The 60,948-nt window shown below is 37.3% G+C and overlaps 1 protein-coding gene across 1 annotated transcript; it reads left to right on the top strand.

Annotated features, from left to right (window-relative positions):
• The first annotated feature begins 32,685 nt into the window (after window positions 1-32,685).
• LOC115988944 (cysteine-rich receptor-like protein kinase 25) lies at window positions 32,686-40,918 on the top strand. The gene is made up of 7 exons (XM_031112583.1): window positions 32,686-33,578; window positions 38,485-38,652; window positions 38,890-39,011; window positions 39,255-39,465; window positions 39,580-39,817; window positions 40,011-40,158; window positions 40,263-40,918. Exons 1-7 carry the CDS (start codon window positions 32,777-32,779, stop codon window positions 40,590-40,592), a joined length of 2,019 nt encoding a protein of 672 aa, XP_030968443.1. The 5' UTR covers window positions 32,686-32,776; the 3' UTR covers window positions 40,593-40,918.
• The last annotated feature ends 20,030 nt before the right edge of the window (window positions 40,919-60,948 follow it).

Consider the following 60,948-nt stretch of genomic DNA (forward strand, 5'->3'; position numbering starts at 1 on the left):
TAAAAAACTTCCTTCATAGCCCCAGCCTGTTTGAGCTTGGCAACTTCGCTTCTAACTGCCTCGGCATGCTCCTTCGATGGTCGCCGAGGAGGTTGCCTCCTGGGGACAATAGCAGGGTTCACGTTGAGTCGATGACAAATGAAATTCGGGTCCACCCCTGGGGCTTCGTACGGGTCCCACGCAAAAACGTCCACATTGGCTTGGAGGAACTCCAGCAAATTAACTTTCTCTTGCAAAGGCAACCTGGCCCCTACCCGGAAGAATTTTTCTGGATCATCAGCAACAACTGCCTTTTCCAGATCTTCACACTCCACACCATTGGTTGGCTCCTCCAAGCCTGTTACTGGGGACTTTAATTGCTATAACTCATTATCGACGGTAGCCGAGGTTTCTGCTTCTGGCCGATGCTGTATAGCCGCTACTTGGCATTGCCGAGCAGCCGCCTGACTCCCTACTACCTCCAGCACTTGGTCTCCGGATGGATACTTCACCTTCTGATGCAGGGTGGACGAAACCGCTTTAAGGGTGTGAAGCCAAGGTCTGCCCACAATAGCCGTGTACGGGGAAAAAACATCTACGACAATAAAATCCACCTCCACCACATCTGGGCCTGACTGCACGGGCAGCCTGATCAGCCCCATAGGGGTGACTAACCTTCCCTCAAAACTCACTAGAGGGGAATTATAGGTTGTTAAGTCTTCTGGTTTCAAACCTAGCCCCTTATACAAATTTGGATACATCACATCCACAGCACTTCCCTGATCAACCATCACTCTTCGGACGTCGTACCCGCTGATCCTCAATGTTACCACCAAAGCATCCTCATGGGGCTGTATGGTTCCAACCAGATCCTCATCTGAAAAACCCAAAATCAAGGGGACGCGCCTCTTGGCTCTCTTCACTGCCTGAGAATAATCCTCGGCCGGGGATCGGGACACCGATAACACTCTGGAGGGACAAGATCCAGTCCTCCCTGGGGCCGCAAAGATAACGTTAATCGTACCCAGGGGGAGCCTTGATGAAGCGTCCCCACGCACCTCGGAACCGCCCTGGCTCGCCCTTCCGCTGGAGTGATGCAGGAGTTGCTTTAATTTCCCTTCACGGACCAACTGTTCCAAGTGGTCCCATAAATTCCTGCAGTTATCTGTCGTGTGCCCATAATCCTGATGGTAATGGCAATACAAACTCGGGTTGCGTTTTGTAGGCTCTCCCGCCATCTTGTTCGGCCATTTGAAGAATGGCTCGTTCTTTATCTTCTCCAAAACCTGCTGAACAGGCTCCCGAAATACTGCATTAACAACCTGGGCGTCCGCCGAGCCCGACTGCCCAACAAAGTCCCTCCTTGGTCGGCTGTTATTGTTACGATCCGACCTGAAATCCCTCCTCTCCTGAGGGATCATCTTGGCCTTTCCTTTCCCCTGTAGTTGATCTTCTTCTACTCTTCTGTACTTATCTATTCTGTCCATCAACTGATGCACACTAGTGACAGGTTTACCCGTCAAGGACTTCCTCAAATCATGATCAGCTGGGAGGCCAGATTTGAAAGTGGTTATCGCCACAGGATCATTCTTTCCCTCTATTTCGTTAAACGTTTCCCAGTACCTATCCGAGTAACTCTTGAGAGTCTCGCCCTCTCGCATAGACAACGTAAACAAGGAACCAAAAGGCCGAGGAGTTCGGCTGCATGTAATAAAGCGAGCACCAAAAGCCCGAGTCAGTGTTTTGAAAGATCCAACAGAATTGGTCCTTAAGCCATTGAACCACCTCATCGCCGTCGGAGCCAAACTCGATGGAAAAATCTTGCACATTAAAGCATCATCTCTAGAGTGAATAGCCATCTTCTGGCTGTAATAGCTTACATGTTTCACCGGGTCTGAATGGCCATCATAAAGAGAGAATGTAGGCTGATGGAACCGCCGAGGAGGGGTAGCATCATCTATGTTCCTCGTAAAGTGTGACTTGGAAATTTGACTCAGGGCCTTGTTCATGGCGTCGTTTCCCAAGCCCCTGCTAGTTGGACTTCTACGCCTACGTCGATGGCGACGCTCCTCTTCATAAGAGAAAGTTTCGCTTTGCGGAGTTTTCGATCTCCGCCTGTAACTAGTTCCATTCGACTCCCCAGATGATGGTTCGGAACGAGGTGGGGAACGCTCCCGCCGTGCATGGCGCAACTCTCTCTTCAAGTCTGCAATCTCACGTTGCAGATTCCCATCACGCTTCGCGTGGTAGGCGTGACTCTTCCCCCGTGAATGGCTCCTGGTGGTATGAGTTGTATGTATACTCCCCTCCCGGACTTCTCTCCATTCGGGACTCCTTCGAGGACCCCCATGCTGAGAGCCCCTTGACTCCGCCTGATGCAGGTTGACACTATCCTGATGCGGTCCCACTGCGGAGTGAGGTTGTTCAACTTCTTCCATCGGAAACGTTGTACCGGAAGCTCTATAAGCTAACACAAGCTCTTCCCACAGACGGCGCCAATTGTAGGGACGCAATTTGCAACGAACCTCAACAGTATTGGGTCCGCACGTAAAAAGGCCCAGACAATATGATTTGTAGAGCGTGGGTGTAAAGAGCTAGGTTAACTGTGGTCTCCCTTAAAAAGATTCGTTCCCATGCATACTAAAAGTTTAAAGTTAATACAACGATCCTTTTCTTTAGGGATCAAGGCAACTCTTTTTCTCTACTTTTTCTCTCTTCTTCCTTTTTCTCTGTTTTCCTCCCTCTTCTTCTTTTTTTTTCTCGATCCCCCTCCTCATGCTCTTCTTTTAGTTTATATACCCCCCTTTCTGTTTCATCCTCACTGCACACGTGTAGGTTGGGTCCGGAGGACTTCTTTCTGTCCCATCTCGCACCTCCTGGAACTTCCTATGGGCAGCTGTAAGGCTGCTTCCTTACTGTTCAGGTATCACCTTCACATTAATGCGGCTAGAGAATTGGTTCAGAGGTCATTAATGCGGAGGCAACTGTAGTGATAGATATTTGTTTGCCTTATCTCTTTCTCCCTTGGTCGGTTATTCTATCTTTCACGGTGACCTAATTCTGAGGTCTGGTTGCAATAAGCCCACGTCCTGATCATCCTCGGACGCATACTGCCGAGGAGTAAGGTGTCCTCAGACGGATACAGAACCCTACCCTTGTAATGTTGACTACCATCCCCTTCAGTAACTACATTATGACCTGACTTGGCATCCTCGGCCGGATATGCATCCTCGGATGGGCTGCGGGCCCAACATTCCTAAATCAATCCTGAACTTTATGGGCCTATTGATCGAACGGTCCCCACAAAAATATTTTAAGAATCATAAGATTTCACTAGGCTTTAACTGAGAGAATAACAATATGACAAATTTGCTCTTTTTCAAAATATTAAGGGAAAAATTGTTTGATTTTAAAGTTTAAAGAAGAATTGTAAACTACCCCAAACATAAAGGATGAAAAATGTTTTTTCCTAAGTTTTTGTTTTTGTGTGCAAAACTATGTGTTTTTACTTAAAATAGTGTGTAAAAAAAAAAAATATATACAAAAAGTCAACCCAAGAAAATTGTATGTGAAATAATGAATTTTGGCTCAACAAAGTTGATTAAACCAACAAAAAATTTCTAAAAACACTAAAGAATGACACAATATTTTCATTGTACATTTATAATTTTGTTATATTTTATTTTAACTTGTAAAGAATTGATAACTCAGCAGTTTTGAAAATATTGTGATAACATCAAGATATCTTAACATTTTTCACACAAAAAATTTTTATGTTCATGACATTTTCACAACAAATCATAAGTAGTAGGTTACTACAAGTTGTTATTGATGGGCAAAAAAGTAGTTTCATTGGTAAGTTTAAATTAGATATAATAACAATTTACCATATTTGATTTGTTATGAAAGTGTTGTGAAAATTATTGTGGACAAACCAAAAATAAAAATTGGTAAATGTTGTACACATTTGCAAAATTTGTACAATTTTTTTTTTTGCAAATGTATATAATATTTGCTACTTTTTGTGTGTATACAATGTAAGGTATAAACATTAAAAAAAAAAAAAACAAGCTCAAACTAAGTTGGTGAACTTGAAGGGAAAAAAAGGAAGAAAAAGGCAAGTCACTAAACCAAAAATATTGTTCATAACACTATTCATGAGCCTATTTGCTCTTGAACAATACATATTGAACAAACCAAAAGTACAGTAAATTTTACACATTCACCCAACAAGTGTCACAATATTTTTACAAAACATTTATTTTTAATTGTGGTTGGTCAGAGTTTCGTATTTTATTATTTTATTTTGACTTATAAGAAATTGACACCTCAATAATTGTAAAAGTATTGTGAAATTTATTGTGTCAGTATAACAATATATATGCAGATTCTTATAAATATTTAAAAGAAAAAAAAGTACAAATGGAAGACAGGAAAAAAAAATGTTGTAGCTACTGTGCCACTTGAACAAACCAAAGTGGCACTGTAGCAACTATTCAAAACTTGGGGGATAAAATAGCTCACTACACCAAAAGGGGCACTGTAGAGGCATTGCCTCTTTTTATATAGTTAGTAGAAAAAAGAGCACAAATCGATGACTAAAAAAAAAAAGTATGTATTGAACAAACCAAAAGTACGCTAGCTTTTACATACTTACCTGACAAGTGTCACAACATTTTCACAAAATATTTATTTTCAGTTGTGGTTTGTCACATTTTCATATTTTATTATTTTATTTTGACTTATAAAAAATTGACATCTCAATAATTGTGAAAATATTGTGAAATTTGTTGTGTCAGTATAACAATATATATAAAAGGAAAAAAAAATGTACCCAAAAAAAAACTGTAACTACTGTAACTACAGTGCCGCTTGGTATTGACTATTATTCAAAACTTAAAAAAATAAAATAAAATAAAAACTAATTTCTTGCTATTCATATCTATCTATTAGCTATAAAAAAAAGAGGCAATGCCTCTACAATGCCATTTTGGTTTATTGAGCCACCTTTTTTTTTTTTTTTTTTTTTTTTTTTTTTTTGGGGGGAATGGCAAGAAATGAATTTTTAGCTTGAAACTGCTACTATATTGAAAATTTACCAAAAAACTTAGGTGGGTATATAAAGTAATACAAACAACAATAGTTAAAATAGGCCAAATTCCATAACTATACCCTATAAGTTTGGATTAATTGTCATTTTTGTTTATACAATTTAATTTTTGTCATTTTAATACTTAACGTTTAACATTTCTATCAAGATCGTTCTTCCATCCATTGTCATCAACATAATTGCAGTTTGGTCCAAGACAATAACATAGCATCACATATATGAATAGTTAAACCAAAGTATAAACTTGACATTAGAAACCAACTGAGATGGGGTTCTTTTAATAATTGGATACAATTAATAAATTTCTTTAAAACATTTGTTAATAGACTTTTTAAAGAAAATTTTGAATTCATTTTTATAGAAAATATTATCAGTCATGGAGAATCGACGCTAGTGTCCCACGTACAACAAGGTTTGGTGGAAGAGAGAAATTTTTTGAAATTTGGTGACTGTACCAGTGGGGATTTTAGGGATTTTTCGATGAGAAAAAGTCCAGTATCGTCGGAACCAGAGATCCGGGCCAGTGGCTGTGCCGTGAAGAGAGAAAGCTTCAATCCGAGAGAGAGAGAGAGAGAGAAAGTGTTGATGCTAGTGTTTTGTTCCAGAGGAGATACAACGCAGGGTTTGAAACATTTTAGGGGTGAAATTGTCTTTTTATGATGTGTCAAATTTAAGAGCCATTGGATTGAATAAACGGTTGAGATTTAAGCCATTGGTTTGGAGCTGATGTGGAGCTGAATCACCGAAAAAGGACAGGTGGTACTTTTCTATTGGTTGGCAGGAGCAAGGAGGACCACATCAGTGGTCCTCTCGGAGAAACCAATAATTTCTCTGGTTACGAGTGTATGTTTCTCTTCTCTCCCAGTTGGTGGTGGATCCCACCAACTTGTGAGAGGACCTGTAGGTGGATATACTTCCTCGTGGAGCAGAGTTCTCATCCTAAAATGCAGATCTGTACATCCTCACTGCTCATCATACCTACCCCCTAAGCATCTAAATCCCAAAACATATATGCAATAAAAACACCACATAAACACTTTACATAAGTGCGTAGAGGAAGAGTTTGATTCATCGAAATGACTTCCTTCTTCAATCCCTTCTCTCTTCCCATCTTGTTCCTTTCCATTCTTACCTTCCTCAGCCTTACCGCTCATGCTGCTGACCCTGTTCATCTCAACACCGTATGTGAAAACACCACTTTCAGCGCCGATAATAGCATCTACCAATCCAATTGTAAAAAACAGAGAGACTAAATAGAATTGGGAGAATTTCATTGATTGAGAATGAATTACAATGAAATGAATTGAATGAATAAACATCTACACATTACTCTGTTTATATACACAGAAAAATAACTAACTCAACTATTGGCGCCAAAATCAGTTATTTGAACTTTTTGGAGGCTGTACACGTGGCAAGCCTAAGTAACTAACTCCTAGATTTGTGGAACTAACTTCTTCAATGATCCTGGATGAAGAACTCATGATGTGGCATGGACTCAACCATTTCCAAGATTGCTGAGTTAATCTTGTCCTTTGATGCTAGCTTGGTAGTCTGATCAGTGCGCACCTCATCAGCAAATACTGCATTGACTGCTGCTCTTGTGGCTGAGCTAGTGCTTCCTTCATCAGTACCAGCTACACCACTAGCTAGCTGTGTGGCTTGAGATATGCAACACTTCTTTGCATTCTTAATACTCCCCCTCAAGAGTACAGCTCTTGCCTTTTGATCTTCCATACCAGTATGAGGATATTCCACCTGAGAAGCAAAAATATTAATGACACCTAGTCTTCTAATCAGCCTTAAAAAACTTTCCACTCCCAAGGCCTTGGTAAACACATCTGCCAACTGATTCTTAGTTGAAACATGGAAGGTTTTAAGTGCACCCTCAAGGATCTTATTCCTTACAATATGGCAATCAGCTTCTATGTGTTTTGACCTCTCATGGAACACTGGATTAGCTGCTATATGGATTGCTGCCTGGTTGTCACAGTACATCAGCACAGGCTGATCATGTTTGACATGTAAATCTTGTAGCAGATGCAAAATCCAAGTCAATTCACAGGTGGTGTTAGCCATAGCTCTATATTCAGCTTCTGCACTAGACCTAGACACTATGCTTTGCTTCTTAGACCTCCAAGACACTAAGACATCACCAAGGAACACACAATAGCCTGTTAGAGACTTTCTTGTGTCAGGGCACCCTGCCCAATCAGCATCACAGTATGCTTTTAGGTGTAGATCAGATTCAGTGGGGAAGAAAACACCTTGACTAGGTTTTCCTTTTATGTATTGAAGTATTCTAGAGGCTGCTTTCATATGTGGTGCTCTAGGCTGTTCTAAGAACTGGCTGAGTCTATGAACTGCATATGTGATATCCGGTCTGCTCAAAGTCAAGTACATAAGCTTCCCAATAAGCCTTCTATACTGTCCTGGGTTGGTAAGTAAGTCCCCACTGCCTTTAGACAACTTCAGTTGCTGTTCCATTGGGGTTTGGACTGGTTTACACCCTGTCATACCAGTTTCTTCAAGCACTTCCAAGGCATACTTCCTCTGTGTTAAGCTGATCCCACTCTTGTTTCTTGCAATTTCTAAACCCAAGAAATACTTGAGTGATCCCAAATTCTTAATACCAAACTTTTGATCAAGAATAGACTTGAGAGAGACAACACAAGCATGATCATTGCCAGTGATCACCATATCATCAACATAGACCAATAGAGCAGTGAACAAGGACCCTTTGCTGTGCACAAATAAGGAGTGATCAGCCTGAGATTGAACAAAACCAAGCTCCTTTATTGTTGTTGACAGCTTAGTGTACCATTGCCTTGAAGCTTGTCTCAACCCATAAAGAGATTTAACTAATTTGCACACCCTAGGAGCAGTGGAAGAAGCTGAAACACACTCCCCCTTATTGTGAAAACCAGGTGGCAATGTCATATAAACCTCTTCATCCAAATCTCCATGCAAAAAGGCATTGTTGATATCCAATTGGTGCAAAGGCCATTGCTTGGCAGCAGCAAGAGCAATCAAGACCCTTACTGAAACTGTCTTAGCAACAGGAGAGAAGGTTTCAAGAAAATCAAGACCTTCCCTTTGAGTATACCCCTTAGCAACCAGCCTAGCTTTGAACCTTTCAACACTACCATCAGGTTTAAGCTTGACTTTATAAACCTATTTGCAGCCAATGGGGAGCTTACCAGGAGGCAAAGTAGTCACATTCCAAGTATGATTCTGTTCAAGGGCCTGGATTTCTTTGTCCATGGCAGCCCTCCAGAGTGGATCTTGAACAGCTTGGGAAAAATTTGTAGGCTCTTTAGGACTTGAACTAACTGCCAACAAATAAGAATGGTAGCATGGCTCCAAATGAGAATATGTAAGACATTGATCAAGAGCATAAGGAGCACCAGGTGCAATAGCAGTACAAGCATAGTCCTGCAAATAAGCAGGAGGTCTGACATCCCTAGTGGACTTCCTTAGAGGCACTGGAGGCACTGAAGCAACTGGTGGTGATGAAGAAGGTACTGCATCAGAATGACACATCTGTATAGGACTAGAAGCAGAAATAGGATTAGAAGGTAAGACAAGTGGAACATGCTGATGAGAAGAAGAAGGTGGATCAGTAAAATCCATGGAAGATGGTTCAGAAATGCTGACAGGAGTAACAAAATCAGCAACACCAGCTGAACAAGAAGCTTCCACATCAGATGATAGGAAAGGATCTGCAATATGAGGTGAAATAGAAGCAAAAGGGAAAGAATTTTCATGGAAAACCACATCTCTAGAAAGGAACACCTTGTTAGTAGACAAATCAAGAACCTTATATCCTTTAACCCCAAAAGGATATCCCAAGAAGACACACCTAACAGCTCTAGGGGCAAATTTAGACCTATGATTTGAAAGAGTGGAAGCAAAACATAAGCAACCAAACACTTTAAGATGTGCATAGCTAGGTGGATGCCCAAATAAAACTTCATAAGGAATCTGATTTGACAAAACAAATGAAGGGATTCTGTTGATTAAGTACACAGCAGCTAGTATAGCATGACCCCATAAATGCAAAGGTAAGTGGGATTGAAACATGAGAGCTCTTGCCACATTTAAGATGTGTTGGTGCTTCCTCTCAACAATAGCATTTTGTTGAGGGGTTTCAACACAACTTAAATGATGCAAGATGCCCTTTTTTGCAAAAAAATCTTTCATGATGAATTCAGTCCCATTGTCAGACCTTAAAGTTTTAATTTTCTTACAAAATTGGGTCTCCACCATAGTGCAAAATTGTTCTAAAACAGATTGTGTTTGAGACTTATGCTTTAACAGATAAACCCAAGTAGTTCTAGAATAGTCATCAACAATGGTTAAAAAATACTTGCAATGATCAATGGTAGAAACCGAGAAGGGTCCCCACAAATCACAATGAATCAACTCAAAGCAAGATTTAGACAAATGAGAGCTTTTATTAAAGGGTAAACGTTTTTGTTTTGCAAGGGGGCAAATGTTACAATCAAGGTTCTCAACAGAAATGAAACTAGGTACATCACTTGATTTTATTGAAGCCAATTTGGCATTTGACAAGTGACCCAATCTGGAGTGCCAGATGTGAACCTGAGGACTATGTACAGAAGCAGCAATAGTTGGTGGAGAAGTGTAGCTCTTGTCCAGCAAGTAAAGTCCATTGCTTTCTCTACCCAGACCAAGTGTGCTCCAATGAGCAAGGTCCTGGATAAAGCATGAATGTCCAAAGAAAATAAGGCAACAAGCAGTGGACTTAACTAACTGACTGACAAAGATGAGATTGAAACTAAAAGATGGGACACAAAGAACATTGTGAAGTATAAGGTGTTCTGATATCTTCACAATGCCAACATGAGTAACAGAAGCAACTTCCCCATTAGGTAAATTGACAAAGGTGTTTAGGGTAGCAGTGATAGTGGTGAAATATGCAATAGAATGGACCATATGATCTGTAGCCCCTGTGTCTATGACCCAATCAGTGGCACAAAAGACTTCCCTATCAACTACTTTAGCAGAAAAAATTGAATGCTTCAAGGAAGGGGAAAAATGAAGCAATGGATTGATACCTGACATGGTGTCAACAAAGGTAGATTGAGCATAGTCTGAAGATGTCATAGATGTGGAAGGCACACCAGTTGCAGCAGGCAAACCAGTAGCTCCAGAAAGCATGCTAGAGACAGCAGCACTTGTACTAACACTTGCAACATGGTGATTAGCACCTTGATCAGTTCCAGAATTGAAAAGAGCAAGTAATTGTTCACACTGTGCCTTAGAAATAGGACACTGAACAGATGTATTAGAAGGAACCTCAACAGCTTGACCTTGAGGATATGAAACTTGGTTAGCATTGGAATTAGGCTTCCCTTTGTGCTTGTAACCTGGTGGATACCCGTGGAGCTTGTAACACTTGTCCACAGTATGTCCAAGCATGTTACAATGGGTACACAAAGGTCTCTCCTTCTTGAAGCCACCTTTATTGCCTGAATATCCCCTGGTATTGGCATACATTGCCACTGAATCAGGCTTAGGTGTGAAGGTAGAGCCATGGCCAATGCCTTTGTGAGATTCTTCTTGGAGAACCAGAGCATATACCTTGCTCATTGAAGGAAATGGTTCAAGCATGAGAATGTGACTCCTCACTGTCTCGAAACTCTCACTGAGTCCCATCAAGAACTTCATCACATAGGATTTCTCATGTGCAATGCTCAGAATTTTCATTGCTCCACAAGAGCAGGCTGGTAAAGGTTCATAATGAATCAATTGATCCCAAAGCTTCTTGAATTTAGAATAGTACTCAGTCACTGATAATTGCCCCTGAGTTATCTGTGAAATCTCTTGCTGAAGATTATAAACCTTTGGTCCATTTCCTTGTGAAAACACACGCTGTAACTCAAGCCACATCTCCCTTGCAGTCTCACAGTACATGATGCTACTTGAAACATCAACATGCATAGAGTTGATCAACCAAGAAAGCACCATTGTGTTACAACTTTCCCAATCTTCATACAGAGGAGAATCATCTTCAGGCTTTGCAATCTTGCCATTCACGAATCCTATCTTTTTCTTGGCAGTCAATGCTAGAACCATAGCCCTAGACCAAGATTGATAGTTCCTCATCCCCAAGAGTGGTTGAGTGACTAAGATATTTCCAGGATTCTCACTTGCACTAAGGAAAAAATGATTGGGAGAATTGATCTCTGTGTTAGACTGAGGAGCTTGGTGTGTGGATTGATTGTGCGTAGGATCAGAGTCATTTCCTTCAGCAGAAGCCATTGATGGTTTTCACGAAGCTTGAATGAAACTTCTAATGAAATTGGAAATGGAAGCGAAAGACAAGATTCAATATCAACAGAGATGAATTAAGATCTTGCAAATCAGAATTCAAGGAAACTCTTGAAGTAATCTCTGTTTGGCAAGCAAGAAAGGTTTGTAACAAGAAGCGAAGCTAGCACATGCTAGGGCTCTGATACCATGTAAAAAACAGAGAGACTAAATAGAATTGGGAGAATTTCATTGATTGAGAATGAATTACAATGAAATGAATTGAATGAATAAACATCTACACATTACTCTGTTTATATACACAGAAAAATAACTAACTCAACTATTGGCGCCAAAATCAGTTATTTGAACTTTTTGGAGGCTGTACACGTGGCAAGCCTAAGTAACTAACTCCTAGATTTGTGGAACTAACTTCTTCAATGATCCTGGATGAAGAACTCATGATGTGGCATGGACTCAACCATTTCCAAGATTGCTGAGTTAATCTTGTCCTTTGATGCTAGCTTGGTAGTCTGATCAGTGCGCACCTCATCAGCAAATGCTGCATTGATTGCTACTCTTGTGGCTGAGCTAGTGCTTCCTTCATCAGTACCAGCTACACCACTAGCTAGCTGTGTGGCTTGAGATATGCAACACTTCTTTGCATTCTTAATACCAATCTAAACTCCCTCCTTTCTTCTTTCTCCTCCAACGCCAATGTTGATTTCTACGCCACCACTAAGGGCGGAAACACCTCCGACCCTGTCTATGGCCTCTCGAACTGTCGCGGTGATGTCACCCGTCAACTCTGCCGAGAATGCGTGGAAGCAGCGGTGAAAGAGCTAACCAGCAAGTGTTCAAGAGAAAAAGTCGCCGTGACATGGTACGATGAGTGCATTTTGCGGTACTCCAACCGGTCTTTCTTAACCACCGTCAACGAAAGACCAAGGCTCGGTTTGTTAAACACCCAGAATGTGACAGATCAGGACAAGTTTAATCAGTTAGTGAACACGTCGATGATTGCGTTGCTGACTGACTTGGCAAGGGAAATCTCGGACGTTTCAACCGGTGCTAAGAAGTTTGGGACCAGGCAAGTGAATATATCTGCGTTTCAAACACTGTACAACCTTTTACAGTGCACACCGGACCTGCCCGGCGCCGATTGCAATAGTTGTCTTCTGGACGCTATAAATCTTGTTCCTTGGTGTTGTGGTGGAAAGCAAGGGGGCAGAATTGTTTTTCCCAGTTGCAATATTAGGTACGAATTGTACTCATTCTACCGGATGGCAGCAACGGCGCCCCAACCTCCACCTCCAGATTCCGTCAGTGGACCTAAAGGTAAACTGCACGAGCACCTGTTTTAGTTTACTGCTTTTCATTCTTGATTAGACTTAGTCTGGATTCAATTACTTTTTGAGCAGTATGTGAAACTGTGTAAATCAGTTTATGTGCAACATGTTTAATCCATTACTTTTTTGTTTTTTTGTGCAACATGCTTAATCAGTTTAATCCATTAGTTAATGGTTAATTACTGTTACACATTTGCATGTTCCTCACATTAGTTAGTATCACCAATAGATTAGCTAAATCTATTTTTTAGAGAGCAAACCCCAAAGATCAGCTCTAATAAATTCTTTAAATGCCAAATTTTTTCAAATATTTTTTGAAGTTGTTACAATGGTTCTCTTAAAAAAGAAATAGATGTGAACATAGAGCTCCATCAGAAGAAAAGAAAAAAAAAAGTAAAGTGAAGATAGAGTTAAGGGAAAGGTGTGGAGGAGAAAAAAAGAGGAAAAAAAAATAAAACGTGTGGATGAAAAAAAAAAGATAAAGAAAAAATAAAATAAAGAATAAGAAATTAAAATTGAAAAATACTATTACAATATTTTCATAATACTTTCACAATAAATTTTAAGTGGTGGGTTGTTACTAACTAATATTGATGAAAAAAAATTATTTAAGTGATGTGTTCAAATTAAAATTAGTAATAACTTATCACATATGATTTATTGTGAAAATATTGTAAAATGTTAAGAACGTAGCATTTCTCATTAAAATTAGATGAATGAAAGAAGATTGAAAATGAAATATTAAAGAAAGAATGAAGAAATAATATTTAAATGGGATAGAGAAAATGATAGAGAGTCTGTTGGAAAATGTATTTGAAAATGTAGGTAGATAAAAGGTAAAATGAACTGTTCACTCTCTAAACAGTACAAAAATTTGAAGAGACTGCTGGAGATGCTCTTAATATAGAGAAAATTGTAGTAACTCTAAATGAATTTTTCTACTTAAAAAAATCATATAACTTAATAAAAAACAATTCTTTGGGTCTGTTTGGATATAGCTGAAAATTGAAAATTGAAAAATACTGTAGCAAAATAATTTTTAAATGTGTGAATAGTACCGTAAGACCCATTTTTAATGAAAAAGTTGCTGAAAAGTGTAGTTTGTGGGACCCATAAACAGTGCACTTGAGCACTATTCACAGAAGAAAAGTCAAAAAGTTACAGCTGGGAAAAAAAAAAAAATCAGAAACGCACTCTTTTTCTCTCCTCTCACAACAGCTACAAACACAACAATCCTTTCTCTTAAACATCTCTAAACTCAAGCATAATCAAAATACAAAATCAAAAACACAATCTTAAAATTAATCAAATCATAACAAACAAAAAAAAGAAAAAGAAAAAAAAGAAAAAGAAAGACAGAAGCCATCTGACCCATTTGGGTTGCGTTGGGGAGAAAGATGAGCGGTGGTGAAGCAAAAGGCACGGCTTGGCACAATGAACGCCGATTCTGTGCCTGCCTATGTCCTTTGATCAACGGTGGAGCAAGCAAGATATCTCTCGCTTGTTCTTTCTTTGTTTCTTATCGCATAGAGAGTTAGAGAATGTTCTAGAATCAAGTAGAACAAGAAAAAGTAGAGAGAGAGAGAGAGAGAGAGAGAGAGAGAGAGAGAGAGAGAGAGAGAGAGAGAGAGAACTGGAGAAAGTGATCTAGAATTAAGTAGAAAAAGAAAAATAAGGGAGGATAGAGATAGGAGTGGGTATACGTGTGTGGTGAAGAAAAAATAATAGAAAAAAAAATGGATGAAATTTAGAAAGGAAAAATAATATAAAGAATAAGAAATGACAATTAAGAAATGCTACCACAATATTTTCACAATAAATATTATGTAATTGATTTTTATTAACTAATATTGGTGAGTAAAAAAATAATTTCAATGATGGGTTCAAATTAGAACTAGTAACAACTTTCCACATAAGATTTTATTGTGATTCTTGTGAAAGTATTGGGAAAAATGTTGTGGATATAACATTTCTCATTGAAAAATATAGTTGTTGGGAATTAACATAAGAAGAATAAATGATGATTAAAAAAAGAATAAAGAATGAATGAAGAAATGATATTTAAATTAGATGGATAAAATGATAGAGAATTTGTTTTAAAGTGTATTTCAAAAAGTAGGTAGGTGTTGAGGTCTAAAAAATCACAATATTGCACCAAGGTTCAAAACAGTACAAAGGATTACTCTATAGAAAAAAAGTAAAGTATTTGAGCCTTCAATAAAGAAAAGGGGGGAGAAGCCCAAACTCATTAAGGATTATAAGGAAGAACCCAAATCTATGAATGGGTAAGTTTCAGATCTCATGAGACAAAAAGAAGAAGAAAGCCCAACCCACCAAGGACAAAAATCACTAGGGAGCCTAGGGAAAGAACTGGGTCGGGATACTTGAGGATTCCCAGGAGCCTGGGATCCTTGGGACATGCAGCAAAGCTAGGGTGGATTAAGACAATTTAGGGGGGGTGCCGAGAAACACAAGGAACAAGAATAGACATATCCCTATCAACCACCCAATGATGCTAAAAAGAAGTCAGAGGGCCTGGGAACCAGTAACTCATGAACAAGAGCCTTGGTACCTTGGGGAATCCATGAAGAAGAACCAGAAAGGGAGGAGACTTGTGATCTTTCAGCCTAGCAGAAAAGGAATCAGTTCAATTGGGAAAAATGACAAAAGTAAAAGCAGCCAAAAGGTGGGTCTGAAAAAAGTGGAACCTAGAAACCTTGAAGAAGGAAAGAACAAAAAACCAGCCTTCTAGGATCCTCCAGAACAGAAAGTCAGCAAGAGGCTTTTGAAAAAGAAATCCCAAAAGAAGCAAATAATGAGAAATGAGGAAAGGACCAGCCACCAATGATGCTGGCACAATAATGGCTTTGGTATCCAAAGGAGCAAATGAAGGGAATTAGTGGTACCCTAGAAACCTTAGGATGACACTATAAAAGGTGCAACAGCCAACTATGAAAGGGCAATTTAGCAACAGTGAATTAGAGTAAAATCATTGAGAAAACTCTGTCAGAATTCAAAAAAAGAAAGAAAAGAGAGGGAAATACTACTAGGTATCCTCAAATAGCCACTAGAGAACACACTAGGATTCAAAGGGATTCAAGTCTTAGAGGCTTGAAGAGCCATCTAAGTCTGTGATTTTTGAACTTATTTGGACCTTGTAACGTGTCCTAGTGAGCATAGTGTATTACACAATGTTTTAAGGACCCTTAACCCTTTATTTTGTGTCTTTCTTTACCACTTCGTTCCTTTGCTGTTTCTTGCTGTTCAATGCATATATTTCTTATTTGTTAGTATGTATGTGTTGTAGGATTCGTGCTCTGTGTACCATATGGTTCGAAATCAGCCCATTTAGCTCCAGTGAACCAAGCCCAGTCCCTTAAAACAACAAGTAAAGGGCCCAAGATCCTTGTTTCTACTTGGGCCTAGGTACTATCCAAAAAAAGGATCCACACATTTTAGCGACTTCACTGGGGACTAGGTAATTGAGAGAGAAGAAGCAATCCCTTCGCAGAGCCTGGCTCTAAGACCAAGGAACAATAAAGGTACCAATGTGCCACCTATGGCATCTGAGCTTGTAGGAGAAAATGAAGTAGCTTCCAGACAGAGGAACGAAGTACCTATAGTGGAGTAGGAGGTCGTCTCTAGACAGAGGCGTGTGGGGCAGGAGCTAGATCATGTGGCCCGAATGGCAAAAATGCTGAAAGATTTGCAATAAGAGATCCGCATCCTCAAAAAGAGAAGGACCCAAGAAATCAGGGATAACGCCCCCTGTGGTCAACCAAGATAGAGCCCAACTAAAGGGAGGGTTAGCAGTAGGAAGGGGAGCTAACCCTCAGTGTCTCATGCTAGTAGATGTCAAAGCCCTTTTAAAACAAGAAAGGGAAAAGCTCTCGGAGATCTCCAAGCAATTTTCTCAAGATCCCCCATTCCTACCAGAACTCCTTGGTCAGCCTTATCCCAAAGGATATGAACTCCCAAAGTTCCATCATTTTAATGGAAGAAACAGAAATGCTGTGGAACACATGAGTAGGTTCATTCATACTATGGGCCTTTATGCAGGAGACAAGAAGCCGTGTCTAAGAGAGTTTGCTAAGTCCCTAGTGGACAGAGCATATACATGGCACACCACCTTGAGGCTTGGGTCCATCAAGACCTAGGATGAGATGATGGAGAGGTTTTATGCAAAGTACTATCCAGGTGAAGACAAGGTCACCTTCCAAAGCCTTTAGATGGTAAGGCAAAGGCCTGGAGAGGATCCTATTTAGTTCATCAAAAGGTTTGAAGATGTTTCTTTGTATTGCTATGGAGACTATGAAGAAAAAGAGCTCGTGGAGACTTGCATATCCAACACGTTCTTTGATTACAAGCTTAATCTCGAAAATCTTTGCATAACCCAGTTTGCTGACCTGCTACAAAAAACTAGGAGGATCACATTAACCATGAGAACAAAGAGAGTGCTAGTACCCTAGGCCATTACAGCATCAGTAGGAGAAAAAATGAAGAGACCTGAAGGAAAAATGGCCGAGGAACCACCTATGATCCTATGTACTGCAGAAGAATTGAATCATGTTTTGGATAAGTGGATTGGAGACAGAATCGTTAGGCCATTCACTGTATCTAGACCACCTACTGAGGAAGAAAGAAAGAATCTGCTATTTTGCATAATTCATAACTATGTCAAGCACTTTACTAAGGATTGTTGGACCCTTCATAGGCTTTTTCACAAGAAACTTAGAAAGGGGACCCTAGAGCTCACTCAAAAGGAACCCAAGGTGCAAAGAAACCCTTTACCCAATCATAAGGGGAAGGGAGTGGTGGCTGTGGTGGTCCATGGAAACCCGGTAGAAGCAGAAGAGTCTAAAGGATCATTCCATCCAAACACAATCAAGACCCTTCAGAAAAGGCCTAAATTCAGAACACTATTCAATCAATTGGCATTTGCGCTAAAAGCGAGAGGGATGGCCACAGAATCCCTCATGAGTATAGCAGCAGATTCAAGAGTAGAATATTTCACAATAGAATCCCATGCCAGTCGAGTTTATTTGGAAACAACCAATGCGATAACCTTCACTGATGAGGACATGGAAGTTGAACACCCAGACCATTGCAGACCCCTTTATTTAATGGCCACCATAAACAGTGTCCAAATCAGAAGAGTATTGGTAGACACAGAGGCATCATTCAATCTCATAGCCCTGAGTACCTTGGAAGCTGTGGGCCTGACTGGTAGGAAGATCTTGGGGGCTCCCATGGAGATAACAAGATTTGGAGGATCAGTAGAATCAATTGAGAGATATGTGCAACTGGCTTTAAGGGTAGGCCCAATAGTAGCCTTAACCAGATTTCATGTGATTAATTCAGAAGTTTCTTACAATGTTCTGTTGGGACATCCATGGCTCTATAAACATCGCTTTATTCCCTCCACGTACCATCAATGTGTTAAAGGGAGATTGAATGGGGGGCCCGTAAGGATCCCTGCCAACCTGAACCTTTTCAGCCAAGGAGGAGTGAACTTTGTAGAAATAATGTTTTATGATGAGTTGGAACCAGATGATGAGAGCCCTACACTAGGAACCCTAGGAGCACCTGTCTTGGAAGAAGAAGAAGGAGGGGGTGCCCATGACCTAAGGAACCTCCTGGACAGACAAAGGCAAAAGAAGGAGACCAACTCCTTAGGATCCCGGGAATGTGTAGTAGTATGGGAGCCCAGAGGAAGGCTTATTTATCGTTTATGAAGGTGCACGGGACCTGAATCCATCATACATGAGGGTCCCAGACCACTAGATTGTATGATGGCTCAAGAAGAAATCTTAGAGGACCTAGTCAATGAAGCACAAATCCAGCCCGAGGAGGAATTGGAAAAGGTAAACTTGGGAGTTGAGCTGGGATCCCAGAAGCCTGTTTTCATTAGTAGTCAGTTGACAGCACGAGAAAAGGAGCAGTTAGTGGCATTATACAAAAAATATGTGGATGTGTTCGCATGGACATATGATGAGATACCTGGTCTAGATCTAGGATTGGTGGTCCATTCTCTTAATATAGACTCGGGAGTCAAACCAGTAGTCTAACCAATCAGGGTCTTTCACACTGATATAAAGGCTCAAATAACTCAAGAAGTCAAAAAGCTATTGGCAACTGGTTTTATCAAGCCTATCCAGCATTCCAAATGGCTCTCCAACATAGTACCCGTGAAGAAAAAGAATGGCCAAATCTGGTGTTGGGTGGATTTTCGCAATTTAAACAAAGTATGTCTAAAAAATGAGTTCCCCCTGCCTAACGTTGACCTCCTTGTAGATTCAGCTGTAGGAAACTCTATGTTTTCATTTATGGATAGATATAGTGGGTATAACCAAATCCGCATGGCTGTTAGAGATGTAGAGAAGATAGAATTCAGGACCCCAATTAGAATTTTTTATTATACTATGATACCCTTTGGCCTTAAAAATGCAGGGGCCACATACCAACGAACCATGACAGCTATCTTCTATGATATGATGCATAGGGAAAAGGAAGATTATGTGAATGATATTATGGTAAAGTCAAAGACTAGGGCAGGACACTTCCAGATATTTGAACAAGTTTTTAAAAAGTGCAGGAAGTACAAACTATGCATGAACCCCGTGAAGTGTGCCTTTGGAGTATCTGCTAGAAATTTTCTTGGGTTCCTAGTACATCACAGAGGCATAAGTGTGGATCTAGCTATGGCCATAGCCATCACAACAATGAAAAGGCCTGCAATGGTTAAAGAGCTCAAAAGTTTCCTAGGAAGAGTCTCCTACATCAGGAGGTTCGTGCCAGGATTAGCTTCGGTCACAAGCAATTTATTCAAAATGTTGAAAAAGGAGGTTGATTTCACTTGGGGAACTGAACAGCAGGAAGCCTTTCAGAGGATCCAGTAGATCATGAATCATCTTCCTACCCTACAAGCACCAGTATGTGGGCTACCCCTGTTACTATATTTCAGGCTATAGGAGCCCTGCTAGCACAAGAAGATGGTGATGGGAATGAGTAACTCATTTATTATGTGAGTAGGACACTTAAAGATATAGAGACCAGGTATCCTAGGATAGAAAGAGCGTGTCTAGTGGTTATCTACGCATCTCAAAAGCTAAAACGGTACTTCTCAGCCCACTAGATCCTCTTACTAACCAAGTCACATCCCATAAAAACACTCCTTCATCAGCCTCTCCTAACAGGAAGAATAGCATAGTGGCTGTTCACTAAGCGAGGAGATCCCCAGGGAAGTAGTAGTGGTAGAACTCCCTAGAAAGAAGTGGACAATGAGGTTTGATGGGTCAGCAATAACAACTTCAAATGGCCTAGGAATTGTGCTAAGTTGCAAAAATGGGGATACCATGCATTATCTTTCAAGCTTGGGTTTTCCTGTTCAAATAATGCTGCTGAATACAAGGTATACCTGATTGGGCTGGCCATAGCGCTCAACATAGGAGTAAAACATATAAGGGTTTTAGGAGATTCCAACCTCGTGGTCTTCCAAGTAAAGAGTGTCTTCGCACTAAGAGAGAAAAAATTGGTAGCCTACAAAACTTGAGTGCAAAGGGTGGAGCAGAAATTCCAGACCTCCAGTGTGGAGTACACCCAAAGAAGTGAAAACAGGTTCGTTGATGCACTAGGCACCTTGGGATCCCAGATACTGTTCAAAAGAAACGGTACTTTGATAAGAGTAAGTAAGCAAGAACATTCCATCATAGGAATCTTCAAAAGGATGTTCCCTGAGGAATCAAAACAGAAAGATTGGAGAAATGAGGTAAGAGGGAAAATGGAAAAATTGGGGCATGAAGGAAACATCAAAGAACTAAAAGTACACTTTGATAAAAGGAGAGCTGTATAGGAGGCTGCCTGGAGGGATCTTGTCTAGATGTATCAACAAGAAAGAGGGGAAGCTAAGATTAGAAGAGTTACATAGCCAGATTTGTGGGATTGCAGAAAAAATCAGCCTATATAAAAGGATGCAGCGCATGGGGTATTATTGGCCAAATATGAATAAAGAGGCTGCAACTATATAGGAGGAATGTCAAAGGTGTCGACTTTTAGTAGACAAAGAAGAAAGTTATTTTGTGTTTGTGACGGAAGATTGGAGGACTCCATTCATGGAATACTTGGTTCAAGGGATCCTACCAACTGACAAGACATTGGCCGACTAACTCGAGAAACTTGCCATCAAATACTTCTTGTAGAATGGAATCTTATTCAAAAAGGGTTACAACGAAGATCCCCTAAGATGCCTAGGGCCTAGGGAAGCTAGAGAAGTAGTTAGGGAAGTCTACTCCGGTGACTGTGGAAGTCACCCAGGGAAAAGAAGGCTTTACAAGCAGCTGTTGCAGTTGGGATACCATTGGCCTACAATGAAAAAGGACTACGAGGAGCTGGTTAAAATGTGTCATGCATGTCAAGTACTTGGAGATGCAATCCATACTCATCCAAATGTGCTGCAAGATATGACCACACCATGACCTTTCCACACTTGGGGGCTTGATCTTATAGGACCCATAAACCCTCCTTGTAATGGCCATATATAGATCCTAGCAGCCACTGAGTATTTTACCAAATGGATAGAGGCTATCCTTTTGAAAAAGGCCACTGGAGCAGCTGTGGCAAACTTCATTCGAGAACACATCATCACAAGGTTCAAGATCCCCAGGAGACTGATCAGTGACAATGGAACCTCATTCATAAACAAAGATATGAATAACCTGATCAAGGCATACTACATTAGGCATGGAAGGTCCACACCATATTATCCATAAGGAAATGGTCAGGCCGAGGCTACTAACAGGGTGATATTGAAGATCCTCAAAAAAAATGAAGCATGAGTACAGAGGAAAATGGAGTGACCACCTGACAGATGTACTCTGGGCATATAGGAGCTCCTTGAAGACAGCCAGGGGATTTTTACCATTTTCCATAGTTTACGAGACAGAAACCATCTACCCCATGGAGCTAGTCATTCCTACGCCAAGAGTAGTGCTCAAGGAAATCCAAGAAGGCACAGATGACACGAATAGTGAAAGGAGGTTGGTAGATTTGGAGGGGTTAGAAGAAGAACGAGAAGATAGAGGTACCAGTAGAGGATGGCTAAAGCGTATGCACAGACAATACACCCAAGAGTCTTCACAGAAGGGCAGCTAGTATTAACAGCAACAGAGCATGTAAGGAAGAATGTCCTAGGACCTTCCAAATTTGCTCCAAAATGGGAGGGGTCTTACATCATCAAGGAAGCCCACGACAACAAATATTACTACCTCACAAAGGAAGATGTGACTGCCTTGATGGACCCTATAAACGGAAAATGGCTGAAACAGTACTATGCATAAAAAGAAAGGGGAGGCTTCAGTACACCAAGAGCCTTTTTTTTTGCCACTCTCCAATCTACTAAGTGTCCCGTCACTCTTTGTATTTTTCTCTTCTGTCATGAACTTTACTTAGTTTTTTTTAAGGAACCCATGATAGAAGGACATCCAATGATCCTTACAATCTTTGTCAATCCTCTTATGTTCCTTAGTTTGGCAACCATATTTTATCTCAATGGAATCTTTTCTTTAAAAAAAAAAAAAAAAAATCAAGCTACAGCAAAGATATACAATTGCATGGTATTGCATAACCCAAATGCAGGCAAGTCTGGGTGGGGTACTTGGGCCAGCATAAAAAAATAAAAAAAACAATACCTAGTCTAGGACATACTGCAAATTTTGTAGGGACCATAGCCTAGGACTCAGTTCAAAAAAGAAAGGCGTAAATGCACTTTTAGTCCCTACATTTTGACTTTTTTTCCATTTTAGTCCTTATATTTTAATTTTACCATTTTTAATCCCTAAATCAATTAACGCGTTTCATTTTGATCCTTTCCGTTAGCCCACTAACGGAAATTACTTAGGTGGCAAACTGATGCTAATATGACTAATTAAAAAATAATAAAAAATTTTAATTAGAATTTAAAAAATGCCAGGTCAGCTTATAATTATAAAAAATAAATTTATTAATCAATTTTAACGAAATTAAAAAAGAAAAAAATTAAAAACAATAAAATACATCAATTCAGATCTAATTCATTTTTGAACAAGAACACAATCATAGATTTAAACATCAAGCACAAACCAGAACCAAACACAAAAAACACAAACTTAAATTTATACATTAACACAAGATCACAAACACAAAGAACACAATAACAAACATAAACCAATTAAAAAGAGTAATTAAAATTCCAAAACAACAAAAACTTTGACAAAAACCCAATACCAAAAACGCAAAACAAAACAAAACCCACAACCCCAATTCCCTCATACCTGAGCAGAAATCTCCTCAGCCGCAAAATGATTCCCAATCGCTGGACAATCCAACTTCACATTTCCATTCTCATCTCTCACAACTCTATACGAAACCTGCTTACTCTCCTCATCCACCTCCGTCATCTTCCTCCCGATAAACCTCTTCACAGAAAAGAACGTGTTCTCTGGGTTCACAACGGCCTGTCGTTTCGCAATTTGACCCACCAAGATATCACCATTTTCCACATACGCCACCACAGACGGTGTCGTTCTCTACCCCTCGGCGTTCGTCACTATCGTCGGCTTCGCACCTTTCATTGCCACCACTGCCGAATTCGTTGTCCCCAGATCGGTGACAGTGGTGGTGACTGGTGGTTTGATCTGTTCATGTGGGTTTCAGATTACAGGAGTAATTGGTTGCTTGGTCAGATCGGTGATCATTGGTTGGGTTTGGGCTTCAAATTGAAAGGTATTTTCTGGGTTTCGGGTTGCTGCTGTGTTTATTTTAAATTTCTGGGTTTTTTTTTTTTTTTTCATGTGGATTTTATTATTTTTCTGGGTTTATGGGTTTGATTTGTTGGAGGATTTGGTGGAAGAAAGGGATTTTGAATGAATTTTTGCATGTTTATTTGCTGAGAAAATGTAATAAAAGAAAAGAAAATATTGATTATTTTAATTTTTTGGGCAACCTTCATGTTCTTTCCCGAAGAACATGAAGAGCATGTTACTTTGCTCTTCCGAAAATAATGAAAAGAAAAAAGAAAAAATTTTAATTACTCCTTTTAATTGGTTTGTGTTTGTTATTGTGTTCTTTGTGTTTGTGATCTTGTGTTAATGTTTAAATTTGAGTTTGTGTTTTTTGTGTTTGGTTCTGGTTTGTGCTTGATGTTTAAATATGTAATTGTGTTCTTGTGTGTTCTTATTCAAAAATGAATTAGATCTAAATTGATGTATTTTATTGTTTTTAATTTTGTTTTTTCTTTTTTAATTTCTTTAAAATTGATTAATAATTTTTTTTTCAATTGGCCACGTCAGCATCATTGGTTGGGTTTGGGCTTCGGATTGCAAGGTATTTTCTGGGTTTCGGGTTGCTGCTGTGTTTATTTTAAATTTCTGGGTTTTTTTTTTTTTTTTCATGTGGATTTTATTTTTTTTCTGGGTTTATGGGTTTGATTTGTTGGAGGATTCGGTGGAGGAAAGGGATTTTGAATGAATTTTTGCATGTTTATCTATTGAGAAAATGTAAGAAAAGAAAAGAAAATATTGATTATTTTAATTTTTTGGGCAACCTTCATGTTCTTTCCTAAAGAACATGAAGAACATGTTACTTTGTTCTTCCGAAAATAATGAAAAGAAAAAAAGAAAAAATTTTAATTACTCCTTTTAATTGGTTTGTGTTTGTTATTGTGTTCTTTGTATTTGTGATCTTGTGTTAATGTTTAAATTTGAGTTTGTGTTTTTTGTGTTTGATTATGGTTTGTGCTTGATGTTTAAATATTTAATTGTGATCTTGTTGAAAAATGAATTAGATCTAAATTGATGTATTTTATTGTTTTTAATTTTGTTTTTTTTTTAATTTTGTTAAAATTGATTAATAATTTTTTTTTTATAATTATAAGCTGACATGACATTTTTTAAAAGCTAATTAAATTTTTTTATTATTTTTTAATTGGCCACATCAACATCAGTTTGCCACCTAAGCAATTTCCGTTGGTGAGCTAACGGAAATGACCAAAATGGAACGTGTTAATTGATTTAAGGACTAAAAGTGATAAAATTAAAATGTAGGGACTAAAATGAAAAAAAATCAAAATGTAGGGATTAAAAGTGCATTTACGCCAAAAAGAAAAGAAGAGAAGCAACAAAAAGAAAGGAGCAGCATACACATTGTGAGTGAACCCACATATTGTCAAAAGCAGTTTAAAAAAAGAAAAAGAAAAAGAAAAAACAGTTCCACATATTGCCCAAAAAAAAAAAAAAAAAGTCAGAAGTAGTTCTCAAAAAGGAGAAATAAAGATAAACTTATACAACCTTAATTGTCTGAAAAATAAACTTATACATTTGAACTGCTAAAAAAAAGGAGAAAGGAGCTAAGGCATAAGGCCAGCAAGCAAAGACCCTCTCGAGGGGATTGCAGGAACAGTTGATGAAGAAAGAACTAGTTGCTTCTTAACTTTCAGGTCTTGCAGTGCCTTATGAGCACGAGCCAGGGCCTCCTTAGTAGCAGAAATCTCGGCGTCCAGGTTCCTAGAAATCTTCCTCTAGAACAGCATGTGAGCCAAAGACCGTAGGTGCTCCAATAAAAAGGACAGGTTAAACTTGGCTTCCACAATATCCTGCACTACTCCTCTTCACTCCAAAAGCCTCTCCTCGCATAGGGAATCAAGAGAGGAGTCCCTCGAAGAAATCAACACAGGGTGCAGGAGTTCCATCAGGATGTTGCCTAAGAATACTTCTCCCTTGAACCCACTAGTAAAGTCCCCATGGGCTTTGAATAGTCCCTCCAACAGTGGTAGACCCTCAACTGGTATGGAGAATCGTAGAAAGTTGCCAAAAGGAGGTCCAAAACGATGGAAATGGCTCGCAAGGAGGCTGTTGAACTCCAAAGAATCAAAGCGGGCCAAGAAAGCAAGGAGTCCTGAGTCGGGATCTGAGACCATCATCTTTGGAGCTAAATACATTTATGCTACTTCTAGTGTTTGTCATGCGATTTGCATTAGGAGTTTATTAAAGGAGTTGCATATACCGTAAGCAAAATCTACAAAGATATTTGTGGACAACAAGTCAATACTACTTCATGCATAAAATCCATTCTTTCATGATTGAATCACTCACAATGATTCGAGACAACATAATACAAGAAAGGAACTTCAACTTGAGATCATGAAGTAATATGATAAGGTTGTAGATATAATGATGTAGGATAAAATATTCAAATTAATTTCTGTAATTTTTATCTTAGGTATTTTTATGTAATTTTTGTTATTTTAGGTTTAGGTTATTTATTTCCTTGTTTTAGGTGTTTTTAATGTTGTTTAGTCAAATTAGGGTTTTATATGCTTTCTTAGTTGCCTTAGCGTTTTCTAACCACCTTAGGGTTTCTAGCCGCCTTAGGGTTTCTTGCCACCTTAGGTTTTCTTTTTACTATTTGAATGCATTGAAACCTCCATAGGCAATTCAGTTTTCAAACTATTATCAATAAACACAGACTTTTTGTCAATTTTCTTCTCTAGTGGATTCTAGTTTTATCACTTTGTAGATTCAAGGAACCCCTTGTGAATGTGAGGTTTACTACCCAAAAATTAACAGTTTAGTTTTTGTCCATCAAAGAGAGCATCGTATGTGCTTTCTTCAAACTTCCGCGACATCATATAATCACCAAACCAATCAAGTTTGATGTATTTTACAAGCTACAAGCCTTACTAAACTTGACTAGAAAAACAAGTTTAATGGGGGGACATTAGATGTTAAACTTGTTTAATTATTTTTTTCATTTTTTACTATGATTTTTTTGTATATTAAATAATATTTGAATGAATGCATATGAAAGACTTTCTTGAAGTTATGTGGAAAATTATGAATGTGGGGAGTTTATGAAGTAAATACATCTTGGAGGTTTTTGATGTTATGCAATAAATAATGAAGGTTAAGAGAGTGCATGGAGGCTATAAAAAGCCATTCCTACATCAATTTGCATGCAACAATGAAAGAATTTAAATAAAAGACATGAAGTGTTCTCTACCTCTTTCCTCTTCGTTCTCTTTCACTTTGTGTGCTTTGTGAGTGCGAGTCTCTTTAGTTGAGTCGTGTGTGAGGCTCACTAACTTCGACAAATATTACAATTTGAAGTGAGTGGAGTGAGGTGGGATGGGGTGGGATGGGTGAGGACCGGAGTTCAAGTCTCTAAGAGGGAACTTCAAACACATATACACATAAATTATTTTAAAATAGAATTTCTATTTTGTATAAAAAAGAAAAAGAAAAAGAAAAAAGTGAGTAACTAATCTAAGACTCAAGTATACCAGCCAAGCCAATATGTTCTAATGGTACTTTCAACCTCATCTACGCTGATCAGACGTAATTAATTTATCAGGCAGCACTTCTTGTAACTGACTATTATGGTATTACCTGTTGTCAATATAACATGATATTGTTTTTGCAGGAAAAGGCAAAATCTCACCGGCAGTTATTATCGCCATTGTTGTTACAATTGCTGCCTCTGTGGTGCTAGTCATTCTGGCCTACTGTTTCCTCCAGAGGAGAGCGAGAAAGAAGTCTGATGCTATAAACGAAGAGAGTCCCAAGCAATCTGATGGTTTCCTTAATTATCATGGTGTGCTAATGCAAGTGGTTTTGTGTTCATACGATCATAGCACAATCTCCTCATTTTTAAAATTATACGTGAAGGAATCCTTTCATTATGGATGTGTTAAGCGGCACTTGAAAAACTATATAAATTAGGAATAGTAAATTCCTCTCTATTTGTAGGTTAAACTTCTAGGATGGTTGGTAATTTGTCTGAAAATGATAAAGAATATATTGATTATCTAAAAACTCTCACCTCATCATATCTGCAAACATTGATCTCTGTAATGTTATCTCTCTTGTGTTAGTTTATTTTTGGATGTTTAGCTGCAAGTGAAATATCAGCTGATTTAGCTGTAGAATCCTTGCAATTTGATTTTGTGACAATTGAAGCCGCCACAAACAAATTCTCAGATGACAACAAGATTGGTGAAGGTGGATTTGGAAAAGTTTACAAGGTATATATAAATAAAATTCGGTTCTTGCATTTTTTTTATAACTCAAAATAAGCATACATAGAAAATTTACAGCATATAAATATAAATTCTTTTTAGAAAAATTTAAAATCTTTTAAAGTGGTGATTTTATAAATTATACGAAGTAAACTATTCTAGAGCCAGTCTAAGCGTTGGACACATCCTCAATATTAATCTCACCATTTCCTTACTGAAAAATATACTTTAAACACCTTAGTAATTAACAATGCAAGAATAATGAATTTGAACAATTAACTATGCACACAATATTGACAAATAATAAAAATACTGAAGTGAAACCTTTCAAATGAAAACCACTACTAGGAGAAAATCAATCCTGTCAAAAATCACTTTTAGAGGAACAATTACATAGCTAGCAACTTACAAAATCGTTGCCTTGTCTAAATCCATGCAACCTTTGCAAATTCCTAGTTTGCCTTCCTACCATGATAGTCCCACAAAGACTAACAACTTGGTCCTAAATTTGTCTGTTTGGAGTTTATTTCATTCAGGGTGTGCTACTTGATGGGAAGGAAGTAGCTGTTAAAAGGTTCTCATCAAAGTCATTGCTAGGCTTCAAGTCCCTATGAATGATTTTAAGGCGGGAGTCCTCATGAAGATATAAAAGTCCTTTGGCAATCCGGCTAATAATGTTATAGCAAGTCTTCCAATCAAGTAACGAGCGCTTTTTCGAATTTGAAATTCAATATTAATGTTAAGTAATGACATCATGCATAAGTGTGAATTGGATAAATTTACAAGCAATCCAAAATATTATCAAGCTTATGAAAAAGAATATAGGAAGAAACAAACCAAAAATAAAAATATCAAGGCTTTTGTTGAGCATGACATGGTTGAAAAATATCAGATTTTGGAATGGCGAGGATCTTTTATGAAAAACAGAATATAGCAAACACCAAAAGAGTTGTTGGAACATAGTAAGCCACTTCTTCCTATATCTTTCTCTTCTTTTTGGTTTTAATAATAATAATAATAATAATGTTTGTATGCAAATAGCGGGTATATGGCTCCAGAATATGCAATGGAATGAGTATTCTCTGTGAAGCCAGATGTCTTTACCTTTGGTGTAATCTTGCTTGAGATTATTAGTGGGAAAAAGAATAGTGGCTTTTACGTTACAGAACATGCCCAGACACTCCTTGCATATGTATGTTAACTTTTTTTTCTCCTTGAATTAGAATTAGATAGTGAAATATGGATTGCATATATGAAATATAACTTTATTCGAAATCTAAATTGATAGGCATGGAGATTGTGGTGTGAAGATAAAGTGTTAGAGTTAGTGGATAGCTTCTTGATGGAATCATGTTCGACATCAGAAATTGTTAAGTGCATAGATATCGGACTTTTGTGTGTGCAGGAAGATCCACAAGATAGACCCACCATGTTGACTGTGGTAGCACTTCTGGGAAGTGATTCAATAGCCCTTCCTAAACCAAAACACCCAGCATTTTCTGTGGCTAAATTCATTCAGATGGATGAATTCTCTATAAATGAGCTTAGTTTTTCTAGTATTGTACCACAATGAACATGTACAACTATATAAGATCGATTGGAATTAGGTCTTGCATAATGGTGAACTTAATATTGTAGACTAAATTTCTATAAAATAGGAATAGGATACGTATTGGGAAGGAAGGTCCAATTAATTGAGCAAATGATTGTGCTGTACAAAGTTAATAGATAAGATTGTATGTTGTGTAAAAAAAAAAAATCCAATTTTCATTTATAAGAGTTATGTAATAAAGGTGATTTTTTGGGATGATTTTTTGAGAAGGGAGTTATGAACTAAGGGACGTATCTCATTGATGGGCCAGCAGGATGATTTGGACAGTCCAGAATTTGGATTTAGCAAAAAATACTCCGTACTGTTTCCCACAATAAAGAAATAGATCTCATAGGAATGTGCTTCTAGCCATATTGGCACATCCCATTCTCTTCAGTTTTTGTGTTGTGCAATTCCTTCCTACCAAATTTTAAACCAAAAAACAAATCATGATTTGTGAGTGCTATTTTCTTCAGTCAAGTCCTATATGGGAATTGATGGTTTTTAGACCCCTTAAAACACAATTGATTTAACCTAGGTAATTAGCCAAGTTGTTACTTAGTCCAATTTAACAAATCTAGGTTATCATAATCACAAAGATCATATCATGCAAAGCAGCGGAAAGATAAATAACACAAGATATGATCACCCAGGAAACCAAACCGATAAAAACATGGGGAGAATTTGACCTAGCTATCCTCAAGGTAAACTTGAATCTACTATCTTGAAAGAATCGAAGTTCATACAATAAGACTTACAAGCCTCCACGCTCGACTTCTTATTGCTACCCACCAGTAGAACTTACTAACACGACCATGTGCAAGCTCCGAATTCACGGACTCCTTCTTTCTTGGATTCACCACCAGATACAAGCACATCAGCTTGTGTTTTCTTTAAGCTTCAATGGCAGCAATCGAGTTGATCATCAAAGTGTAGATAAAATCTTCTCTTTGAAAACCCTAAGTTTGTGTAAAGGAAAGCTCCTCTAGATCTCACAAGAGATTTACACAAACAGCAATATGAGCAACCTTTAGAGAGCCTTTGGGTACAAAACCCTAAATACAAAAGAGGCACAATAGGCACTCTAATATCTCTTTCTTCCCAGTCTCAAAAACGTGGCTTAGGGTTTCCTTTATATAGTGGGAGAAGTAGATCTGAAACCCCAACCCTTAATGGGCTTAAGTTGCTATTTGGGCCGACTTAAAATTCTGCAAATACGATTTTCGATTGATCGAGTCTGTTCTTCGATCAATCGAACCAGGCAGAATATGAAGTCTTCTTCCTGCAGTTTGTATGTTCTTGAATCTTGACTTGAATCACCTTGAGTATTGTCTAATAAAATCTATAGACTCTAAGATCTATATCTAGACAAGTTTGTATTCACAATTTACCAATTGTTCTAAACATTTAGAACCTAACAGGAATCACATGTTGGATTCTTGAAGTTTACGATAAAGAGGATAATCAAGAATATAAACCAATTGTTTAAGTGAATTGAAAAACATTTAATTATTTTCGCTAATTTAAGCATACAATTATCTTTTATAATTTGATTACATGCAAGTAAATTTGATTTTATCTTTTTCCTTGCTCTTATTCAAGTGTTGTCAAAACAACTCATTTTAAATAAAAATGTCATATTTCAAAATCAATTGTTTCTTTTATAAATCAAATATAATAAAAAAAATTCATTTTACATAACTAATAAGTGCACCAACTACATATAATTAGGACATAAAAACAAATGTATTTACACTATTAATATTGAGTATAATTATATAAAACAAATTTAGATTAGTACAATGTTAGTTCCACACATGTATAATATGTCACTAAAAGGATTTAAGAAATATAAATTGTTCAGATTAATATAATAAGAAAATGAGCATATCACTTTAGGGAATTCAATTTTTTTTTTAATTATTTCAACTAATTTAAGCTTGCAATTATTTTTCATATTTTTTATTGGATGTTTTACTATTTTTTTTTTTTAATCTTTTGATGATTTTCTTTCGATGAGGAAGAATTTCATATTGTTATTTTTATATAAATTTTATGAAAATAACTATATAAATTCATTTTTTATAAATATTTTGTGCACTATCTATAATTAATACATAAAAATCAATATATTTAACCTATTAATTAATATATTGACATAAATAAAATAAAAAAATTTATGAGGTGGAAGAAAAAATGAAAAGAATTCTTATTCCTTCTTGAAGAATACCCCTTCTGGACTGAACCTTAAGACTAAGAGATTCATGCTGAGCAATGAGTACATTGCATGAGTGGGCTTTGGCCATTGGATTCGCATATGCAAGTTGTTAACCAATACAAAGGCCCTTCATATTGGTCACACTCTTCTGGACCCCACAAAAGAACTCTACGAATTTTAATTTTTGTAAAGGAAGGGAATTTCAATACTGGACAAAGAATTACGACAAAAACACTACTGTAGACCGCTCTTTCACTACACTGGAAAGTAGATCAGTTTGGCCAATGCTTCGGTCATAGTTCCACACTTCCACTCCAGTCTCCACCCATCATTGACTTTTACCACTCGGGCAGCACAACAATTTTGACCGGAATATATTCTTTAATCTTTTTCACTGTTCCATATATTTTTTTAATAAAATCCAATAATATATTTTGATGGTTTGGTTTATTGTCAGGTTCAAAAGTTTTCAAAATTCACTAATTTGTTTCTTAAATTCAATTATCTATCTAAAAATTGCTAGACTAATTAGTCATTTTTTTTAACTATTTTAAGGACTAAGTTAACTTTAAAAACCAAATTAATCAGTTTGAAAAAGTCTTGATTTTAATTAGTAATAGCCCAAATCTCAATTATGTTAATGAAATTTACTCTTTTCTTTTATTTTTTTTCTTTTTTTTTTCTTTGGTAATCCCTTCTAGAAAAGAATAAGGACATATAAATTATTAAAAGTTTGACTTGCATCATGGCCAAAGTCCCAACCTTATCCTCACGCAAATGCTTGCATATTCTACGCCCTTGATATCTTACCCTCGGATCCCTATTTTGTTTTTAAGTTAGAAAATACTTTCACTGGCACAAAGTAAAACAGAAAACTACAAATTAAAGACAATAACTAAGAGAGAAAAAATATCACCATCTCCATCTTGTGGACAACAAACAAGAATTCCAGATATTTGATATGTGGACTAAACTGTAATAACATATTTCCTTCTTTTTTCTGTAATTTTTTTTTTTTAAATTTATAACATTTTTCTCACGTGTATCAAGTTATTATAAGACATGTGGAACAAAAAAACAAAACAAAACAAAAAATCATCTCCATGACAACATTTCCTTATCAAAAATCTTATCAATTCTCACTACATCAATATAAACTGAAAATCAGGTAGAGTAGACACAAAAGAGGAAGAGACCGAACTATCAAATGACTTCTTTGAACTCCATGACCCTTCTATTCATTTCCATGCTTAGCCTTAGCTTCCTCAGCCGTACCACTACTCATGCAGCTGACCCAGTTCACCTCAAAGAGGTATGTGCTAACACCACTTTCAGCCCCAATAGCATCTACCAATCCAATCTCAATTCCCTCCTCTCTTCGCTCTCCTCCAACGCCACACAAAACCTCGAATTCTACAACACAACCAGCGGCCAAAACACTCCCAACCCCGTCTACGGCCTCTTCCTCTGTCGCGGCGACGTAACCCCTCAACTCTGCCAAGAATGTGTAGCTGCGGCAGTGAAAGAGGTAACCAAGAAGTGTTCAAGAGAGAAAGTCGCTGTGATATGGTACGATGAGTGCATGTTACGTTACTCAAACCGGTCTTTCTTCTCTACCGTGGACGAAAAACCAAGGTTCGCCCTGTTGAACACGCAGAATATCACTGAACAGGATAAGTTTAACAAGTTACTAGCAAAGAGTATGAACGAGACTGCAGCACAAGCATCTAATGCTCCTATTGGTGCCAAAAAGTATGGGACCAAGGAAGTGAGTATCTCTGCTTTTCAAACACTGTACAACCTTGTACAGTGCACAGCGGACTTGTCCAGAAACGATTGTAGTACTTGTCTTCAAGCTGCTATAAAGCTTCTTCCATGGTGTTGTAGTGGAAAGCAAGGGGGAAGAGTTATTTTTCCTAGTTGCAGTGTTAGGTACGAATTGTACCCTTTTTACAGGATGGAAAATGCGACACTCCCACCTGCACCAATTCACCCATCTTCACATACAGGTTCTGTAACTGGACTTTTGACTGCTTTTTCCTTTTTCTCTTATATTATTGGCAATTGAGTGATGGGGCTTCAATTTTTCAAGGCATACTTTATGAATCTTTGTTTATGTTGGGTATGATTTTAATGCCGGTCATATTCTCCCATTAAAGAATTGGAAACATAGCTTTAACTTGTACAGAGTCAGGACCAATTGTTTCTCCAAAAAAAAAAAAAAAAATGTCAGGGCCAATTAAGTGAGTTATAAGTTATAGAAGTAGGTAAGTGACCATTCTATTGCCTACCAATATGGTTCGGTGAGGGGTAGAATGGTAGACCCAACCATTTGCAGAGCTCATGCCCAGCTATGATTCAATTTGCTAGTGCAAATCGTCATTTAGCGAAGAAAGTATTTCTTGTAAGTGACAGTTACACTAAAAGCCGAGTATAAGTCACATATATAAAACAACCTAACAAGTGAATAGCATGTGAATTGTTGGGAATACAAATCCTCAGTATCATTTTTTATTTTCCACTAATCACAATTTGATATGTATTTGTTTAACTTTCTTTATAAAATAGTCCAAATTTAAAATGGAAAAAAAAATATAAACATGATAAATTGTAATTGGTGTAACATAAAGTAAAACAGAAAAAGTAATACAGTAAATTTGTATTCAAAAGTTAGAGTTAACAACTTTGCAATAAATAAATATATTACATGGCATTTATAAAGTGAGTTTTTTATATGGGTGGTTTGGCATTCCTACATTTTTCAATTAGTGATCAATTAATGAGAGTGATGCAGTTTTTTTTTTTCTTCTTCAGGACGACCAATTAGTAAAACCAGTAAGTTGACTGTGCGATGCGTGGATAACGTTATAATATTTTATATAATATGGTTTTAAAGAATATTGTACATATATTATAGTATAATTGTTGTAGAATTTTGTTAATAATGAGTTCACCATAAGAAGAAATAATTATAAATTGCACACACATATATATTATAATTATTCAGTTTAAGTAATGAGAAATTAAAAAACAACTTTGGAGGAATATTATAGAATAAAAGTTTATATAAAATGTGTCTTTCTCTTTCTCCTTAATTCTAAAACAAAATACACATATCAAACATCCACAATCAATCACATCTTTTACAAAACCCACAAATCTACAATGTTTGACCTTAAATCAAAATTGAAATTGCTGTTATCACTCAATATAAAATGCATGCCCCTCCTTCCTTGGTTGTAGCCAACTCATACGGGTTAGAATCATATGAGACAACAATTTTAGAGCTAGGTAGGTGTTGTCAAAAGATTGAAGATAAATGAAATCATTTTTGGTCTATTATATTTGACATGAGATAACATGAAGAGCTATGGGTAGGTATATATAAAAGAGCAAAAGTGCAAGAGATGAAAACGGTGAATTGAAATGCAAAGAATATTGTGTGTATGCGTGAGTGAGGAAAAGTCTTGATATATTGAACCAAAAGATACAAATAATATTTACTTTTTTAATTAGAAAAGTCTTGAAATATTGAACCAAATAAAAAAAAATTTTAATATTTAATTTGTTCTAATCTCTGATGTGGCACTTGAAAATATTTCAATTCTCTTTGTTAAGAATGTGCCACTTGACAGAATCTCATACTTTCCCACATGAGGCATCTGCTTTTATATATACTAGCTTGTAACTAATACAAATTCTCTATACCATATTTTGTGTTCCATTTTATGTTCCACCAATCACAACTTGTCATAAGTTTATTTTTTTTCCATTTTAAAGTTTGGATATTTTATAAGGAAAGTTAAAAAAATACATGGCAAGTTGTGATTGGTGGAACATAAAGTGGAATACAAAAAATGATATAGAAGATTTGTATTTGCTTGTAACCTCATGCATATGCATAGATACATTTAAAAATATACAATAAGATACATAGTATAATTCCTATATATATAATTTAAATACTATTGATAGTCATTATTATATTTTGTTAACTCTTTAAAAACTCTTGTAAGAATATTATTAGGTATAAAATGTAAACTGTCCATATTTATTTATTTATTACTTCTTAATTTTTGTTATTGTGAAGCACTTTTTTTTTTAATGATTCATTTATACTAGATGTTTTGGTTTTTGTACTCAATAACTCACTTGGATGAATATTTATGATGTGGTCCCACATTTGATTCTAAAATTATAAAATAAAACTCTATCTAAAAATAAATAATTTAGGACACATGACGTAAAATTAGAGTCTAATTTGAAATTCTAATTGGACTTTCTCTAAACTTTGCTTGTTAATATATATAAATATATATATATATATATATATATATATAAATATATATATATATATATATATAAATATATATATATATATATATATATATATAATTATAAGATTGGGGAGAAAATTGCCCCCTCTCCCCCCCTATATATAGGAGTGTGCAAACAATAACCGGAGCCGACAAGACCGACCGGCGCCGACCATCCCGCACCGCCACTGGCACCGACCGATGGAGCCGACGCCGGCGAGCGGAACGCGAACGGAGCTCCGATGCCGGTGCGGTGAGGACGTCGGAGACGCAAAGCACACACCGAGGCAGAGCCGAACCGAACCGATACAAACAGAGCAAACTTTCAGATCTTGAATACGGCATCGTTTAGGTGTATGAGTATCCATTTCAAATTTCTTAGTTCTTACTACAATGTCGTCGTTTGGGTTATTATTTATAAAAAAAAAAAAAAAAAAACACTGAAACTTGAAAGTCTGAAACAGCACCGTTTGATGCTAGGTTTTCAGACACGCCTAAGTCCCAACTATAAATACCCTTTGTTATGTCTCATAGCCCTTAACTCTCTCTCTCTCTCCGCTCTTGCCGCCAGTCGCCTCTACCAAGTCTAGCCTCTCGCTGTCTCGCCGGCTTGAGTCACGCCTGCAGGCGCAGCAGCAGCTCATCGGTAAGCCATCAACTCCTTTCCTCTTCGCTGGACAGTGGACACGCATCATTGACTCATTGAGTTGGGTTTGTAGTTTATAAGTTTATATGATTCTCTTTTTTTTTTTTTTTTTTTTTTTTTTTGCTGAATAAGTTTATATGATTCTCTTGGTTTGACTGTTTGAGACTTTGAGTAGTCTTACACTTGATACTGATAGTGAATAGTGATACTTTGTAGTTTATAAGATACTCTTGGTTTGACTGTTTGGTTTGACTGTACGTTGAGTAGTTAATTTATGAAATATGGCCGGATTCCTTCTTGCTCTCTTGCTTATAATTGTAAATTTATAATGCTTGTAGTTTAGTTAATTTATACTGTGTAGTAAATTTATTTAGTTAGTTTTTAGTTTATTTATTTATTTAGTCGGTTTAGTTAATTTATACAGTGCAGTTAATTTATTTAGTTAGTTTTTAGTATATTTATTTATTTAGTCAGTTTAGTTAATTTATACAGTGTAGTTAATTTATTTAGTTAGTTTTTAGTTTATTTATTTAGTCAGATTAGTTAATTTATACCGTGTAGTTTTATAATGCTCTCTTGCTTATAGTTAATGCTTATAAGTTTAGATTTTATCAATTTTTCAGCACTTATTTGTCACACTCACAGTCTACTAAGTAGTAAGCACTAACTTTTAGCATACAAACTAAAAAATGTTTTTTTTTTTTAATATTTCAAACCGATCAAACCGACTAAACCGACCGCAAAAAACTGCACCGCTATAGGTCAAAAAACCGACCCTAACGGTATGTATCGGTTCCAATTATGAAAAAACCGATCTTTATCGGTTCGGTAATAAATTTACAAAAAAACCGCCTCTACCGAACCGCGCACACCCCTACCTATATATACACATATAAAAGATTGGGGAGAAAATTACCCACCCCCCCCCTCCCCCGCGTGCGGTCAAGGGTGAACCCGTATATTCATGTTTTTCTTTTGTCATTGGTTTGTAAGTGTAAGGATTATTGCGTTCATAAAAAAAAAAAAACGTGTAAGGATTATTGTATGATTAAACACACAACTAATCTCTTCCTTACTTTATTTATTTATTTATTTAAAAAGTAATAATTCTATTATTCCTTACTTTATTTATTTATTTATTGAAAAATTAACAATTCTATTGTACGATGCCTAAGTTGAATAAGGGTTGTTATTCCATACTCTGGGAGTATACTCCTTCCCTCTCACAAAGGAGTGGGTCCCACTCCCCGGGTATACAATAATTTTCAGTTGAAATAATCGGTTTTTGACTCAACCATCATGGTTATTCCATTTGGTAGATTTATTGGGACATCCTTCCCTCCCCAATATGTCTTCTATGCATCCAATCGATGCATTCAACCTCTCATTGTTTGTGAACTCCACAATCATATGGTAACCACATTCTATGAAAAAGATAATGCATATATCATATGCATATGATACATTTTCTTCCTTATTTTCTATTGATCAACTTTCTCATAAAAAATAATAAATAAAATTAAAAGCCGATTTCATGGGTACAGGTACAACATTTTTTGAAAAACAAAAGTACAACATGACTAGGATACGGTAATTAATTAATTAATATTTTTTTGGGTATATTTTAAATATTTTTGGAAATAATATTTTATTTTAGGTTTTAAAATTAACAATAATAAAATTCTTGAAATTTTTTTAAAATTAATTTAAAGGCAATAATAAATATTGAAGAAGTACAATGACATCCATACAATGTTGTTTAAAGTACAAACTAAGAGTTCAGTTAAACTAAACACTTAAGTTGCACAAATACGCACACGAGTATGAGTACAAATACTTGACCATTTTAGCCATGTCCATGGAACATAGGATTAGACCTAATTAATTATTAGGCAGCTCTCTCCTAAGGGACTATTGTACAGTTGTCAATAAAACATGATATTGTTTATGCAGGAAAGAAAAAAATCTCAACGGCAACAATAATCGTCATTGTTGTTCCAATTGCTGCTTTGGTGCTAGTCATTCTGTCCTTCTGTTTCCTAAAAATGAGAGCAAGAAAGAAGTCCAATGCAATAAAGGGAGAGAGTTTTAAGAAATCTGATCAAATCCTAAATTATCAAGGTACGTATGCAAGTGGTCTTATGTTCACATCATATATATGTCACTGTCTTCTCATTTTCATGTCCACGTGAAGGAATCGATTCGTTAAACTGGTTTCTTAAGCCGAATGCGAGGACAGATTGTAATTTGTCAGAAAATTATAGAACCTATTGATTATGTTCAAACTCTCACCTCATGATATCTGCAAACATTGCTCTTTCTAGTGTAATCTCTTACGTTCATTTTTCGGATGTTTAGCTGCAAGTGAATTAACAACTGTAGACACCTTGCAATATGATTTTGGGACAATTGAAGCCGCCACCAACAAATTCTCAGATGACAACAAGATTGGTGAAGGTGGATTTGGTAAAGTTTACAAGGTACGTAGAATCAATATAATCTTAAGGTATAAATCAAAATTTATTTCTTGTGTTTTTTCTTCTTCTTTTCCCTTTGATTTTTTTTGTTTTTGTTTTTGGTAGTACTCAAATTAAGAATCTGCAGAAAATTTACTGCATACAAATATAATCAAATTTAGAATTTGAAACTTTTTTGAAGTTGGGATTTAATAAATTCTTTGAATTAAACTATTCTAAAGCCAGTTCAAGTACGTATGTTACCAGGGTACACTTCCTAGTGGACAAGTTATAGCTGTGAAGAGGTTAGGGAAAAGCTCTGGACAAGGAGTCAAACAATTTAAGAATGAGGTTGAACTACAAGCCAAGCTTCAGCACAAAAATTTAGCAGGGGTTTTGGGATTCTGCTTAGAAGGAGAAGAGAAGATACTCATCTATGAATTTGTGCCCAATAGAAGCCTTGACAATTTTATATATGGTTTGTGCATCAAAACACACATCCAATAGTGTTATGTGAATAGAATTGCATCATTGATGTGCATTTGCAATTCTTTAAATCTTATTAGATTTTTTTTCTTTGATGAACTTTTAGATTCAAAAAAACAAGGACAATTGGATTGGGCAACACGATATAAGATTATAAGTGGGATTGCTCGAGGAATTCAATATCTTCACAAAGATTCTCAACTTAGAATTATACATCGTGATCTAAAAGCTAGTAGCATATTGTTAGATGCCGATATGAATCCAAAAATTTCAGATTTTGGTATCGCACGGATTCTTGAAGTTGATCAAACTCAAAAAAATGCGAGTAGAATTGTGGGGACATAGTAAGTTCCAAATTGTTTTCTTCTATCTTGCATCATTAGAAATTAATGGATTTATTCAAGTCCCATTCCATCTAATGAATCACTGAAATAAAATATTAAAAAATAAATAAAAATGGTCATTTTGATCAGCATAGTCATGAGGCTCCTAATTGTCTTTTAGTAACACTGTTATGTTTTTGGTGTTGGTTTGCAGTGGTTACATGTCTCCAGAGTACGCAATGCAGGGAGAATATTCTGAGAAATCTGACGTGTACAGTTTTGGTGTCCTAGTCCTAGAAATTATCACTGGTAAAAAGAATAGTGACTTTGAATCAGAAGGGGCTGAGGACCTCCTAAGCTATGTGAGTATAAACCATATAGTGTGATTTCTTCTCCTCTCTTAATGCCAATGTCACCACTTGTATTGTAGCATGACATTTTAAACACTACTTGATAAAATGTGCAGCTTTGGATACATTGGAGGGACGGGAGGCCCTTGGAATTATTGGATCCAACTTTGGAAGGTTTTTATTTAATAGATGAAGCCATTAAATGCATCCACGTTGGCTTATTATGTGTTCAGAAAGATCCAGCTGACAGACCAACTATGGCATCAATAGTTCTCACACTTAGTAGCCACTCTGTCAGTCTACCAACACCGCTACAACCAGCATTTTTCCTTCGCAACACAGACCAGAACTTGCCGCAAATGTATATGGAGTCTGATCAATCTACTAGCATGTCCATATCATGGTCTATCAATGATGAATCTGTTACTGAACCACACGCACGATAATCTACAGAAGCAGGAATGCACAAGCCTTTATGCAATTGGGTGAGCAGAATGTTTTGAGTTAAAACATTAGATTTAGTGGGTGTATTTACAATAAAGTAAGCAGATTGCTGTCTATTCGCCTGGGGGAGTCTGAATGTAAATATTTTATGTATTGGGCAAAACTTCCGTACAGTGCTCCGTTGGATGGGGGCACAATACAAATATGTAATCAGTTTTAGACACGCACCATGTCATGTCCAATAAGCTAGTGTACTCGACACATGTCAAACCCTTTAATATTTATAGTTTAGGAATTCAAGAAGATAGTTAGTAATTGGTATAATCTACTGTAATGAGTAACATAATAATAGATGTTAGGGTTTTAGACCCTAGTTGTCTCAAATTTTATCAAATCTTAGCCAAATAATTAATTAAATTAATTATGCATGCATGAGATTTGAATCAAATAAACATAGATCACATGAACACCAAGAATGATGACTTCTTTTGAAATTGTGGATTCAAAATAAAAAATTTATGGAGGATTTAACCTAAACAATTCTCAAGGCAATATATCCATTAAATAGAATCACAGTTTATATAATAGATTTAACACTAAATCTAATGCTACCTCATATAGTACTTACTGGTGTGACTGCATGTAACTCTAAATTCATGGACTCTTCTACAATGGACTGTTGCACACAAACTCTCTTATTTGTGACTCAAAGAATTCCACTTGAAGATTTTGACCAACAGATGTTGTAGACTATATTTCTCTATGGCTTCATATAGATTTGCACTATGGCACCAACAATACCGTGTTGATCTTTCTCTATGTCCTTTTGAACTCTCACTATTTTGACTAGCAACTAATGGAGGCTTAGGTCTATTTTGAAAGTCTCTAGTATAGTGAGATTGAGAGAAACTTTGTTATCCATATCATAGCCATAAAAATGGTGATTTCTTTCTTTGAAAAGCCTTTCTAGGAATGGCTTATAATGTCCTTTTAATAGTACAACAAATGGATCACGAATCAGTCTTGAAATGAGAAAGTTATGGGCTTTTTTACGTTTCAGATTTTTGCTGATATCACAATCTCGATCGATCAAACTAGGTGTCGAGCCAGTAGTTAAACTAACAGAAAATTTGTTTTCTTGCTTTGAAATTGATTCTTTCTTGATCCAAACTTGGGTCTTTGTTTTACACTTTGAAGTACACCTTTAACATATTTATGACTCACCAAAAACACTACAAATATATTACAATTGATCTTGCAAACCTAAAAATATGGACTCTACAATAGATATTTTCCTAACAAAAATAATTGTTAACGTCACAACTATGTTCCCCTAGCCAAAGTTATCAACTTCATTCTAGTGGCCATTGTAGTTTATCCATTAGAGTGAGACATTTCAAAATCGGTTTATTTCAATGTACTATTTCAAGGTTCTGGTTTATCCATTAGAATGAGATATTTGGATATCGGTCTATTTCAATGTACCATTTATAGTTTATCTATGGCAATCTTTTTTGAATTTTGGGATTAATTTTTTGTTTCTAGTTTTTTGTTTTAACTTCTTTGTTATGTACAAAATTTTCAGTTCAATTTATTTATTTATTTATTTATTTATTTATTTTTAAGTATAACTATGCATTTTCGTGCCTTGGATGTACAATAATTATTAGAACACATAAAATAAATAAATAAAAAACTACAACTTTTGCAACAACTATCCATGTAAAAGACTGAATGATGGATAAGAAGTGGTGTGTTCATATAAAAATAACAAACAACCAGCTGACTCGGCCAATGATAGCTTGCCATATAGGATGGTTGTGGCAAAAGTTGTTATATGATACTAGAATTACTCTTAATGTAAAAAATAATAATAAATAAATAAACAAAAACTTTTCATTGCACATTAAATCAAAAGATCTAAACAATGACTTGCCAATTGCTATCACGACTTTTTAAAATATATGGACCAACAACTTTGATATATGTGTATTTTTCAAGTGAAAAGGATAAATTTGTTCTTTCAAGCCCCATCTCTACTCCATTTCTCTCTCCCAATGGCCAAACAAAACATCGGCAGAAATATCACCCAAGCTCAGGCAATATTGTTCCTTCCATTACAAATACTTAGGGGCTATTTGGTTTTTGTGTTTCCATCACCCATAACTCTGTTTTCATCATCCATAACTCAAAACTGGTGGGACCTCAGAGAGAAAGCTTGTTTGGATGTGTTTTCAAGTTTTGTTTCCATCACTCAATTCTCTAATTTTTTAGGGATGAGTTATGGAAACTGAAAACAAATTTTAGGTGTTTTCAAGTTATTAAAACTTAGTTTCCATTGGCATTTTCATAATTAAACACACATGAGTGGGACCCACAGTCAAAGCAAAGTCACACTAGCGCGTCTTTTGATGGCTCTCTTCAACGGCTCTCTTCACACTTCACACTACCAGATCACAACTCCATTTTCATACTAGCACAAATTTGAATCGATTTTGTCTTGCATCTGTAGATAATTTGGGACATTTGACTATAATTATTGAATATAATTTTCGAAGTTGGCATACCAAAATTTATGGGTTTTTATTATAGATTATTTGGGCGCAAATCTATTATTTGCTTCTCACTTAGGCAAAGTCTTTGGTAGAAAATTCACGAGCTAAGCAAGGGAGAGATCCGAAGAGTGCCTCGGTTTCGGCTAGACTTCTCGATGTCTAATGGGTTTCGACTGGGCTGGGCTTCTTCGAAAAGGACACCTTTTCTTTGGCTGTGAAGAAATGAAACTCCAAACGTACCACTTGAGAGATGACGAGGAAGAGAAAAAGTAAAACAAATGGAGCAAATTTATTTAAGGTTAAGAGAGGTGGATGAGAGGAGTAAAGGAGGTTGTTGGAGTAATGGCTAAGAAGAGAGAAGAAGTACCGTTGTGAAGAGTCAGAAAGAAAGAAAGAAGAAAGGTCTGACTACAGGCTTAGGTATGGGTCTCACAAAAAAAAAAAAAAAAAAAAAAAAAAATAGTGATGAGAAGCTGAAAATATGTGCCAAACGGGTGGGGTTTAGGAAATTGGGGTATTTTAAGTGATAAGTGATGAGTGATGAAAATTAAGTGAAGAGTGATGAGTAATGAAAAAAAAAAAAAAAAACCAAACAGCCCCTTAATAACTTTCCTGTGAATTATCTAAAGAATCTAAACCGAATTTTACAAGTTGAATCTCAAATGGTCATTGATGACTGATGAGGTATTATAGCTCCTTCCATCAAAATTAACATAAATATGTCAAATGATAGGATAATTTTTGGGTCCCAAATAAATTCATCAAATATGCTATTTATTATATATTTATAGTCAAAAAAATTGATGCAAATAGTTTAATTAATTTAAATATGGATGAAATAGTTTCTCATCATCTTTGTATATGAATAAAAATTTACAAATGTTTATTGGTAAAAAAATATGACAAAAATATTCTCATTTTGTTTATGTTTATATTTAAATTTTCTGTTTATGTTCAAGGTTTTTTTATTTAAATTTTATCTCAATAAATAATTCTAAATGTTATTATCCTTAGACATATATATGCAAGCTTTAAATTCTCGATGAAAGAAAATCACATCCTTCATCAAACCCCACAAGTGGTTGATGTCATTTTACAGTGTGCGACAAGTATATAATCCATACTGCATATATAGCATCACCTCAGTTTATACCTTTGTCATTGCATGATCTTGATTAGTGAGAATAGAATTAGGTTTTTACTCTTGTGTTCATTTAATAAGTTTCCAAAAAGCCGCTTTAATGATCTTGCAATTTCATCTTATACCAGTGAACCCCAAAACTCCAAAGATGACACAATACTCGTAAGGTGACGGTCAATTGGGTGGTATTTTTCATTTCAGTTTAAGATAAAGACCAACATAAACATAGACATAAAGTTAATTGTTTGTATATGAATATTCATGAAAAATAAAAAAAAAAAATTAAAGAGATTTGAAAGGTAATTATAACGTTGATTTATTTTCTACTTTTTATCATTAATATAAAATTCTACTTCTTATTTACCTTTTCTCCCCCACTAACTTACTAATAAAGTGGTATATTGGTGTGTGTGAGAGTGCTTTTTTTCTTTAGCACACAGGCCCAAGGATCCTGGGTCAAATAGTTGTAGTTTGGTGGACTGGGCTCGATTCACCGCAGCTAAATGGGGGCTGATTACGAACCAAGTTGTGCGCAAGTCACATAAACCTCCTCAAGGCAAAAATGCGATTCCTCCTAAGCAATAAAATACCATTATAAGTGTTTTAGTATCATAAAATGACCATTTACTCTTACAAAATAAGTAAAATAGATGTTCATAATATTCACAATGAGAAAGAGATTGAAATAGAATATTTAAGACTTATCTTTTATCGTATAAACATTTTAAAGAATTCCTTCACTTGGTACCTCGGGCGTACTGTCGTGGGATCCCGGGGCGTATTAGGCCTATAAGAACCTAGAATCTCTGGTTCTCTGCACTATACAATCTTTCTCCATGCTTGTTATGCAATGGAGTTTTGTCATTTCCTTTTACCTCTATAGGTCCTACACAAGAACAACTATACAATGCACATATCTTCAAATAATTGTTAGTTTCTTAGATTAGGATATATATATATATATATATATATTAATACATATACATATATGTAAATGAATTTCATAAGAATGATTCAGCCACGAGGATCCTGGCCCCAATTCTCACAGATTTAGTGCTTTTGCACAAGACTTGTGGGATTTGGAACTCAAGTCTGAGTGGCTTTGCTTGGGCAAAAGACTTAGCTTTACAAGCAAGAATATATGTATTGAGCAGCAAGAAGCAGTAAAGGAAGATAATATGATAAATAAATATGCAAAGTAATTGTTAGAAATCCTCAAATCAATATGAGATATTTCATTATTTTTCTTGATTGTGGATTACAAATGTGCTCACTAAGACGTGATACAAGGTTCAAATAAGCTCAAAAATTACAGACTTCGATGGCTATCCAAGCCTCTAAGACTTGCAAAGTTTGAATCCTTTTGAATCCAAGTATGTGCTATAGTGGCTATTTCTGGGATACCGGGAGACATTAGTGGCTGTTTTTGGGATACCGGGAGACATTCCTCTGTTTTTCTTAAATTTTACAGAGTTCTAATGACTCTGTTATAATATTCTTCCTACTGAAAATCCCCCCCCCCTCTTCAACATGGGTTTTCTCTTCCTTTTATAGTGTGTTTTCTAAGGCTCCAAGGTACTAGTGATTTCTCTCTTTTGCCCCTCAGAGCTCGTGCTGTGACAGCTTCTTAGGGGCTGGTCTCTTCTCTTTTTTCTCATGGTTTTCATCTCTTAGTACTGTTTCTCTAAAAGTCACTTGCTAACTTTCCATTCCGGGGTGTCCTTGGGCAACTAGCCTTCAATCTCTCTTCCTTCAAGATTTCTCACTTTTCAGACTCAGCTGTTGGTTGTATTTCCTTGCTGTCATTATTCCCAAATAGTTGGAATCTTTTACTGCTGAGTTGAAAGTTCTCTTCCAGTCACTTCTACGTATGATTTTCTCATTCTTGGTTCCTTGTGGTACAGCTCCTTTGTTCATGAATGTTTGCTTTATGCTTTCTGATTCTTTGCTGCACCACTGAGTACTTGAGAAGGACATCTCTGTTCTTCATTTCTTGTATTTCGTGGTACCTTTCTTAAGTTGTCTCAATCCCACAGTAGCTGTGCTGCATTACTTGAGGATCCCGGGCCTCTGGTAGCCTCTGGGTATCCCGGCCCAGTTCTTTCACTGGATTTTGCTGGACTTTTTAATGACCTTTTTGCTGAAAATCTGAACATAAATAGGGCCTTAATGTTGATTCTTCTTGCTGCTTGAATTGGACCTTCTTTATTTTTCATGGAATGGGCTTTCTTGTGAAATTTTAGCATTCAACAGTGTGAAAATTCAATTCTTTTTAGTTGGAAAATCCCAATAATTGTGGTGGAGAAAAAAATATTGAAAATCATAACTCAATTGGAGAAACAATAAATTAATATGTGATGAAGGAAACATAAAGCAGAGAGAAGTAGTCAATATGAAACTAAAGTCGTTAATAATTTACCATTGATGTTTGAAATGAGCTTAAGGTAACACTTTAATAAATTTGAATTAGTGCTACAAGAAAGAACCAAAGACCATTTATAACTAGTCTTTTGAATGCATCTTGAAAATACTTCATTCCTGAAAAGTTTTCAAAATGCATTCAAATGAATCATGAAAATACTTCATTATCTTTTTGTGCATATAGCCTAAGATTGATAGAGGAAAATTAACATCCAATATCAGAATTGTGAATCATTTGTTAGGGAGGATAATCATTGTTTCCCTCACCAAATGTTCAAGTACTATAGCACTAGGAGAAACACTAACACTTTCTTAGAGCCTAAAGACTGAAAGTTAAATGTCTCTTACATTTATAGTCGAAAATTGATTTGTTAATAGTATAATTAATTCAAATATGGATGGAATAGTTTATCACATATTCCCATATTTATATATGATTTTAAAAAATAACATATTTGTTTTAGTACATATGTTTATGTTTATATTTATTTTCATGGTGCTTTTTAGTAAATAATTTTTAATTATTTTTATTTTTTTATACATAGATGTAGATACCGTATTTGGTCCGACCTCATTAGGTTTTTACTCTTCATTTTAATATTCAAAGGCAAAAATTAGACTTGAGTTGATGAAATTATTGTGGAAATGAGAAATTTGGCAATTAAAGGTTTGCCATTAAAATGTGCTTTATTTCTTAAATTGGCAATTGTTTCCCCCTTGAGATGCATTAAAGATCATATCTGACATTACTAGAGTTTTCAGGACGGCTCTGATGAGCTACATTTGGGATGGAAATTAATCTTAGCATGTACTCGAAGCTACCATTTAATGTAGTAATTTAGCTGGATTTTTCAAGAAATGCTTGTCACTAGTTTTAATTGGGTCCAACAGTTCTACATTTATTTTAATTTGGTCCCTTGATATTTATCTCTTGATTAATCTATCTAACTATCCTGACATTTTATTGTGTATTTAAGGTCGGTTGATTTTTGGTGAGTGTCAAAAAGGGATGGAATTGGATTGATGATAAATGGCTTGCAATTATTTCTAGACTATTCCCCAAGTAACAAGTTTGGACACATCTGCCAGCTCATTGTTGTCCAACACATAATTCATGCTTGGACAGCACGCAAGACTCAGTACTACACTCCCACACATTCCTTATTTCAGCAAGGAATAGGACCACAAAAAGGGGGTTTGAGACCCATGGTTTTGGCAGAGAGAGGAAATCTCTCTATCCCTCCCTCATTTTCTCTCCATTTTTCCTCAAAAATTCGAGAGAGAGGCTGAAGAAAAGAGTGAAAAGGGAAGTAGCAAGCACAAGGCTTCCATGAGATCTACAGAGAACCACATCACAAAACCATGAGCTTCCAATTCACCTAAGTTGACAAACTCAAATTTATTTTGATTTGTCTCTGTAATGTCTGGCACTACAATTAACCTGTCCTTATACATAACTTGTTCATTAAATATCACATTTCTACTTTTGATGATTTTCCTGTTTTGTTCATCCCAAAACCTATAGCCAAATTTCTCATCACCATAGCCAAGGAAAAAACATATTTAAGACTTTGCATCAAGTTTACTACGAGCATCAGAATCAATATGAACATAAGAAACATAACCAAAAACTTTTAAATGGGAAAAATTTACCTCTTTACCGCTCCAAAACTCCTTAGGATGTTTGAACTCCATGGGAATTGATGGTCCTCGGTTTATCAGGTAAGCTGCAGCGATAACATTATCAGTCCAAAAAATTTTTGGTAGTCCAACATACAACCTCATACTCCTAGCACGCTCATTGAAAGTTCTGTTCATGCACTCAGCCACACCATTTTGTTGTTGTGTCATAGGAATGGTTTTCTCCATCCTAATTCCTTGTACAGCACAATACTCACTGAACCCTCCATCTATGTACTCTTCTCCATTATTTGACCTCAAACATTTTACTTTCAAACCTATTTCTGTCTCAACCATGGCCTTCCACATCTTAAAAGTTTTAAATACATCAGATTTATTTTTCAGAAAATAAACTCATACCTTTCTGCTTGAGTCATCAATGAAAGTGATATAATATCTTGAACCTCTAAGGGATGCAACTGGAGAAGGCCCCCACAAATCAATGTGTACTAACTCCAATTTTTCAACCTTTGGTGTTTTGCCAGTTTTCAAGAAGTTCACATTTTTCTGCTTTCCTAAGATGTAGGTTTCATACATGTCAAAATCAACGGACTTCAATTTTGGTAGTTTCCCTTTTGACAGCAGCATCTTTGTTCCTTTCTCACTCATGTGACCAAGACTACGGTGTCATAGGCTTGTATCAGTACTTGCTTCAGCAACTGCAATTGTGTCTCTTGGACTTGAGGTCATATATAAAGTACCAGTCTTTTTTCCACAAGCCAATACTCTGGCTCCCTTTTTAACCTTCCATATACCACCAACAAATAGTATTACATGCCCTTCATCATCAAGTTGTCCAATAGAAATCAGATTCCTCCTCCAGTCAGAAATATGTCAAACCTTCTCTAGTAACCAAACAAACCCATTGGGCAACAATATCCAGACGTCTTCCATACCCACAACATCCAAGGCTGCACCATTAGCCAAATATGTAATGACCCAAGGAAAAGCGCTAGCCACATCTGCGTTATACCTCAAAAGGACTAGTCACAATTGAGGCTCTTTGTAGTTGTTAATAAAGCCCAGTTCAACCTAGTAAATACCCGATGTGGGACTTATCATACATCCACACACATCACACAATCAATTAAATTGAGGCATCACAATCTCCCCCACTTAAATCCCTAACGTCCTCATTAGGGCCAACTTTGTGGGATAGTGTCTCTGAGCCCACATGGGATTATTGGACCGGCTTTGATACCATATGTAACGATCCAAGGAAAAGCGCTAGCCACATTTGCGCTATACCTCAAAAGGACTAGTCACAATTGAGGCTCCTTATAGTTGTTAATAAAGCCTAGTTCAACTCAGTAAATACCCGATGTGGGACTCATCACACACCCACACACATCACTCAATCAATCAAATTGGGGCATCACAATCTCCCCCACTTAAATCCTTAACATCCTCATTAGGGCCCACTTTGTGGGATAGTGTCTCCGAGCCCACACAGGATTACCGGGCTGGCTCTGATACCATATGTAACGACCCAAGGAAAAGCGCTAGTCACATCTACGCTATACCTCAAAATGGCTAGTCACAATTGAGGCTTTTTGTAGTTGTTAATAAAACCCAGTTCAACCCAGTAAATACGCGATGTGGAACTCATCACACATCCACACACATCACACAATCAATCAAATTGGGGCATCACAATTGCTAAAAGAAACGTTTCAAATATCATTTGGAGAATAGGAATACGACTTTAAAATTACTTGGTTTTAACAAATTTAAAGGACAAGAACCTTTTTAGAAAGCTTACATTGAAACTCAATTATTTTTGAAAAATAGTTTAGTTTAGAAATCATCTTTTAAATAAGATTTGGACATTCAAGACATTATTTAAAATTCAAAGTTTCTCTTTAAAACGATGTAAAAATAATGCTTTCAATAAACTTTAGAAAACGTAAGCTTTAAAAAAAAACATGTCTTTTGAAAATTTTTAACTTCTAAGAACCTAAAGAATAAAACTTGTGCATATTATGCATAATTACTTACAGCACTTGAATCCCTCTGAAAGTCCAGTCGAAACAACCTACAAAGGCCTCAAAACACTCTTAAATAAGACCTATATTCAATCATAGAAATTACTTACTATCCTCTACAAAATATAAAACTTATTGAATTATACAAACTGACTCATTAGGAAAAATACTGTGCTGAACTGATAACACTTTAACACTAAAATGAAAGTTTCTCTAACCAATAATATTCCCTTGCATTAATCAAAACTCATATTGCCATGAGGAAGGCAGTAGCCAAAATATCATTGACCTAAGATTTAATATAAAACCCAATGAAAAATGTAAGAGCCATATACTTGAATAGATATTTGTAATCCATGGCCTGTTCTAGAGACACACAGTGGCCAACCTAGGATTTAATTATATAACTCCGATGAAAAACGTGAAGGCCATGGTCATTAATAATATTTTGATCCATGTCTATTTTCATGGGTACACAGGGTGGCAAGATCATTGACTTCAAATATATTATATATGTACATGTCCGTAGGAAGACATATGCTATAACCATAGATCCTTGAAATTGAAATTTCAGTGGCTCAACTTTTGGATTATATATATATATTTATATCCCAACATTAAACTTAAAGCCATCCTATAATATATATAAAAATACGCTAACCACAGTTGAAGCTTTACAGCCATGTTCTTGAATTAGGAATTGAAATTCCATGAATCTATTCAAGAACCCACATACTGGACAGCGGTCAAACCAAGGTTTAATAGTGTAAACCACAATTCTAAAAAAAAAAAAAAAAAAAAAAAAAAAAAAAACCTTTTTATTTTTAACAATCTACACATCACTAAAGTTTCCATGATAAAATTCTAACTCCTTAACTCTTTGTTTCTAACGATGAGAAGTCATACCTTGAAAAATCTAATTGCCTCTTCACTGGTATGCGCTCTAGACTCCAAGGAAAACACCTCTTAGCCTCTTTGATAAAACCCTTTCTATGAAAACCCTAATTTATATTTACCTCCACCTTATATTTTAACACATAAGAGATGTGGGCTTGGTGGGGTAGTGGGCTGAAGTTAAAAAACTACTTGAACTTATCTCTTTATTTTGTAAGGAGCCCATAAAACATCTTCCTCTCTTCTTTTTTTATTTTAATTGCCTCACTAAATTGTATGCACTAAAACTTTAATTTTCTCACCTATTTGTAGCACCACAAAATTGTCTACTCCCATCTTATTGTGCACACACATATAGTACCTCAACTCTATATAAAAATTGACAAGGTACAGTGATAATCATAAAATCAAAATTGGGGTATTACACTCTTCCCCCCTTAAAATAAGTTTAGTCCTCTAAACTTGACATACCTTAGTCCTTGAACACAAAAAGATATTAGTCAACCAAATTAGCATCACTAAAACTCAATACTGTCCATAACATGTAGGAATGGCAATCTTAAGAATATCTTCCTTCTTAACTTTGAGTTGATGGTAAACTGATTTAAGGACAATCTTGGGTATTCAATTGCCTATTGGCTACACATAATATCTTTTCCACATGGAAAATACACCGTTGAATAAAATCCCTGTTTATATGTAACAACCCAAGGAAAAGCGCTACCCACATCTGCGCTATACCTCAAAAGGACTAGTCACAATTGAGGCTCCTTGTAATTGTTAATAAAGCCCAGATCTACCCAGTAAATACCCGATGTGGGACTCATCATACACCCACACATATCACACAATCAATCAAATTGAGGCATCACAATCTCCCCCACTTAAATCCCTAACGTCCTCGTTAGGGCCCACTTTGTGGGATAATGTCTCTGAACCCACATGGGATTACCGGGCCGGCTCTGATACCATATGTAACGACCCAAGGAAAAGCAATAGCCACATTTGTGCTATACCTCAAAAGGACTAGTCACAATTAAGGCTCCTTGTAGTTGTTAATAAAAGCCAGTTCAACTCAGTAAATACGCGATGTGGGACTTATTACACACCCACACACATCACACAATCAATCAAATTGGGGCATCACAATCTCCCCCACTTAAATCCCTAACATCCTCATAGGGCCAATTTTGTGGGGTAGTGTCTCCGAGCCCACATAGGATTACCAATCTGGCTCTGATACTATATGTAACGACCCAAGGAAAAGCGCTAGCCACATCTACGCTATACCTCAAAAGGACTAGTCACAATTGAGGCTCTTTGTAGTTGTTAATAACGCCTAGTTCAACCCAGTAAATACCCGATGTGGGACTCATCACACATCCATAGACATCACACAATCAATCAAATTGGGGCATCACAAAATACACCTTACCAAAATCACCTGCAATATAATTCTGTATGATTTCTCGGTGTGGAGTGGTATGAAATGAAGTTCCTGAGTCCAAAACTCAATCATTAAGTGGTCTGTCTACTGCAAGAAGTAATGCATCATATACCTCTTCTGTTACAGCATTAGCAGAATCATCTTCATTCTTATTCTTAGGACTTTTGCATTGCCTCCTAAAATGACCTGTTTTCCCATAGTTCCAGCATTGTACTTGTTGGCCTGATCTAGATTTACTTCTATTCCAATTAGAATTTCTATCATTACCTCTACCTTTTGTCTCAAGGTTTAGGGTAAAACCAGATCCTAAGGTTTCACCAGCATCTCTTCTGCGAATCTCCTTGGCCAGAATTAAATCTCGTATATCATTGTACTTCAGCTTTTCTTTTCCTGTAAAATTGCTTATTACTATCCTCATTGCCACCCAACTGTTTGGCAAAGAAGCCAAAATGATCAGTGCACGGATCTCATTATCAAAATCAATTTCTACAGACGACAATTGATTTGTGATAGTATTAAATTCATTTAGATGTTGTGCTACTGATGCGTTCTCTGCCATCTTTAGATTGAACAGTTTCTTCATCAGATGCACTTTGTTCTTTGCTGATGGCTTTTCATACATACCAGACAAAGCCTTCATCAGATCTACTGTGGTCTTCTCCTTTACAACATTGTGTGTACCAAACCTTGATAAAGTTAACCTAATAACTCCCAGTACCTGTTTGTCAAGAAGTGCCCATTCCTCATCCTTCATAGTCTCAGGTTTTTCCCTTAGAAGCAGCAGATGCAACTTCTTCCCATAAAGATAATCCTCGATTTGCATTCTCTAGAATCCAAAGTCTGTGCCATAGAACTTTTGTATTCTAGACGCCTTTCCTGCTTCCTCTTTGCTCCCACTCAAACCTAACCTGGCTTTGATACCAATTATAGGGAATTAGCATGAAATTTCCAATTGTGAGAAACAAAAATAGAGAAAATACATGCCAAAAAAAAAAATATCACTCACACAAGAAAGTATTTACGTGGTTCAGCAATTTGCCTACGTCCACGAAGTTGCAGGGATTTCACTATTATCAGGGAAAAAATACAAGTGTGGCACTACAGTTTGTTTTCTCTCTCAAAAACTACATCAAGAAAAACCCTAATCATCAAAACAACAGTTTCTATATCCTGTGCACAGGATTCATAATGGGCTACAAAACGGGCCAAAAATTTTTCCCGGGGGCATCACAAGAGCTACGGCTTAGGCCGATGGACTAAGTCTAAAAAAATATCCCATTAAAAACCACACAACATTATTTCAAGTCGGGTCATCATCCGAATCAACACGCAACTAGCCTCCACAAAGCCCAACATGTGAGAGAGGCGAGAATCCGTTTGGGAGCTATGTTTTGGCTTTGGGTTTAGGCCGAGACAGGTCTGAGATAGAAGCCATCATTGTGGTGGTTGTTAAAATTCTAATTGATGATTTTATTTTAGTCCAAAATTTATAACTCAAAATTTTGTACAAAGTTTGCAAGACTCCTTAAAAAAGGGAAAAAAAAAGTTTGCAAGACTAATAGGATCAAACTACAAATTCTAATAGTCTTAGCATCTTCTTTGAAAGTGTTAAGGTCTAAAAAATCACAGCACCTAGGCCCAAAAGAAATAACACAAGGGGCCACAGAAAATGAAAAGAGGTGGTAAGCCCAAAAGGCTTGAAGCCCAAAAACCATAAAAAAGACAAGCTCTAAAGCCTATGAGAAAAAGAAAGAAGAAAAAGAAAAGAGGCCCAGATCAAAAGATTGGAGCAGAACCAATGTAAAAAAGCTGAGTCGAAATCCCCTTAGACTGCCAAAGGCTCGGGATCCCCGAGGCGTGTAGCACGGCTAAGACAGGATTAAGACGGCTCAAAGGAAACACCAAAAGAACACAAGAAACAGAGGGTAGATATGTTCTTCTCAGGTACCAGAGATCCAGCAAGAAAAAGGAGAAAGCCTAGAGTGACCTCTCACAACGCAAATGAATGGTACCTCAGGGAACCAGAATAAGGAGCTATAAAAGAAGGAAGTAGCAGCAAAAAACTTTCGAACCCGCAAAGTGGGATTCCGTCTACTTGGAAAAAATGACAAAGAAGAAGGATGGCCAAAATCTGAACCATAGGAACGTGACATCAGAAACAAGTGCACTCTGGAATGGAAAGTCAGTCATGGGCTTTCAAAGAAACAACATCAAAAGGAAGAAAAAATGAGAAACAAGGAAAGGCTCAACCTTCTGGATGATGGGCACAAAATGGGTTCTGGTACCTAGGGAGTAAAACAGGGGAATCAATAGTTCCGTGGGACTCTAGAATAACACTATATAAAAAGGGGGAAAAGTAGCCGGCAAAAGGGGAGGAATTTTTTTGTGAAGAAAGCAATAGAAAATTACAATAGAATCATTGAGAAAGTTCTGTCAAAAGAACTCAAAGAAAGTAGTAAACTATCTCCCAATATCCCAAAAACAGTCATTATAGCACGTGCTGGGATTCAAAAGGATTCAAATTTTGCAAGTCTTAGAGTCTTGGATAGTCATCTAAGTATGTAATTTTTGAGTTTACTTGAACCTTGTATCACGTCTTAGTGAGCATACTGTAATCATAATAAAGAAAATTTAATGAAGTTTGAGGATCCCTGACCATTGCTTTGTATTCTTTTTGCTGGTTTTTTTTTTGTTGTTCAATACAAATATTCTTGTTTGCTAGTTTATGTGTATTGTAGGAAGCATGCCATGTGCACCACTTGGTTATTAAATAGTCATTTAGCTGTGGTGAACCAAACCCCAGTCCACCAAACTATAATTATTTGGCCTAGGATCCTTGGGCCTGTGTGCTAAAAAAAAAAGCACTCTCACATTTTGGCGACTCCACTGGGGACTAGATAAAGAAGAAGGAAGAAGCAATCCCTTCACAGAGCATGCCTCCAAGACAAAGGAACAGCAAAGGTACTAATATGCCACCTGCGGCCTCTGAGCCCGTGGGAGAAAACGAAGTAGCTTCCAAACAGAGGGGCGAGGTACCCCTAATGGGGCAGGAGGTCGTGTCAGAACAAAGGCACGCAAGGCAGGAGCCAGACCCCATGGCTCGAATGACAGTGATGTTGAAGGATTTGGAGAAAGAAGTTCGCGTTCTCAAAGAAGGTAGGACACAGGAAATTAGAGACAATGTTCCCCCTACGGGTAACCAAGACAGAACTCAACCAGAAAAAGGGTCAGCAGTGGGAGGGAGAACCAACCCCTAATACCTAACATTGGCAGATGTCAGTGCCCTCTTGGAGCAAGAAAGGGAAAAACTTTTGGGGATCCCCAAGCAATTCTCTCGAGATCCCCCATTTCCACCAGAACTCCTTGGTAAGCCATACCCTAAAGGGTATGAACCCCTAAAGTTCCATCCTTTTGATGGAAGAAATGGAAGCGCTGTGAGCACGTGAGTAGGTTCATTCACACTATAGGCCCCTACGCAGGAGATAGAGAACTATGTCTAAGAGAATTTGCTAAATCCTTAGTGGATAGAGCATATATTTGGTACACCACGCTGAGACCTGGGTCCATTAAAACCTAGGATGAAATGATGGAGAGATTCTGTGCTAATTATTACCCCGGTGAGGACAAGATCACTTTTACAAAGCCTTCAGATGGTAAGGCAGAGGCCTGGGGAGGATCCTGTCCAGTTCATTAAAAGGTTTGAAGATGTGTCTCTAGATTGTTATAGGGACCATGAAGAAAAAGAACTCGTAGAAACCTGTATATCCAACATGCTTTTCGATTACAGACTCAACCTCAAAAATCTGTGCATCGCACAGTTTGCTGACCTGTTAGATAGAACTAGTAGGACATCACAAACTATGAGGACAAAAAGGATGTCAGTATCCCAAGCCATGACAGCATCAATAGGAGAGAAAAGGAAGAGGCCTAACGGGAAGGTGTTCAAGGAACCACCGGTGATCCCATGTACCGCAGAGGAGTTAAACTATGTCCTGGACAAATGGATTGGGGATGGAGTTGTTAGGCCATTTACTGTGTCCAGCCACCAACTGAGGAAGAAAGGAAGAACCCTTTGTTTTGTAGGATCCATAATTATGTCAAGCATTCCACCAAGGATTGTTGGACCCTCCGTAAACTCTTCCACAAAAAGTTAAGAGAAGGAACCCTGGAGCTCACTCAAAAGGAGCCAGAAGTGCAAAGAAACCCCTTATCCAACCACAAAGGGAAAAGGGTGGTAGCTGTAGTAATCCATGGGAACCCGACATAAGCAGAAGAATATGAAGAATCATTCCACCCAAGCACAGTCAAGACCCTCTAGAAGAATCCCAAGTTCAGGTCACTATTCAACCAACTGAGATTTGGACCAAAAGCAAGAAGGGTGGCCATAGAGTCTCTCATGAGTATAGTAGTAGATTTGGGAATGGAATGTTTCATAGCAGAATCATATGCTAGTCGAGCTTTCTTGGAGACAACTAATCCAATAACTTTCACTAATGAGGACATGAAGGTTGAGCATCCAAATCACCGTAGACCCCTTTATCTAATGGCCACCAGGAATTGTGTCCAAATCAGAAGAGCATTGGTGGACACAGGGGCATCACTCAACCTCATAGCCTTAAGTACCTTGGAAGCGGTGGGCCTAGTTGACAGGAGGATCCTGGGGGCTCCCATGGAAATAACAAGATTTTGAGGGTCGGTAGAATCAACTGAAGGGTATGTGCAGCTGGCCTTAAGAGTAGGACCAATAGTAGCCTTGACTAGGTTTCATGTAATTAATGCAAAGGTGTCCTACCATGTACTGTTGGGACGCCCGTGGTTCCATAAACACCGCTTTATTCCGTCCACGTACCATCAATGTATTAAAGGGAGATTGAACGGGAGGTCCGTGAGGATCCCTGCCAACCGTAACCCTTTCAACCAAAGAAAAGTAAATTTCACAGAAACAATGTTTTATGATGAGTTAGAACCAGATGATGAGAACCCCACACCAGGTACCTTAGGAGCACTTATCCTGGAAGAAGAAGAAGTAGGAAGGGGCACCCGTGACCTGGAAACCTTCTGGAAAAGAAAAGGCAAAAGAGGGAGCTCAGCTCCTCAGGATCCCAAGAATGCGTGGTGGTGCGAGAACCCGGGGGAAGGTTGATTTATCGCTTGTGAAGGTTCGTTGGACCTGAATGCATCACGCAAAAAAGTCCCGGACCACCAGATTGCATGATGGCCCAAGAAGAAATCTCAGAGGAACCAGTTAAGGAAGCCCAGATTCAGCCTGAGGAAGAATTAAGGGAAATAAATTTGGGAGCCGAGCTGGGATCCCAGAAGCCTGTCTTTATTAGCAGCCAGCTGACGGCACAAGAAAGGGAGCAATTAGTGGCCTTACTCCAGAAGTACAGGGACGTGTTCGCATGGACCTATGATGAAATGCCTGGTCTAGACCCAGGATTGGTAGTTCATTCTCTCAACGTGGACCCAGGAATCAGACCTGTAGTCCAGCTGGTTAGGGTCTTTCACACTGAGGTAGAAGCTCAGATAATTCAAGAAGTCAAGAAGCTACTGACAATTGGTTTTATCAAACCCATCCAGCACCCCAAGTGGCTTTCTAACATAGTACCTGTGAAAAAGAAAAATGGTCGAATCCGTTGCTGTGTGGACCTTCACAATCTGAACAAGGCATGCCCAAAAGATGAGTTCCCTTTGCCCAATATCGACCTCCTTATAGATTCAACTGCAGGAAGTTCTATGTTTTCATTTATGGATGGGTACAGTGGGTACAACCAAATTCGCATGGCTGCCAAGGATGCAGAGAAAACGGCATTTAGAACTCCAATTGGGAATTTTTATTACACTGTAATGCCATTTGGCCTCAAAAATGTAGGGGCCACATACCAGCGAACCATGACAGCTATCTTTCATGACATGATGCATGAGGAGATGGAAGATTACGTAGATGATATTGTGGTCAAGTCAAAAACCAGGACAGGACACCTTCAGGTACTTGAGCAAGTTTTCGAAAGATGCAGGAAATACAAACTACGCATGAACCCCATGAAATGTGCCTTCGGGGTGTCTGCTGGAAAGTTCATTGGGTTTCTAGTACATCACAAAGGCATAAGTGTAGACCCAGCCAAAGCCACAACCATTGCCACAATGAAAAGACCGACAATGGTGAGAGAGCTCAAAAGCTTCCTAAGGAGGGTCTCCTATATTAGGAGATTTGTGCCTAGGCTAGCTTCAATTACAATGGGTTTATCCAAACTGTTGCAAAGGGAATTGAGTTCACCTAGGGAACGGAATAACAGGAGGCCTTCTAAAGGATTCAGCAGATCATGAATCACTTGCCCACTCTCCAAGCACCAGTACGTGGGTGACCCCTGTTGCTATACTTAGCATCAAATTCCCAAGCAATAGGAGCCTTGCTAGCACAGGAAGATGATGATGGGAATGAGCAACCTATTTACTACGTAAGCAGGACACTCAAAGACGCCGAGACCAAGTACCCCAGGATAGAGAAAGCCTGTCTAGTGATTATCTACACGTCTCAAGGACTGAAAAGGTATTTCTTAGCTCACCAGATCCTTTTGGTGACAAAGTCCCACCCCATAAAGGCACTCTTACACCAGCCCCTTCTCATGGGAAGGATAGCACAGTGGCTGGTCCTGCTCTCTCAATATGACATAGGCCTTAGGACCCCCAAGGCTGTCAAAAGCCAAGCCATAGCAAATCTACTAGCTCATTCCCAAGAAAGGAAGAAAGCTCACTGAGTGAAGAGATCCCGGGTGAGGTGGCAGTGGCAGAGATCCCAGGAAAAAAATGGACAATGAGATTCGATGGGTTAGCTATAACAACTTCAAATGAAGTAGGAGTCATACTAAGCTATGAGAATGGGGATACCATACCCTTGTCTTTCAAACTTGGGTTCTCCTGTTCTAATAATGCAGCTGAATATGAGGTATACTTAACCGGGCTAACTATAGCACTCAATATAGGAGCAAAGCATATAAGAGTATTGGGAGGCTCCAATCTTGTAGTTTCCCAGGTGAAAGGTGACTTTGTGCTAAGAGAACAAAGTTTAGCAGCCTACAGGACTTGTGCGCAAAGGCTGGAGCAGGAATTCCAGACCTTCAACATAGAGTACACTCAAAGGAGTGAAAACAGGTTGCTGATGCACTCGCTACCCTGGGATCCCAAGTACTATTCAAAGGAAGGGACACGCTGGTAAGGATAGGAAAGCAGGAACGTTCTATCATAAGGATCCTCCAAAAGATGTACCCTAGAGAGTCTAAGTAGTGGGATTGGAGGAGCGAAGTCAAAGAAAAAATGAAAGAGGCAGGACCTGGATGGAGTATCAAAGAGCTGAGGGATTACACTCTGATAGAAGGGGAACTATATAAGAGGTTGCCTGGAGGAATCCATCCTATCCATGTGTATCAACGAGAAGGAAGGAAAATTGAGGCTAGAATAATTACATACCCAAGCTTGCGGAATCGTAGAAAAGATCACCCTATATAGAAGAATGCAACGCATGGGATACTACTGGCCAAACATGAACAAAGAGGCAGCAACTATACAAGAAAAATGTCAAGAATGTCAACTTGCGATAGACAAAGAAGAAAACTACACTGTATTTGTTACAGAAGATTGGAGAATTTCCTTTATGGAATACTTGGCTTAAAGGATCCTACCAACTGACAAGACGCTAGCCCACCAACTCAAGAAACTTGCGGACAGGTACTTCTTGTAAAACGGGATCCTATTCAAAAGGGGATACAGTAGGGATCCCTTAAGATGCCTGGGGCCAAGGGAAGCCAAAGAAGTAGTCAGGGAAGTCCACTCCAGCGATTACGGAAGTCACCCAGGAAAAAGAAGGCTCTATAAACAGTTACTACTGTTGGGGTACTACTAGCCAACTATGAAAAGGGACTCCGAGGAACTAGTCAAAACCTGCCACGCCTATTAAGTTCTTGGAGATGCGATCCATACTCACCCAAATGTGTTGCAGGATATGACAACACCAAGGCCTTTACACACCTGGGGGCTCGATCTCATAGGGCCTATAAACCCCCCATCCAATGGTTACATATGGATCTTAGCAGCCACAGAGTACTTTACAAAATGGGTAAAGGCCATCCCTTTGAAAAAAGCCACCGGAGCAGCCATAGCAAACTTCATTCGAGAACATATCATTACAAGGTTCAAGATCCCCAAGAGATTAATCAGTGATAACGAGACCTCGTTTAT

This window comes from Quercus lobata, chromosome 5, assembly GCF_001633185.2.
Source record: "Quercus lobata isolate SW786 chromosome 5, ValleyOak3.0 Primary Assembly, whole genome shotgun sequence".
NCBI lineage: Eukaryota > Viridiplantae > Streptophyta > Magnoliopsida > Fagales > Fagaceae > Quercus > Quercus lobata.

What these genes read in the sequence shown, in the direction of transcription:
- LOC115988944 (XM_031112583.1), top strand. Translation starts at nt 32,777, where the DNA reads ATGACTTCTTTGAACTCCATGACCCTTCTATTCATTTCCATGCTTAGC. An exon ending in TCACCCATCTTCACATACAG is followed by an intron (nt 33,579 to 38,484) that starts GTTCTGTAACTG and finishes TTGTTTATGCAG; the next exon opens with GAAAGAAAAAAATCTCAACG. An exon ending in GATTTGGTAAAGTTTACAAG is followed by an intron (nt 39,012 to 39,254) that starts GTACGTAGAATC and finishes GTATGTTACCAG; the next exon opens with GGTACACTTCCTAGTGGACA.